This window comes from Zingiber officinale, chromosome 9B (genome assembly GCF_018446385.1).
Source record: "Zingiber officinale cultivar Zhangliang chromosome 9B, Zo_v1.1, whole genome shotgun sequence".
NCBI lineage: Eukaryota > Viridiplantae > Streptophyta > Magnoliopsida > Zingiberales > Zingiberaceae > Zingiber > Zingiber officinale.
This window is the reverse complement of record NC_056003.1, coordinates 53,605,132-53,677,220: the sequence shown is the minus strand read 5'-3', so window position 1 is coordinate 53,677,220 and position 72,089 is coordinate 53,605,132. Positions and strand designations below refer to the sequence as shown.

Below are 72,089 nucleotides of genomic sequence, written 5' to 3'. Positions count from 1 at the left end.
GCTCTCTCCACGACCGAAGCTGAATACATTGCCATGGGAGAGAGTGTATCACAATTGTTGTGGATGATACACACCCTAGAAGATTATGGGCTTTCGTATAAGGGAGTGCAAGTGTTGTGTGACAACATCAGCACAATAAACCTAACAAAAAATTCAGTCCATCATTCAAGGACCAAACACATTGAAGTGCGTCATCACTTCATTAGAGATCACGTAGCTAGGGGAGACATTGCACTCACATATGTTGAGTCAAAGTCAAACCTAGCCGATATTTTCACCAAACCTCTTCCGGAAAATGAATTTAGTCATTTGAGAAGAGAATTGGGAATGTGTTTGGCTCAATAGGCCATTAGGACCCCATCATGATCAATAAGGACAATTAAAACAACAAGAGAAATAGGGAAATTAATTTGGGCAACTTGGGGACATCTCACACAAACTATAAGGTTTAACAAATTGTTTTTGTTTGCTAGAAATGGGGTGAGATGCTAGGATCAACCGTATTATTCAAAATGTATCATGCATCCCTTGAATAATTAGGTTGAAGAGACATAAATTGAGTATGGGGAAGACCATTACATAATTCATGTGTATTTGGTTCCTAGATCTTACTCATATATTCCAACCAAGGAAACTTGGTTGGACCTTTACCTAGAAATTATGTAACTTTGGTTGATGGACTGTTTGATACATTTGAACGATGCTTTTCATGATTTTGATTGATACTAGGACAAGTCCTTGAAAGAATGATAGCAAGTTGGTTATATTTTGACAAACTTGAAATTGAACATAACAAAGGTCGAAATTTCAGTTTTCAGGCCTTAAGTTGTCTATTTTCTAAATGTCTGCAACTTTAGGGCTATAAACAAGTTCAGACCATAATTTTTAGGTAATAGTTATTCTTGTAGATCCTCCAGGTTCTAGGTTCTGAACTTGGAAGTTTTCCTAGAGAAACTTCCACGAATTATCGAACATCTCTACGAATTTCAGTTACTAAAATTACTGGAGAGATTTAAGTATCAGGCACTGATCGATCTACGGACCGATCTCTCCATCCTTCTGTGTGTAATCTGATCGGTCCAGGGACCGGTCAGGTTCATTTTAGTACGCCAGGAAGAGTTACCTGATCGATCCGGGGACCGATCAGGTCAGCCTGGCACGCAGAGCCCGCTACTGATCATCTTCTGATCGGTCTACAGACCGATCAGGAAGTTCCCTGATCGGTCCAGGGACCGATCAGCGACTACTGATCGTCTCCTGTTCGGTCTGCGTACTGATCAGGATGTTCCCGGATCGGTCCAGGGACCGATCAGGAGGTTCCTGATACCTCCTGATCGGACAGTCGTCCGATCATTTCATCATCTGTACACCCATCTCCCTTAAAACTTCCTGATCCTTTCTTTTCCCTTTTCACGCGGAAGCCCTAGCTGACTCTTCCCTACACCTCACTTCTTCTCTTCTCTTCTCTTTGCACGCCGGAACCCTAGCCAAAGCCCTAGCCAAAAGATACTTCAATGGCACCAAGGTAACTCCATACTTCTCTAGAACTTGCCATTTCGGTTTCATTTCTCACCATATCTGTGCTTTTTGTTTCGGGTGTTGGTGGCTCCGGTGCTCACTTACTTGCCCTATTGGATCACATTTTTACACCTTAGGAAGAAACAAGTGGGTGAGGGGACCTCTAAGTCACCTGAGAAGTCTAAGTCTAAGGCTCCCTCTCGACCTCAACCATCTGTCTCCGGGAGATTTCTAAACCATCAGTTTGAGGAAGATTTTAGACAAAGAACCTTTAAATTACTCCCTTGTAGGTCTGTGGATCGAAAATTCATGGACGAATTTTGTCCAACTGTGTCAGAAATCATTGCCTACTACAAACTTGATACACTTGTCTATTTAGAACGAGATATCAATTATGACTTAGTATCGGAGTTTTATAACAATCTTCATCAAACTAATGATGTAAGTTATAAAACAAAAGTTGCTAAGCGGACTCTTGATTTCAATTTCTCAGCCTTCTTTGACTATCTAGGTTGCCGGAGGTGTTCCGAAAATGTCTTTTCAATATATCCTGACTTACCAGACCCCTTACCTTCACCTTTTGAGGTCACATCTGACTCTATTTATGAGTATTTCTTCAGACATCCTAGACCAGGTGGGCTAGATGAATTAGATGTTGATTTTCCTACTTTTACAGCCTTGAGATTATCTGCCCACGATTACATCCTCTTTAAGATTGTCACAAACTGCCTTCTGCCAATCACATCTAAACCCTTGTCTGAAATCCGACCATATCATTGTCTGATGCTTTATGGATTGAGTCGGCGTCTCGACTTTGACATCATGTCCAGCATCTACTCTTCGATCATTTCCTATAGTGAGCCAAACAGCTTCACTGTTTATATGCCTTATGGGCATATCATTACAGATTGGCTCGAGACCCTTCAGGTTGATGTCTCCAAGGGTAGAATAGTCAAGATGGTCAGGCAGGACTGCAGACTTGGGAAATGGGCATTTTCCAAGTCTGGCATCATAGGACAGGATGGGGGCGTTCGGTGGAAGGATGGGAGAGCTCTGGGTGAGTTACCACGGGGACCTCCACGACAGGTTGCTGCTGCGCCTGTTGCTGCTCCTCCTGATGCTGCTGCTGACGATGGAGAGGCAGATCCTGATCTGCGCTGGCAGATCACCGAGCTGGAGAGTCGCATTGATCGGCACGATGAGCTGCTGGTTGCTGAGCTCCACGGGCTGCGCGTTCGGATTGACCAGCGCTACGATGATCTATGCAGTCAGCAGTTGGCGACATATCAGGCGATTATGGGATGGATGGCCAGATACCCACCTCCGCAGGATTTCCCGAGCTATCCATCCTCGAGCAGCGGCATGCCACCTCAGGGACTCACTCCTCCTGTTGATGATGCTGATGCTCCTCGTGATGAGGAGGCTGATTGATACACATTGTTCTATGCTATCATTTTGATTATCTATGTTTTGGATGTTGTTTGTTGAATTTTTATGTCTGACCTGGATACTTGCTGATTTCATCTATTTGTGCTGTTCATTTTCTTGTCTTTCTTTATGATTCACTTCTTATTGGTTTTTAATATGTTGTTCATATGCCATGTCTTGTATGTCTCTTATTTCTTTATCACTGTCTTATAATACACTTAGAGAGTATTCTAGGTGAATTAAGAAAAAGACAGTATGGGTTAAGGGGGAGCCCTTTAACGTTTTCTTACCTAATTCGTGCCTTTTCGGTGTTTGACAAAGGGGGAGAAGGTAACTAAGTTTAGAGATAAATAAAAGTTTGTCTTAGGGGGAGGATTTTGATTCCCCTATCCTTACATGGTGTTGTATCGGTCTTAGGAGAAGGATCTTGATTCCCCTATCCTTACATGATGTTGTATCGGTCTTAGGGGGAGGATCTTGATTCCCCTACAATTAGGGAAATATGAACATTTCTGATCTAAACTTAAATCGTGTTGTCAAACAACAAAAAGGGGGAGATTGTTGATACAGTCTGACCTGGCTGTTGTTTTGATGTTGACACTGATTTAAGTTTGTATCAGATATTAACTAAACTCAGACTGATTAATGATCAAGGTTGATCATGTGGAGAAGAAAAGTCCAAGTACGGATACTTGGCACACGAAGTCGGAGAGGGCTCGGTAGCTCGTTCTCCGGACTAGGTCAGAGAGGGCTCGGCAGCTCGTTCTCCGGACTAGGTCAGAGAGGGCTCGGTAGCTCGTTCTCTGGACCTGACGAAGTCGAAGAGGGCTCGGCAGCTCGTTCTCCGGACTAGGTCAGAGAGGGCTCGGTAGCTCGTTCTCTGGACCGGACGAAGTCAGAGAGGGCTCGGCAGCTCGTTCTCCGGACTAGGTCAGAGAGGGTTCGGTAGCTCGTTCTCTGGACCGGACGAAGTCGGAGAGGGCTCGGCAGCTCGTTCTCCGGACTAGGTCAGAGAGGGCTTGGTAGCTCATTCTCTGGACCAGGAAGACGTTAGGGTTTAGGGCTGGGAGGCTCTAAAACTAACACAGGGACATTGGATCGGTCTATTGACCGATCCAGTGATACATTGGTTGACTAGATCGGTCGACAGACCGATCCAGTGATACCTTAGGTATCTGATCGGTCTGTGGACCGATCAGAAACCACACAGAAGATTCTGTGGGCTATCTGATCGGTCTGTGGACCGATCAGTTACCACACAGAAGATTCTGTGGGCTATCTGATCGGTCTGGTGACCGATCAGTAACAAGCGACGAAGACTCAGAACCGTAGGGGGATCGGTCTGTGGACCGATCCACGCATAGGCTGATCGGTCCACAGACCGATCAGAGTCTTCCCAGACCGATCAGGATGAGTCCTGATCGGTCCAGAGAGCTATGGATCGGTCAGTTGACCGATCCACAACGATGTCATTTGTCTTCTGCTATTTCTCTGCGATTTCTGATTCACTGATCAAATCTTCTGCTGTGAGATTTTTGAGTTACAGGTTGCAGGTGTTGTGCCAGTGCTTAATTTCAAATTAAGCTCCATCAGAAGAATAAGAACAAGTGCCCTTTATGCTGTGTTTCACTGCAAGTGGTGCAATTCAAGCTTCAACGTTCACTGGCCTCGATCAGTTGGACTCTTGCTCATTGGTTCGAGCTCAGAGACACCAGTGAAGACCATGGATGGTATTGGTGTGAGTTCAAGGAACCATATGAGAAGGAAGAGTGATTGGCGACGCCTGAGTTGGTTGCAGTGATTCGACACAGGTGACAGTGATTCGGGACAGTAAGAAAGCAGAATAAGAAGAAGGAAGAAGAGAGGTTTGCTAAGGGTCTGGAAAAACTCTCTGTCGATCAATCAAGAGGATGTGTCGTTGAGCTCTTGGCTTCCTTCTGTCTTTGCATTTTGCTTCGTGGCTGTAAGTTCATTTGTTCAATCCTTTAGCCACTGAACTCTGTAAGTCATTGTGCTTCATTTTCAAATCTATTCTGTGACTTTTGTGGAGAGGTTACTCCACCGAGAAGGAGAAATACTTAGCCGGAATTTGTCCGGGGTGTGATCTACCGAAAGATCAAGGGATCGTCCACCTTACGGACACGCCGAGGAGTAGGGGCAAGTTATCCCCGAACCTCGTACATCATTTTGTTAGTGGTGGTTGTTTTCCTTCCTTGCATCAGTTTTCTTTTTGTTTATTTCCGCTGTGCTAACAAAGTTTTATGAGAAAATTAATTGAGTTTTAGAGGAGGCTATTCACACCCCCCCCCCTCTCTAGCCATCCGAAGGTCCTAACATTGTTGGCCGGATATTTTTGGCTCATCTTACAAAGAGATGCTCAGCAGCTAGTGGTCACTTGCCTCTCTTGCTAGAAGCATCAGAACTTGTCCTATCGACTGATCAAGATTTTGAAGACCACGATAGTCTCTTTCCCCTTTGACCAATGGGGAATAGATATTGTGGGACCGTTCCCCATAGCTCCAGGACAGATGCATTTTTTGCTCGTGGCAGTAGACTACTTCTCTAAGTGGGTGGAGGCAGAGGCCCTGGCTAGGATAACATAAGGAGCTATCTTCCAGTTCTTATGAAAGAACATCTTATGTTGATTTGAAATCCCTCACAAGTTGGTCTCAGACAATGGTCAACAATTCCAAGAGCTCAAGATTTAGGAATGGCGCCGGGGTTTGGCATCACTCACTGAAGATCAAGTTGGATCACGTGGGCGGTAATTAGATAGAAGATCTCCCAGTATTCTTTGGGCATACCGAACGACTCTACGAGAGAGTACAAGACTCACTCCCTTTCATCTCGTCTATGGTAATGAAGCAGTCATGCTGATTGAGGTTGGAGTTCCATCCGACCGACAGTTATTGTATGACCCTAAAATGTTGAGCAGTGGCTTCTAGAGATGGATCTTATCAGTGAAACCCGCGAGAGAACAGCTGCTCGGTTAACCGCGTGCCGACAATGGATGCGACAAACCTAGGGTAAGAAGGCGATCCCCCACTTCTTTGGAGAAAGGGATTTAGTATAGAAAATGATCAAACCAGTCAGAGAGGTAACTAAGTTATCACCTCAGTGGGACGACCCTTATAAGGTCATTAAGAAACTAGCGTCTGGTGCTTATTACCTACAAGACGCTCAGGGTAGAAAGTTAGACCGTCCATGGAGTGCTAATTACCTTCAGCCTTATCGTGTCTGATAATGTTACTCTTTGTACTAATAGTTGTTTGAGAAAAAGATCCAGGTCGGGGATGAGCACAATAGGACATACACACATAGAGACTGGTCGGGAAGTCCCAATCGAGATTATGCTTAATCCTTTATTCCCTTTCTCCTATTGTAAACCCCAAGTAGAACCCTTCCAAACTCTGTCTCATTGCTCGAGCTTGGTTGAGCAAAGATCTAAAAATCTCATTCACAACTAGTTATTGTGGCTCGTGGTAGAATAAGTTCCACTTGGCTCACGTGCACAATGGCCTATGAGTACGACCGTGATGGGATCTAGCTAGGGGAGAAATCGTGGAACACTAATAGAAAGCAGGAACTGAAAGACTATAGAAGAGCTCTTATAAACAAGGGAAGTAATAGAAAAATGAACCAGTATATAGGCTGAGTCACTTAAACTCTGAAAAAACATCAACGGACATTTCTTTGATGATCCGATGATTGTCTAGAAAATTTTCAGGAGGGTCATAGCACAGATACCCTCACTCTCGGAGTTGTTGAATTGCACCTACTGCTCCATAAGCAGCGATTGGATGAAAATGTCTCCCACTTGGGAGCCAAACTCCGAAGAGCGAAGGTACTCTGCTCGACTGGCCAAAAGATGATTACTTTCTCTCGCTTTATAAGCTTCCAAGGCCTGGCTGAGTTAGACAGTGTAGACTGAGCTTGAGATAGCTCCATCTTTAAGGAGCCCATATTGGTAGCTTGAGACTCCAAATCCTTCGATGATCCATGAGGAGTGTGTTTTTGGAGTTAAGCTCACTGGTCAAGCAGTCCGTCTCCTGCTTATGCATGAGCTTACAAGTATCCAGGGTTGTGGTTTATTGAGCCATCTCTGACAAAGCGTTCTCCTTAAGGGGCGGCTCCTCTTGGTACTTAGCATCAGCTGAATGATGGAGGGCTTCCAGTTTCTTCTTGTCATCCCGTAGCCGATGGGCCTCCAGCAAGGCCTTACTTAAGATTTGTTTCTGGGATACATTTAACTTTTTTAGAGACTCCACCTCCGCCTTTAGCTGGAGCATGGCTGGAGAGGAGTCAGGAGGATGAGACTCCAGGTTCTCAATATGATCCTTCAAGACCTTATTTTAGTAATACATGTCCAGGGACGTCTAACTCAAGAGTAGCATCTCAGCACAGACCTAGCCATATAAAAGGAAAGTCAGAATTGGAAAAAAAACAGCAATAAAAGAAGGTGAAGGCTTACCACAATTCTATATTCGGAGAACAGATCCACTTGAGTGGGCACTAAGAGGGAATCGATCTACTTCATAGACTCCATCCAAATGTCAATAATTTCCCTCACAGTAGGACATTGTCAGCCTGGATAGAAGGGTCACGATGCAATCCCCGCGCTAAAGGCATAGAAGTGTTAAAATGGAAACACCGGGACTTGGGTGATACAAGAGCGTTCCCGCTGGTGGTCGGACGAGTGGAGGTAGATGGTCAAGAGGTAGAAGGCCCGGCCTGGGCGGCTGGTGTAGATTGCTACTCCGGATCAATCTCTTCTTTAACGATCGGAGTTTTCCCTTGAAACGCCCATGGTTGAGCTTATGGAGAGGCAGTAAGGTCACCAGGGACTTATGGCTCTAGAACGGAAGACGGAGCTGACCTGGGTATCTGGGTCTAGTGGAGTCCTCCGCTACCGGGCAGGACTCAATAGGTCTAAGCCTCGGTCAACGTGAAAGTGGGTGCTCGTCAGAATCTGACACGTCTTCTGGAATTAGGGGTTGATGAGCAAGGGGAACCGGATGAGTCTGCCAAGCATGTTCGAGAACAGAACAGGCAGGCGGCGCTGCTTGAGGGGTGTCAGGATGAGAGGCATTATCTGCAACAATCCCGGGCGCACTCAGAGTGGAATATGAGAGGCCCTGCCTGCCTAAGATTATGTACCCTCGGTGATTTATTTCTAAAATGCTTAATGGGAGAGGCATGATCAAGGACGCTCGGGCAAGAGTGTCCGCTGTGACAAAGCAAGAGTCAGAATAAGAAGTAAATAGCAGGTCAGGCCAGGGTGATACTTACCTAGAGAATGTGATAGCTCTAAAAGGACAACGCTCGGCCTGAATAGAAACAACACATCTTCCATCAGCAGCATACGCAGATAGAAGTGCTAACCCTCTAGTTACGCCGACGCCTCCATAAAAGTGGGGTTTGTGCGATAGTCTCCCAAATAGGGCGCTAAAGTAAGGAATGATCGCCGCTGGGTAGGCCACTCCATGATAAATGGAAAGTGGAGGAAAAAATACTTATCTTTCCACTCTGGCTCTGAAGATTGAAGAGGAGCAAAAAGGGTAGTCTGGGTACGAGTCTAGAAGCAAAAAAGACCCTCACTATGGCGTCAAGGGGTAAACAGGCAGTGAAATAAACGAGGGTTCCAGCGGATGTCACATAATTCACAGATGAGAATGAACCCACACAAGATTCACATGGAATTAGGAGTAAACTGACAAAAGAGAATGCAGAAGTAGTGACTCATGTCAGAGAAGAAGGGGTGGATAGGAAAATGGAGACCAACTACAATCTATTCTTTGAAAAAAGTCACATAACCCTGAGGAGGATGAAAGAGTCGATGAACCTCAGAGGGTATGAAAATATGCATGGTCGTGGATACTTCGTACGTGAAGTGGAGATCATCCAGATCTACATCAGTGAAGGTTGAGACTTCGGGAGCGTACTTAAGCATTGGGGAATCCATGGAGAAGTCACAAAAAGAATACAAGGAAGCAGAAGTGTGAAAAAAGGAAGAGAAGAGAGAAATCCCAGTGAAAGGTCGAACTTGACTATTTATAGTTGTCTAGGAAGAACACCTCGACCTCATCACCAATCAGGCGACCCATAGATGAGGTACCTAGCGTAAGTTATAGGCATAGAAGCGATGTTGCCCGTTGGATTATCTTGGAATATTGTGCAGAAGTGGGCTTGTCAAAAAAATCTGGATCAAAGAACACGTGGTAAAAATAAAGTGGAAGTCTTTATGACATCAGAAATAGACGAAGCTACAATAAGTCTCACCCGTGCAAGTGGGATGACTCTGGAATCGCTGTGGCCCACGACAGAGCTGGTAATTGGTATAGATACAAGGTGACCCTTCTTTCAGCGATGCCTGCTCGGGCGACAAGCCGACTAGGCATCCACGAAGGGGTCGAGCACTTAACCTATCACTTAGCCGTACAGGGGGGAATATCAAAGGGTCTCGAGCGAATCCATCAGACACTTAAAGCAGCATGTTCATGAGCACAATATTTTTGATAAATATCAAGTTCAAAAGTCAATGGGAGGTTTAGAACCTCATAATCAAAGAGGGCAGTTATAAGATAACATAAACTATTCAAAAACAAGGAAGGCTTTTTCAGGGAGCTCGTTGAGGAGTCGGGCCCGGTCCAGGAAGTCTTCAGGAGGAGTTGATTAGAGAAACCTTTCTCTTACAGCTGCACCAAAGCCCCTTCGCCACCATAATACAGCATCTGGTCGAAGAGGTGGCCTACCTTAGCCCCAAAATCATGGGAAGCTAAGTAGGAGGCCTTGTGCGCTGCAAGGCAAAAGTCTTCCCCCGCCCGATAGTCTTTCAGCTCTTCCCGGGCCTTGTGTGCATCATCCCGTGCCTTAGCCAACTCCTGGCGAGTAGCCGCTGTCTCTGCCTTTGCTGCTGAGAGCTCCACTTGCCTAGACTTGAGAGATGCCTGAGCAGTATCCAGTTGTTTCTGTAGAGTGACCTCCTGATTAGTGTTGGCAGACAGATTTATCGTTTTAGCCTCCAAGTCCATCTGTTGGGAGGCATGTACCTTTTAGAGATCCTGCAATTGAGAGAATAGGTTGGTAACCTCTGTGTCCCTCGCCTCTAAGTCTGCCAGGATTTGAGCGCGCCTCAGGCCCTTGGACTTAAGCTTGGACGCACTGGTCTTCACGGCAGCCTCCAAGGACTTCACTTTCCCAGACTCTGCATGGGCCAAGTCCTGGGTGGTTCGAATATGGTCTTCAGCCATCCACAAGTGGGATTGAATTAGGCTCTCGAGGGTCGTTAGATCAAAAGCACGACTCACGGTCGCAGGAGACGTCAATTCCTGAATTCGAGCCCTCAAGGATTCATTCTCCCGATACAAACCGACAACATACTGGGAAAGGCTCAGGTCCATGACGTAGGTCTATAAAGAGTGCAAGATTAGCGATGTCTAGAGGACATGAAAAAAAAAGCAGATAAGACTTACCAACACTATTCTTTGGGAGAACTGGTCGACCAAGTCCAGTTGAGGATATTCCAAACTCTGATCGACGATGCTCTTCTACTAATCAGCCAGGGCACCATGAAGTTGCACCTGGCCGCAGTTGGGAGAAGTGCTGGAAGAGGGGATTAGGCCTAGCACTTTAAGGGACGACAATTGAAATGAAGAGGTGAAAGCATACCGTCCCTTGGATTGCTCCTTGAGATGAGAAGGGAGCATAGAGGCAGGAGGCGATCGTTGTCTCAAAGAAGGAGGAACGAGAGCTGTAGAAGTCCCGGGAGGGCCTTCCGATCGAGAGGACATCTGCTCCTGGACTGAGGTAGGAATAAGAGAGGAGGCCGCAGCTTCTGAAGAAATTGGAGTACTATCTTGGGCGGGAGTTTTACCCTTACAGGACACCCATAACACAGGCAGCCTCTGGGGGAGGACTGGACCGAGGGAGTCACACATCGCCTCTTGCGTTCAAGACGCAAGGGATGCTCGGCCGCTGGAGAAGAAGTCCTCTCACCAGACGCAATGGCATCCAAAGGTTCTACTATGGGGTGAGATTCTTCTTCAAGAATCTCGTGTCCTCTTGTTTGTTGGGAAGAGGCTTCCACTGAAGCGCTAACCGAGGGAATCTCTTGGTTAATCATAATCTCTCTCCCACATTTCCTCAAGATGTCGCTGGATATTGCGAAGGAGTTGAGGGTGAAATCTCTTAACATTATGACTATGCAGATAAAAGAAAATACCTCAGTTAATGAAGACATGAAAAGAGAATTATTTGATCTTACCAAAAGGCACCGTCAGAGACGTCCGGATGGGGCTCAGCCCAAAGGTGTACAACACACTCTTTCACAACAAGGAGGGGAGTTAGAACTGCATCCCAGCCAATTTCTCAGAAGCAATGAAGCAATATGGCATGTGTTGATGGTCACTCAACTCAAAAGGAGAAGGAAGATTGGGAGGTCATTTAGCAAGCCAAGTCATAGACTCAGGCAACTGTACATAGAAGAAATGGGATTTCCAACCTTTCTTGTAAGTAGGCATGCCCTCAAAAAACTTGTACCCAGTCCTATATTGTACTATGAAAATACTCAGTTCTAATCGCTTGAGGGAATAAAAGTGATGAAAAAGTTGGGGAGTTAACGAAATCTCGTACAGACGACACAAAATTATCATTCTGTGCATGGCACGAAAGGAATTGGGGGTGAACTGGGATAAAGGGACACCAAAATATCGACTCAACGATGAAACGAAAGAAGGGATAGGAAAGCGCAGACTGCCAAGAAGTTGATCCTTGAATAATGTCACAAAGCTAGCGGGAGGAGGACAGGGATGCATGGTCGTTAGGATCAGGAAGGCGAAGCTGGTATGCTTCAGAAAGCTGCAAGCTAGAGTGTACCGACTTAAAGTCACTCTTATCAAAATTGGAATGGAAGTATGCATATCAAGGAATTACCGCTTCACCGGCCATTACCAAATTGAAAAGCACATGAAGGAAAAGATGAGGAAGGAAAGGCACTTACAAAGGAGATGCACGGGGGACAAGTAGGAACAATCGGAGAAAGAAAGGGCGAAGGGAGAGGAAGCACCGATGAATAGCCGCTTGAGGCCTCTAGTATTTTTAAACCAAACCCCTTAAGAGGCATCGGCATTCGAGTCGGGTATCGAATAGCATGATGTACGGTAGCCGTCAGATCAAGAGAAGAGAAGCGCCATCGGGTCATGTGCAAAAAGCATACGTCAGGCGTCATATCGGAGGGAGTAAGTGGGACACGTGGCGATTTTCTATGAAATGATATTTATGATGGATAAGACAGGGAAATCATAGTGTTGATATGGGAGAAGTGGCACCATGCCTCGAGGATCGAAAATTCCATACGGCTACCTTGGGAAAAGGAATAGAAGGCGGTGGGAGTCGTCGATCAAAGTTTGGTGCCCTACCCCAACCTCAGAATCAGAGAAAGATTTAAATTTGGTCAAGGCCTAATGGCGAGGTAGGGAGGTAGGAGTCATGATCGCAGATCATGTCAAGGGTTGTAGAGGGCAGGTCTACGGGTTTATTTCTCTTGATAATCAACGACCTCTCAGTCGACATTCTAGACTCTCGCCCCAGCGCGAGTTATAAGTGAGCATGTTCTCACGACCAATGACCTCTCGGTCAACATTCCAGACTCTCGTCCCAGTGCGAGTTATAAGTGAGCATGCTCTCATGACCAATGACCTCTCGGTCTGCGTTCCAAACTCTCATCCCAGCGTGAATTATAAGTGAGCATGCTCTCATGACCAACGAGCTTTTGGTTAGCGTTCCAGACTCTGGCCCTAACGCGAGTTATAAGTAAGCATCCTCTCACGACCAACGACCTCTCGGTCGACGTTCCATACTCTCGCCCCAGCACGAGTTATAAGGAAGCACGCTCTCACGATCAACGACCACTGGGTTGGCGTTCCAGACTCTTGCCCTAGCACAAATTATAAGTGAGCATGCTCTCACTACCAACAACCTCTCAGCCGACGCTCTATACTCTCATCCCAGCGCAGGTTATAAGTGAGTAAAGCCTCCATCAACTACCTCTCGGTTAGTATTTTAAACTGACCACAGTAGGGGTGAAAGACGAGCAGGGCTATTGCCATGCCTTAGAGAAGTAGTTTTTTCTGGGGGCAATTAACATTGCTGCTATCATGTAATTAGCAGAGCATCCTCTATTCAAAAATGCCATTTTTGTTAAAGACGTCTTCATGAAGCAAGTCAGTATTTAATTGATAAATTATAGGGGAGCACCCTCAAAATCTCATTCTTAAATCAGTAAACACATTGAGGTCATCTAAGTGCTTAAGATTCTCTTCCGATGCCAGCTGGGAGTTGGCACACTGGGCAAAAGAATTCTACTTAACCTACTTTTTCAAGATGGATTCGAGCCTGTTCTAGCTCAACTTGGGTCAGCTAAAGAATGCACAGTTGTCGAGCGATTGTTTCATCTTTTATCTTTGCTTCTTCCTGCATTAGGGAAATGGAAGAGGCGTGTTTTTCTTTCAAATAGATCATGAATTGAGCTTGGCTCTCCGGGTCTGAATAGGCTTTTTGTTTCAGTGCTACCTCAACACATGCCTATGATTTAGCAACTAGTCAGAGTTCTTCAATTTCCCTTCGAAGGGAAGACTGAAGGTCCCTCTCCTACGTCATCTAGGCTAAAGTCGTATCCTTCTGAGCAAGTAGTTGGGTCATATGAGCGAGTTGTTGGCGAAGATGTTACAGTTCACCAAAATCGGAGTTCAACACTATGATTAATGGACGTCATTTAAAGGAAAGTATGTATCTGTGGGTAGGGGTCAACCCCTTTTAAAGAGGAAGATGCGAAAAGTCGACATTTACAGAGATTAAAGTGGCCCTTTGCCCGAGGTTGATTGAGCAATTAAACAGGTTACAATACCGACGGTATGGGAAAAGAAGCAGCATTTATAGTCATAAGGATGAAATAAATAAAACTCGAGTTTGGGTCTAGTCCATTGGACTTGAGCCTCCTGCGACTAGACTTAGAGGGGAGACTTGTGATACGGTGTATAAAAGTGGGGTCCGATAAGGCCAGATAGTCTAAAGTCAAGGGACATGATAGTCAATTAAAGAGACATGATAGTCAACAATCAGGAGAAAGAAGAAGTTAGACCACCTCATATCACCAATCGCATAATTCCTGGTCAGGTATAGATAGAGTAGGGTCCCAAATCTGAGACATACAATGCAACTTGGAGTAGTACCTGACCTACCTCGACTGGTCGGGCTTCCTCTGCTTGGGCCGCGCAACTAGGCCTGGTACTTTCAGTACAATAAGATAACTCTCAGTCGGCCTTTCAGCCATCCAAGCGTGAAAGATGGGGCCCCTCGCCACAGCTCATCCCCCTCATCAAGACTCAAGTCAGGTGGCACACCCGAATGGTCATCCCGAGCTGTCCGTAGCTAAACCAGGGTGGGACAGAAAGCGCTAAACAACAAAAAATATCAGGGAATCGTAACCTCCTGTCAGAGAATAACTGCCATGCGTCAGGAAATATTACAGTAGGCTGCTATCACCTATGAATGGAACCTTCCTTCCACCAAAAGGAGGCCACCATACACCTTCTCTCACCCTGCAGACTCTGACACCCGACATTCTCTAACAATCTTTGAACGCTCAGACTATTGCTAGGAAATGAATGCTTGAGTTGATTAACTATTTTCAAACTTCAGGGGCCTTTTTATACCTCCTGAAAACTCTATCTATAGCTTGAGGGAGCCTCCTATAGGTATGGAGGACACTTCCAGCGAGGCGGCAGTGGATAAAACTTTATCCGCTGCCAACGACTAATTTGGCCAAGTCGAGGGTGCCCTCCATAGGTATGGAGGGCGTCCTCCGCCTGAAGATGGCGGAGGCGTTGATTCGCTTCGGAGGCGCCTTCAACACCTTGTTGAGGGCGCCTCCAGCAGTGTTCTCCAGCTCCTTTCGCTCTCCTGCTGCTCCGATCGTCTGGGTGATTGCGGCCAACCGAAATAGGGCTCACCCGAACCCAATTTTCGTTCATCTCCTCGAGCAGGCTTTCGCTCCGGCTTCTCATTCCTCGAACGTCGCATACGTTCTTCTCGTCCATCGGTGTACTCTTCCGCAGCCCTCTCGTCCCTCGGATGCACCAAGCCCGTCGGCTCCCTTCCCGTGTCATCCTTCTCGCTAGCTGCGTCTTTCACTCGACTTCCTGTGCTCCTAAGCTCCTGCACACTTAGACACAGGGATTAAAATTAAACAATACCTAACCTAACTTGGTTGATCACATCAAAACAACCACGGGATCGAACACTATTTTAACAAATTTTTTAAATAAAAATGAAAAAAAATAAAAGTTAAATGGCACACTTATTTTGTGGTTTATTTTCAAGCAATCATTAAGTTTCCTATACACAAAAATTTGGGACAAAATTAAAAAAATGGTGTTCTCATCTTTCAAAATCCTTGAAATATACAACACAACTTACCTACACTCAAAGGCTGACTTTTAAAATATTCATCCCTAATGAAATTTGAATCATCTTATTTATTAATCTGAATGTTTTATCACTGCATTACACCGACGAGAGCAACATTTATATTGTTAGATGGTATTAAGCATTGAGGCTCATGTCCCACTCTTGGCAACATTTATGGCAAGGCGTAAAGAAGTGCCTGAGCCTACCACAATTAGAACAATAAAACATGCTAATGAAATATTTCACAAACTCTCTTTCTAAGTAAACACAACAAGAACTTTTAAGTTAAACAAGAGATGATTAAAAATTAGATTCAAGATTAAGTGGAGAAGATGAATTAGAAATGATAGTGATCCAATCGATTTCACGCTTCCACGTATGGAAATTTTTGGAAAAAAAAAAGCACCATAAGGTTATCAAAATCACATTTAATTTACTAATGTATATGTTGTGAAATTGATAAGTTCAGGCAATTCGCACTTAGAAATTAATATTGATGTGGCCGCAACAACAGGCGCCATGTGGCAGGTCCAACGCTAATTTGACTTCAGAGTTCGATCAATGCAAAGCCCAATCAGTCCAACATTCGAGCTTGAGCTCAAGTTAGGTTGCACCAGGGGCGTAGCTACATAGGGCCAAGGGGGTGCGGGCGCCCCCCCTGAAATTTAGGGAAAAAAATAATACAGTGAAATTATTTAAAAATAATTTAATTATAAATTCTAAAAATATCAAGATTTTTTTTACAAATTGTTCAATTAAAATAAATAAGAGAATCCAAACCTTTTTTTTCTTCTCTCAGTCAACTTTTTTCTTTCTCTCGATATTTTTTTCTCTCCCATTGCCAGTACTTTTTCCCCTCTCCCTTCCCGTATTTTCTTCTTCCTTCTAATCCCCTTTCCTTTTTTTACTCCCGTGGTCGTCTTCCTCTTATAATCCTCTTATTATTCTTTCCCTTTCCCTAATCCTAATTTTACCCTCAAAATCCTCCGCCGCACATTGATGTCGTTGTCGTCCATGTTATTATCGCCGAACGCCGCTATCACTAGCACTGATATCGTTTGCTGCCAGCGTTGTCATCGTCGCTTCGCTGATACTCCACAGCAAACGCTTTTTGATTAAGGTAAAGTTTTCTTGCTTTATTTCTTTCGATTACGAATTTAAGTGTTGGAAGCGGCGTCACAGGAAGAGATCTCGCTTTGGCCACGACCTCGCTGTGAGGTTTTGCCTGGGCTACGACCTTGCAGCGAGGTGGCGAGATCATGCATGACCTCAACAGTGTGTCATGGTTAGCTTGAATTCGCCCCCCTTGATTGTAAATTCTGGCTACGCCGCTGGGTTGCACCATCTCTTCAGAGTAAACTCAGATCAACTTGATGGTGGCCAAGCTCAAGCCGGGTCAACCCAGATCATCTCTGAGTTAAGTTCAACTAGTCGGAATCGCGACTGGACTCAATCTAAAACTGGCCCCAGTTCAAAAACAACAAGGCAATTGGTTACAGAAAGGTGCATGCTACAAAGCGATGTCGGCAATTATAATGACACCAATTAAAAAAAGAGACGTGTCAGTTATAAAAGTGTGTCCTTTTGAATTAGGAGCCTCACTCACCTCTTCACTGAGGTCACCATGGAAGGCAGACGTTGGAATATTGAGCCCTATTATTTTTCTTTCTCTCTATTTCTACTAATGTGATTTTGATCGTGTCACTCTACAGAGGCCGACTCAATAGAAGCCGATCCGACAGAAATTGACCTCAGAAGAATCGATTAGATGAATATCCAATCTCCGGAAAGAGTTCGATCGTACATACATCGAAGAATCAACTCATCTCACGATCTGATACCTAATCAAATATGGCATGTAGGTTATATATGAAATGATCTTATCCAACAACTTTCCGTTCTGACTTTTCATTATTCGGAAATGCCACGCGCCTCCTCGTCCATCAACATACTCTTCTGTAGCATTTCAAACCTTGGACGTATTGAACCCGTCGACTCTCTCTCGTATCATTTTCTTGTTAGCTGCGTCTTTCGTTCAACTTCCTGTGCTCCTAAGTTTCTGCACACTTATACACAAGGCATTAAAAGACAACAGAACCTAACTTTGATTTAGTTGATCACATCAAAACTACCATGAGGTACTTATAATCTCCTTTTTTTTATGTGAGCAATCAAAGTTAAATTAGGAAAAATTAAAAAAAATAAATAACAATAAGGTAATAAGTATAAATTTTGTAATTAAAAAAATCATATAAAAATAAAAATATATCCTTCCCCTAGACTTAACCTCTAAGTTCTCCCTTTGAATTTCAAAATTCTAGATTTTACAAGTTATAAACTATTTTTAGAAAAAAATAATTTAAAAAAATATTTTAATCGTGGAAAAATTATAAAAAATTTTACAACAATTAAATAGTCACATCATAAACTAGACATAAAATTTTCATGGAAAATTAAAATTAATTTTAGCAATAATAAATTCTTTTCTATATAAAGATATATTTTCTTTAAAAATTACTTAAAAATAATTTCTAGGCTTAAAAAATTATGAAAACTTTTCTAAGAATGTAATGGAACAAGTATTTTTAGAGAAAAAATAAATTTTCAAAAATTTGATTTTCGAGAATTTTTAATGTTAAAAATTAGTATTTAGATAAATAATTCATAGAAAATTAAATAAGGGTTAAAAAAAAATCCTTAGATAAAGAATATGATAAATGTTGACAAAAAAAATAAATTTTGTCAAAAATAGCACTGCAAAATATTTTTAAATTGAAGATTATGATTTTTGTTTAAAAAATCATAAAAGTTAATACAATGGAAAAAATGTTGAATTTTTTTTACAGTTAAGAAATGAAATATTTTTTTCAAAAAAAATAATATATAATTAATTTTAAACAGAAATTATACAAAAAAATATATTTAGATAATTCTAAGCAAACATCAAATATTAAATCAATTCAAAAGTAAGACATGCATAAAAATTTAATTTAATCACTATTTTGGAACCCAATATAGCTTCCTTTCTATCGGATTAATCAAAAATTTTCTCATAATATAATTTTTTGATATTATTTTAATTTGACCCTTATGATATCTAAAGTGTCAGTTTAGTCTTTTAAGATTTGAAACATCTATATTCGAACATGCAGAATTCTTTAAATTTTTTATTTCTACTTTCAATTTTTCATTTTGAATTTTTAGTTTATTGAAATCTTCTAATTGACAAGATGTTACTAAAGTTCATTTTAATTTTTTATTATCATTTTCTAATTGATAGGAATTTTTTTGACAATATTTTTATAAATGAAAATAACTTATCAAGAGATAGAGATTGTACCTGACTTACTTTGTCGATCTCGTTATTTGATGCCTCCCCCCCCCCCCCCGTAGTGCTATTTCCTTCTGACATTGCTCCCCATTCATCGATGCGCTCGATGCTAATTTCGGATGAGCTTTCTTCGTCTTCTTCTTGGTGACTTGCCATCAGCGCAAGTCCAATGTCGGCTTCTATCTTCGATTCTAAAGATGTTTCATCCCACGTCGCCTTTAGATTTCAGTCCTTGTCTAGATCAGCTTCTTGTCCTTTTCTTTGTTCTTTAATTTTGGGCAGTTATCTTTGATGTACCCTTCTTCATTGCATTGATAGCATCTCACCTTTCTTTTCCTTCTTTTGGCCTGCACTTGATTGAGTTTATTAGTTCTAAAAAAACTGTTTGAATTTTCTTACCATAATCATCGTTTCATCATTGTCGAGGGTTGTTTCAGAATCTGATTTGTCCATTTTTTAACTTTAAGGTAATGTTGTGTTTGGGCTCCTTCTTCAGATCTGTACATCTAATTTAATGTACTTCAAATGTAGAAAATAATTTCTCTAAAGTACTTACCTTTATGTCCCTAGAGATGTAATATGCATCTACTAGGATTGATCATTCAGATGTTCTAGGGAAAGTGTTAAGCACATACCTTAGCGAATTTCAGTTAGTTACCTTTTCTCTGAATTCATAAGTCCGGTGATGAATTCTTTGATCCTCAAGTGGAGGTGTACGATGGTTTCGCCTTCTTCTAACCAGAGGTTGCTGATATGATTCCAGAGCAGATCTCGTCTCACAAGTTTTACCTCCGAGGTTCCTTCGTATAGTTCCAAGAATTTTTCTCAGAGCTCCTTAGCTAACTCGTAGGCTCCGATCCGGTTGACTTCTTGTGACGGTAAAATGCTCAGCAGATGAAAATGTCTTGTCGTTTGCCACGAAGTCAGCTTGCTCCTTTTTCGTCCGTTGATGTTCTTCTTTGAAGTTCCCTTGCTGATCCTTCGGTGCTACAAAACCATACTTCATAATTACTAATAATTCAAAATTTGTTTTGAAGAATACCTCCATTTTCTTTCTCCAAGTCGCGAACTCCCCCTTGAACTTAAGAAGGTAGATGCTCGGTTCGACCATCGTCTTCTATGCTTCGGTCGGCAGTTAGTCCTTCTAAAGTGATTGGGTTTTGATACCACTTATTGGTCCCTGGCGGTTGGCAAGAGGGAATGAATTGCCCTGCACAATATAAAACAAATAAAACACCTTTATCGACTTTTCAAACTAAATTAAGACACACTTGTTTAATAGTAAACTAATTAAAAAGAAAATAAAGGCAGATCTTTTTACTTGATTTACAATTAGAAGATTGTTAGTCCAAGATGTTAAAAGTTCATTATCAAATCTCCTTCTGGCGGATAAGCCTCTTACGGCAGTTAAAGCACTATATCACAAAGTAGAATATAAGAGAAGATTGTTTACAAGTGTTGTTCTTACTACTAAGATCAGAGATGTATTTATAGTCTTGCTTTGGGTGCTTGGAAGGGTTCTGGATGTCTAGGTATAGATAAAACTTTATCCACGATGCAACAGATCACAACAGCTTAATCTGGATAAATTTCTCTAGTTCAGGCGCCTGAAACAGCTCCGGGTGCCCAGACCGCCTTCACATAAGGGTGCCTCGTCAAGGCGCCTTGGTTGGATTAGACTGGTCCGGGCGCCTAGAGTAGCTTCGGGTGCCCGGATCACAGCCAAATTCAGGTTGACTTTTCATCCGGGTCTTCCTCTCTGGCTCCACTCACTTGGGTGATTTCGACCATCCAGAATAGGGCTCATCCGAACCCATTTTTTACCTTCTCGAGCAACTTTCTGCTCAGCCTTCTCGTCCCTCAGAAACGTCATGCACCTCCTTATCGTCCGTCAGCGTACTCTTCCACAACGTCTCATGCTTCGGACGCACCGAGTCCGTCGACTATCTCCCGTGCTATTCTTCTCGTTAGTTACATCTTTCGCTGGACTTCGTTTACTCTTAAGTTCCTGCATACTTAAACATAAGGTATCAAAAGATAACATGACCTAATTTTAATTTGGTTGATCATATCAAAACTACTCTAGGATAATTACAATAAGATAATCAAAATTTAAATTTCTAAGAGAATGAATATATCTTCTAAATCTGTTTCAATTTATAAATAACTTTAATTATTTTTCATTCCCAAATGATTGGAGGAAGAAAAACAAAGATGAAAACTTACTTCCATGCGATGCCTGCTAATTATTTGTATAAATGTGACAAAAATCTATGCTGCAAGTAATTGGAAGGTGATATGAAAGAATGACTGGAGTAACTAGCCCTTCTTCGTAGATGGCGAAGAAGCCATGGCTCCTCTGTCTGGAAATCCAATGCGTAGCTCTGTCTCCACCTCATTGTAATTGCTGTGCGTCTTGGTGGCTTGATGACTAGGGCAGGGTGGCACTTCCTTGGAAGCACTAGCTGGCAACTGAGGAAATAGTTTGCGCTTCAAAATTAAATAAAATTTATCAATGAACCGACAAATTACATCCAAGTTAAGTTATTTCCAAAAATATCTTTTTTAATATTATTATGATAGTAAAAAGGACACTCCAGTGCATAAAAGTCAAGCTAATATGAATTCCAAATAAGGGTCAAATTACATTATATTTAATATGTGACCTTCCTCTAAATTACATAATATTAATTTTATTGTTACCAAGGCCAAGGATGGATCCCGGAAAAGGAGATGCATGGGTTAGGCTGGACTTTGTGTGTGGCAAGAGTGGACCAAGTCAAAAACAAAAAAAACAAAAACAAAAAGAACCAATGTGTAATAAATCTGATAATGAAAACTTTTTTATAATTTTCTTTTTTTAATAAGTAATAAAAAAATATTTTGGTTGAGCTAGAGCTTAGGACCGCCCCTAAGAAGATGTGTCGCTGGCCAAGGCCCCCTTCTTCAATATTATTATAGTTACTATATCATAATTACTCCACACCGTATTAAAATAAACTAACTCAACTTATCAAAATTACTATATATCAATTTTTTTTAAAAAAAAATTGTTATCAAAATATTGCTGTTGTAATAATTTTGAAGTGATTTTGATTAAATTGAAATAAGTTTAAATAAGTTTACTCAATTTTAATAAAATTAATTAAGAAATATTTTGATATAAAAGTATTCTAGGTATATTATTTTTATCAAATTAAATTTTTAAAAAATAATTAAATGATTTAATTTTTTTAACATATTATAATGACTAGGAATAAAAATATTTTCAAAACAAGAAATATGTTTGAAGCACTAAATTAATTTGTTTTATATAAAAAATTATCCTTTCAACTATTCTAATAATTAAGAGCGTCTATTAATTTTTGCCAAGTTTTTATGCAGATAAATAATACCATTAGGCATACCTTTTGGCATAGTGATTCATTCTCCTTTAAGAAGGATGTCTCCTAAAATAGGTGAGAGAAGGTTAGTTTCAGATACACAGCATGCAGCAAAGTTGAGATTTGTTTGTACTTCATTTCCACGACTGTGTTACACGACCAAGTGAGTCAGAGTGCTCAAAAATGATCCGGATGCTCGGATTATTTTTAAACGCCCCGACTTAACTCAGTCATACAGCACAATCATAGAAGTGAGGTGCGCAACATAGCTACTTGCAAAGTTCTGTTTGGGAAAGAAAAGAAAAAAAAAATCACCTTCTCTTTTAGCTGCGAAATCTGCTCTTCTATCACTTGATACTGACACATTAATTAAAAGTAGGCATCATGTAAGTAGTGTCTGATCCATTCCAAAATTCAACACAAAATTGGTTTATAGGCCACAGTTTCAACTTGCCTTCCTTTTTCTGATCCTTTGCAAGCTCTGCTCAATGTTACCTTCTAGGCCATGCAGCTCGTTGAACGAGCATGACTCTAGTTCCACGCCGAGCAACTGCCTGCGACCATGAAAACTTCACAGATAAATTAAAAATTCTTAAGTTGCAGATGCATGAGAGCAGAGAAGGCAGAGAAAGACTCACTTTTTAGAGGTTTCAAGTTGCTCCATTGTTTTTGAAAAGCTCGACAAGTAGTCTGCTTCCATTTTTCTTTGCTGCACTCGATAAAACTATGAGAAAATAAATGTTCTAAATTTCCTACAATACGCTGATAAGTAGCATTTGCATGCGATTCAAGAAACTACATTTGAAAGCCAAATACAAAACAGAAACATAGTTGCAAGCATGCTGCACCTGAATTTGCTCCATTATTGAGTCACTAGTATCTCCTCTTGAACGTTCTGTATATCGTGCGACGGTACTTTGTATGCTAGGGAAACTCGATACAATTCAGCATTAGTTAACTTCTAGTATGAACCATGCGAGGAAGTGACATAATGCAAACATGAGAGCTGGAATTGCAGAATTATCATCTCGTTGATGAGCAAATAATAACGATCTAGCCTTCATTCTAACTAAATGAAGTCGGCTGATCTTCAACATTATTTATAGAAAAAATGATCAAACACACATAGTTTCAGTGTAGTGAATTCCAATAGTTAGCAAACACATGGCTTAATGATGAACAATGATAATTAAATTCATCTGAATTAAAAAAATATATGTCAGAATTGTGTCAGGGCATCCAAACTCTTCTTTTAACAAACTTGATAAAATAAAAAGTATTAAAAAGTTCCAAAATTTCAATAGATGATATCTAATATAAAACAATAGCTAAGTAACGATAAAATTTTAGACAAAATTTGGCATCTATATAATACATATATTTAATTGAATACTTCAACAAACTGAACTGAAAGCTATAAATACAAATCATAGGTATTACTTTATAATAAGAAAAAAAACAAATATGTTTTAGAATGAATAGTTAAATAAGCCTTTAAATGAGCTTATAAAATGAATTAATCAGTAAGCATCATTCACAGGGTTTTAAAAAGCTCATTGATGCAAGAATACGGGAACCACAACCACATGTGACATAACTTGGCCAAAGGTCGGGATCAATAATCAGGTAGAGGTGGAGGTTAAAGTGATCACTGATTCCTTTGGCTCAGTCGCTCGACTTCTCTAGCTTAATCTCCTTATGCTAACAACTCAAGGGCCCGACTCCTATAGCTCGGCCCCTAATTCCCCCTTAGCTCATACTCCCGATGCCAACAGCTCAAGGGTGGTCCGACTCCTACAACTCAGTCCCCCAATTTCTCCCTTGGCTTAGTCTCTTGACTCCCCTGAGCAGGATTCACATCCTATGTGGTTGGTTGTGCCGCTGGCTCCAATAGACACAGACAACATAGCAGTTGTTCCCCGAAAGAATATGGGCAACGTAGCCTTTATCTCTCGTAGAATGTAAGTAACATAGTCGTTTATCCTGGAGGACGTGGACAACGTAAGTGTCTATCATGGAACACATGGAGAACGTGAAGGTATAGCTACAACTCTAAAAAGTCATCCGCTCTCGCGGGCGTAGGTATGTGCAGACAACCATCGACATTTTCCTACTACTTTAGTTTTTTGCTTCTCCATAACTCATGTACTAACTTGAGCATCAGAGTAGTTATGTTGAGTCCACCCTCAGCGTCCATTCTAACCTCTTGCTGAGTGTTTGTAGGAATCTCATGGGTCCTCCTCGCCACTGTGTCCCCTGCTACCTTCCCCATGACGATTTCTTTTTACTGACTCATCAGACCACGATCTCAGATAGACATAAATTGGCATCATGGAAAATAACTTCAGAAGTGAACTTGGACCACTGTCTTCACAATGGTCGATGCCCCGCCCACCTACAACATCATCCTAGGCCATCCCACCTTGAGCTCATTCCAAGACATGGTGTTTTACTTATTATCAAAAGATAAAGTTCCCAGTGAACAACTAGATAGGAGAAGTCAAGGGTGATCAGCCGCACGAAAGTGCTACATTCAGGTGGTGAAGGTCGACTCTTAGAAGAATAAAAGAATCGGTAGAGCTGAGGTCCAGCTCATCCACGATGCCCCTCTAGCCCAATTGGCCGAAGGACATAAAGAAGTACTGATAGTAGCTGAGTGACCAAATCGGACTATTCGAGTGACAATTGACCTCTCCCCCAAGCTGAAAAAAAGTAATTACTTGTCTCTCTCGTAACCAAGATGTCTTCACTTGGTCGGGCAAGGAGGTCACAGGGGTATCACCCGCAATCATGGAACACTGAATTAATACCGACCCAGAAGATCGATCAGTCCAACAAAAGAAGCGATACTTTGGGCCATAACAAAATAAAATAATCAAAGCCGAGGTCACCAAGTTGATGAAGACTAACCATCTTCAGGAGGTTCATTTCCTGATTTGGCTGGTTGGAGACAAATGGAAGGTCTGCATGAACTTTCGAGATCTCAACAAAGTATGCTCGAAGGACTGTTATCCCCTACCTCGAATCAATCAATTGGTGAACTCGACCTTAGGCTACGAACTCATATGCATGCTGGATGCATACTAAGGCTACCATTAGATCGGTCAAAGATCAAGAAAAGGTTAGCTTTGTCACCTTGGATAGGACCTTCTGCTTTACCATTATGCCTTTTGTACTAAAAAATATAGGGACAACATATCAACGATTGATGGATCACGTTTTCAAGCAACAAATCGGGAGAAATGTCGAGGTTTATGTGGACGACCATTCTAATCAAGAGTACCTGGGACAACGATCTGGTTGGGGACATTGAGGAGACCTACGACACACTGTGCCGATATGATCTCAAACTAAATCCGAACAAGTGTCTGTTCAGAGTTAAGCATGGCTGTTTCCTCGGTTATATCGTAACTGAGCGAGGGATTGAGACTAATCCAAAGAAAGTCCAAGCGTTGTGGAATACACCCTCTCTGAAAAACCTCAAGGAGACTCAGAGGTTAGTCCAACAAATCAACTCTCCCGATTCATATCTAGACCAGCTAACAAGAGCTTGCCATTCTTCAAGGTTCTCTAGAAGTCGACTCAATTTGAGTGGGACAAGAAGTGTGAATAAGCCTTCATGGAGCTCATGACATACCTAAGTAGTCTTCCCCTATTCTCCAAGCTTGTCATAGGGGAAACACTCTGGTTTATTTGGCGATGGCCGAAGGAGTAACTAACTTGGCTCTACTTCAATGGAGGGTGGCACCCAGCACCCCATCTATTTCGCCACTCATCTTCTGAAAGATGATGAGACTAGATATACTACCTTGGAGAAGCTAGCTTTGGCTCTATAGCGATGGCTTGAAAACTACAACCGCACTTCCTATCCTATTCCTTCATTATTCTCACCAACAGCACTCTGAGGTGGGTATTAACTAACACAGAGACCTCTGGATGACTTATCAAATGGATAACAAAGCTCAACGAGTACGATATCCAATATTAGCCCAAAACAACCATCAAGGCACAAGTATTGGCCTATTTCTTAATTGAGACCATAGGTCAAGAATTGAAAGAGACTTGGAGGATCTTTATAAATAGGTCATCCACGAAACTAGGCAGCAGAGTAGGGGTGTTACTGATTTTACTTTGGGAAGAGATCTTGCAAATAATCATACAACTAAACTTTCGAGTCTCCAATAATGAGGCTGAATATGAGGTGTTGTTAGCTGGGGTCCGAGCTGCCAGATAGGTGAGTGCCTCTCGAGTTGTCATTCACTCTGATTCAAAACTGACGATGCAACAACTCGAAGGGCCATTTGAGACAAAGAATGTGCAACTCAGGGGTTATGCTGTGGCTTTTGTAAAATTAAGAGCCGAATTTCACGAAATCGTCATCTAGTAGATAGTGTTCTAAAACTCACCCTAGGCAGTCAGTCGCCTAGGCGTTATGCATCCACCACCCGCACCGAAAACCTGCAAGGAGGGTGACCTAGGCAGCCCTCGGCGGACCTTGGCGTCGATGATTTTGGGCTTTTAATTTAAAAAGGTTGTTTGTCCGACTAATAAATCATTAACTTTAAAACCCCTAAATTACATGTTCATCTGCGTCTGCTCTCATCGTCTCATTGTCGTGGCTTCGTCTGTTCTAGTAAGATTTTTTGTTTTTGTTATTTATTTTTTGTTTCATTTAGTCCTCATCGTCGTGGAACATCTTTGGCAGCATTGAACACGTGACGCCTCTCGTCAGTTGATCTAGATATGAATTTTAAAAAATTCATATAAATATTATTAATTTATATAAATCAGATTTAAAAATATAAAAATTATATTTAAAATTTAAAAAATTATATTTGAAAATTTAAAATTCTAATAAATATTATTAATTTATATAAATTATATTTAAATATATAAAAAAAATAAATTTAAAATTTTAAAAATTCCAATAAATATTATTAATTTATATAAATTAGATTTAAATATATTAAAATAGTTTTAAAATTTATTTATTTTTTAATAAATATCTAATAAATTTTATTAATTAGATTAAGATATATAAAAAATATATTCAATTATTCTCAGACTTATTAATGCTATTTTGTATCGTATAATTATATTTTATATATAATGGTTAATAAAGCAAGTAGAGTAGATGATAATATACAACCCCAAAGAAGCTTTAGAGTGCGAGAACTTCACTAGAATGATTTTACATCTGAAGAAGAGGAGGATCACAATAATAATATTAAGTTTGTGTTCGATGAAGAACATATTGGAAATTATGGAGAAGAAGTAAAATAAATGTGATATTTTATTAGTTATATAATTCTGAAGTTTGAACTCATTTTAAATTTAATATTTTATTAGTTGTATAATTTTGAACTCATTTTAAATTTAATATTATTGTGTAGGAGTTATAATATATGATATATTATGTAATTTATGTGGATTCCGTGGAATCTGTCTAGCGCCGCCTAGTTCCCACCTAGGCGGCCTAGGCGTTAGGTACTAGTCTAGCACCCGACTAACGCATAATAAATTTTAGAACCTTGCCAGTGGATACTCAGGGCCGAAAAGTAGAAGGCCGATGAGCTTGCCAAAATGACAAGTGCCTTGGCTACATGGATGTTGGACGACCTGGTAACCTAAGTTCAATTAGTCTCAAAGATAGACCAAGTACTTTCGGAAGAGCAATTAACTGACTAGAGAACTCTATTGTTTCCATTCTAAAGGGGGGATCCTACCCGACCTCCTTGATCAGGCCGACTTCTCTAAAGGTGGGTCACTCGGTTCACTCTGGTCAGAGACTATTTATACATGAAGGTTTTCTCCCGTCCTCTCTTCAGATGCCTTAGCCTTGAAGATGTTGAGTACGTCATGAATGAGATCCACAAAGGAAGTTGTGGCAATCATGTGGGGGGGGTCAAACGCTTGCCATAAAAGTCCTACTAGCAAGATACTTTTGGCCAACTTTACAAGTAGACATAGCTCAACTAGTTCACACTATATTAATTGTCAAAAGCATCAGAACATCTCGCAAGCCCCTGTCGAATTTTTGAAGGCATCTAGTACATCCTATGTCTTTGATTAATTGGGGATGGACATCGTTGACCCCTTCCCAACATGACCTAGCCAAAAGAAGTTCCTCTTGGTGGTGGTTGGCTATTTTTCCAAGTGAGTGGAAGCTGAGCCCTTAGTCCTGATAATAGAGGAAGTCATACTAAAATTCCTATGAAAGAATATCATCTATCAGTATAGTCTCTCTCATAAATTGGCGTCGAACAATGACCGACAATTCTAGGGATGCAACCTCAAGGAGTGGTGTGAAGGCTTTAGCATTAAGTAAACCTTCACCTTTGTCACTTACCCTTAGAGTAATAGGCAGGCAGAGGTAACCAATCAAGAGATCATCCGAGGCCTTAAGACCAAACTTTATCATGTCAGTGGTAGTTGGGTAGAAGAGTTGCCAAATATCCTTTGGGCTTACAAAACTACTCTTCGGGAAAGCATAAAAATGACTCCTTTTCATCTAGTCTATGGAGGAGAGGTGCTCGTCCCTATCGAGATTGGTGTGGAATCTACTCTAGTACAAGCATATGTTTCTGACAATCCCAACAAGTGGCTAACTCGAGTTTGACCTGATCATTGAAACTCGAGAGAAGATAGCAACATGGCTCACAGCCAACTAGCAACGAATGTGCCAAACCTACAACAAGTGGGTCATTTCTCGTACCTTCCAAATCAATGACTTTATATGAAAGAAAGTCAAGCTAGTCGGCAATGTGGGGAAGTTAGAGCCTCAATGGGGAGGACCCTATTGGGTCATTCATAAGTCATAAGTTGAGCTTGGGAGCATACTATTTGGAGGACTCGACTCCAAGAGCTTGGCTGACCATGGTCGGCTACGTATCTACAACCTTATCAAGTCTAGGGGCCCAGGCAGAGATTGAAATACTTTTTTGTACAGCATTGACTGCTTTTACCATTCTGACTACGGAGCGAAACCAGCACTGCGTGATGAACAATTTCGTGTACATCACATATGCACCATAAGGTGGGTCGTTAGCGTCTCGGAGGCCTCGCACGATGGTGCGATGCCTCTGATGCTACCAGAAGTGTCGCATGACGCTTCTGGTTGCGTTGGAAGTGCCCTGCGACACTTCCAGCGATGTCGGAGGTGTCGTGGGATGCCTCCAGTGCCGTCGGAGGTGTCGAGGGGATGCCTTCGGTGCCATCGGAGGCATCGTGGGATGCCTTCGGTGCCATCGGAGGCATCGTGGGATGCCTCTGATGCCACCAGAGGCGTCGCGAGACCCCTTTAGTGCTGCCGGAGGCATCGCGGGATGCCTCTGATGCCACTAGAGGTGTTGCGAGACACCTCCTATGTTGCTGGAGGCATCGTGGGACACCTTCGACGCTGCCTATAGCCTCTATGACGCGCGATGCCACTGGAGGTCATCGTGCTCCTATTTGCCAAGAAAATTAAAATTAGATTTAATTAATTAAAATAATTTCTAACTTAAGTGTGATACTTCAAAGATGCTTTATAAGCCCTAATTAAATTATCCTAATAAAATATATTAAAATATATTTAATTTTTTTAAAAAATAATAAAATTTATTAATTAATAATATGATTTTTTTACTATTTAAAATTTTATTTTAAAATTCTAATAAATCAAATTTATATTTTGATAATTTTATTATTATTATTACTATATAATTGATATTTTGATTTTTTTTTACTATTTTAAATATATATTATTTAAAATAATAATTAATTAAAAGAATAAATAGTTAATTTATATAATAATTATATATAAAATAAGATCTTTATATTAATTTATATAATTTTGATTATTTAATTTGAAGAATCAACGTTTTCATCTGATTTACCCCACTAATTTTGGTATTAGTAAGGTAACATATTATGATGTGTCAATTTAATTCGAGTTATTGATAAATCAATTTTCTTTAAAAAATTATATTTAATTATTTTTTAACAATATTAATTTTTAAATAATAGAGAACTTGTATAAAATCAATATATAACTTTTTTTTAAATTATACACCATAAACATATTTATTTATCTAATAATTACTATATATAAATAAAAAAATATCGAAACAACACGACATAGTACAATACGATACTGAAACCGTATTATTCCGATTTGGGACCGAAACCTCAACACAAGTTAAAATTTTAAACTTTGGGACTCAAGTACCCGCCATTTTCTATTTTTTTTTTTTTTTTGCATGTATTTAGTTTAGTTTGTACCTGTCTTTTTCCTTCATCAATAAACGACTATCTATCTTTTCACAATTAATAATTGCTTACTACTTGGGCCTCTACATCGAGTTCAAGCATCCTCTCACACAATCGAAGACACTCAGGCTCCTACATCGAGTCTAAGCGTGCTCCTACCAATCAAAAAAACTCGGGCCCAGACTCTGAGTCCAAGCGTGCTCCCATGAAATTGAAGATAATGGTGTCATGCACTGAGTACTCTCATAGACTCAAAGACACTCAGGCCCCGACTCTGAATCCAAGCATGCTATCACCATAATGATCTATCTAGTCCGTAGCAAATAGCTCGCGGTAAGGACAACACCAAATCCGTTGATAGTTGGAGCTTTGCCAAAAAACCCAAGAGGGTTCATAGATCCACCATAAGGGTCTATCTACTCTGTAGCAAACGGCTCGTGGTAAAGACATGACAAATCTGTTGACAGCTGACTAATGTTAACAGCTCGGGGGCCTGACTCCAACATCTTGGTCCCTCAATTTCCCCCTTGCTCAGTCTCCCTGACTCCCCTAGATGAGATTTATATCCTGTATGGTTGGTTGTACCATCTCCTCTGGTAGACACAGACAACATAGCTATTGTTCCCATGAAGAATGTGGACAACAAAACCATTATCCTCATGGGTAGCGTAGTCATTTATCTCGGATGACATGGACAACGTAAGCATCATCGCGGAACACGTGGAGAATATGAGAATATAGTTATAACTTTATAAAAGGTCGTCCACTCCTGTGGGCGTAGACAACCATCAGTATTGCCTACTACTTCGATATCTTTCTCCTCCAATAACCCCAGTACTAACTTAAGCATCGAAATGGTTACATCGAGTCCACCCTCGGTACCCATTCTAATTTCTTGTTGAGTGTTTATAGGAATCTCATGGGCCTCCTCGCTACTGTGTCCCCTAATACCTTCCCCACAACTGTTTCTTTTCATTGACTCATCAGACCATGATCTCAGACAGAAACACTTATGCACAACATGTAATTGACCTATAATTTAGCACATATATGTTATGTGGGGATATGTATCAATAATACTAAAAGTATTTAAAATGATTATGAAATTTTTGTAATATATTTATTTGAATACTTCAACAAATTCATTTGTTTTTCCATATCATAGATATTACTTTGCATCGAGATAAAAATCAAATAAATATTTAGACGGTAAACGATCTGATAAAAGAAGCAATTCATAAGCATTATTTGCTAAACCACCATTGACTTGCAAGAATTCAAAAACCTTTTGGAGGCATAAATGGTGTTGGAAAATTGGTTTTAGTAACCAAGAAATCAAATAGGGCAAGGACAACTATTTTATGAGTAGACTGTCGTAAAATAATTTTTTGAATGAATGAAAATTAACAAAGGGTTAGTCTGGTATCCTCAAACGAAAGTATATAAGTAGGTCAAATGAGTATAGAAATTTTAATTTTTCTCACGAAGTTCAAACTTTAGAAGTAGAACAAACTTTAAATGAGGTGCACAATGGAAAAGCGACTAGATGATATTCCGATAGAGGTATGGAAGTGCCTAGGGAATAAAGTATTGAATGACTTATAAAATTATTTAACATGATATTAAAAATAAAAAAATATCTGATCAATATATGATAAGTACTCTAGTTTTCTTATATAAGAATAAAGGAGACGTACAAAATTGTGCAAACTATAGACGTATTAAACTAACGAGTCATACCATGAAACTTTGGAAAAAAGTAAGAGAACAAAAATTAAGAAAGAAGACCACAGTGACCGAAAATTAATTTGAGTTCATGCTTGGAAGGTCGATAATAAAAGCTATACATCTTCTTAGATAATTAATTGAAAAATATTGAGAGCAAAAACAAGATCTATATATGATATTCATTGACTTAGAAAAGCATATAATAGAGTCCCAAGAGAAATTATATAGAGAATTCTAGAAAAGAGAGGTGTTAGCGTAACATATATTGAACTAATCAAGGATATGTACTAGGATATAATTGTTGGTGCAATCGACCCAAGTTTGATCAGTACGATCATGGTTTTGATGTGTGTATCAAAGAGTTTAAGTTAGGCGTTCATATTGTTTTGATATGTATTTGAGTCATGCAGGACTTGGTGAAACACACATGAGGAGCTTGGTGCGGCTAAGCTTGGGAAGCTCATCCTATGGCTCGGGTCCATGAGATCGGTGAAGGATGGTGCATTCGAGAGACCACGGACGAGGAGCGATGGAGTGAAGACGAAGGAAGCGAACTTCAAGACATCGTGAAGGATGGCACGGAGAGGAACCGCGGGCTCAGGTGCATCTGAGGGACAAAAGCCGAGGAAGAGGGCTTCAAGGGCGACTCCGGAGAGGATGAGTGTGAGTGTGTAACCGGGACCAGTCGACTGCTGGAAGTTGCAGTCGACTGATCCAGTCGACCATGCAGTCTACTAATCCAGTCGACCATGCAGTCGACTGGGAGCGAACAGAAGCATTCTGTTTGCTCAACCAGCAGCGACCAATCGACTGGTAAGTAGTTGTTGGCAAACCCTTAGCACCGCGAAGTGGTCGTTGGCTACCTTCAACGGTAGCACCAGTCGACTGATGAAAGTGTCAGTCGACTCGTTACGAGATGAGTTGATTTGTTGATAAACTCTCTCCTCTTATTTATATGAAGCTTTGGGGTAAGAAGGTTACTCATGCTTGTTGAATAACTCCTAAGCCTTTGCCCAAAGCTTCTAAGTCCACTCTTCCTCTCCAAACCTAAGTTCCATCTTATAAGAGGAAGAGAGCTTTGTGCGAGGTTGTACTACACCGAGAAGGAGTAAGATCTAGCTGGAGATTATCGGGGACTGGTCCACTGAAGGATCAAGGGTTTGTCCACCTCAAGGACACGCCGTGGAGTAGGAGCAAACAATCTCCGAACCACGTAAAGGATTTGTGTCAGCGTTTGTGTTCCTTCTTGTTTGTTTTCATTATTTTAGTATATTCCGCTTGCGCACTAACGTCTTGTAAAGAAACAATTGAAATTGGGGGTGGCCTAGCTATCCATCCCCCTTCTAGCCGACCACTGATCCCCTACAATAGTAATCAGAGTAAAGACTTCAGGTGCAGTAACTGAAGTATTTCCAATAAAGATAGGATTACAACAAGGATCAGCTATAAGTCCTTATCTTTTTACGCTAATTATGAACAAACTCACTGCGCATTCAAAACACAGTACCATAGTACATATTGTCTTCAGATGATATTTTTTTGGTGGATGAAACATGTGAAGAAGTAAATGCTAAACTAGAATTTTGGCGGGAAACACTAGAAGGAAAATGTTTTAGGCTTAGTAGATTGAAGATAGAATATATGAAATTTAAGTTTAGCAATATTAGAAGTAATGAGACAATTGTTAAGATAGGAGAGGACAGGTTATCCAGAACTGAGAGGTTTAAATATTTAGGATCATTTTTGTAAAATGATGGAGGGATTGAGAGATATGTCCTACATAGAATATAAGTAAGATGGTTGAAATGGAGGGGAGCGTTGAGTGTTTTATGTGACCATAAAGTACCTCTAAAACTTAAAGGAAAGTTCTATAAAATTGCAGTTGAGCTATGACTCAAGCATATGAGCAGAAGATGAGAGTTGCAGAGATGAGGATGTTAAGGTGGATGTGTGGACATACGAGGATTGACAAAATAAGAAATGAGAGCATTAAAGAGAAAGTCGGAGTTACATTTATTGAGAAAAAACTCCAAAAGACACGTTTAAGATAGTATGAACATGTACTTAGATGATCGATAAATGCTCCAGTTAGGTGATGTGAAATTATAACAAACACGCATATTAAACGAGGAAGAGGAAGAGGAAGATCAAAAAATACTTGATTAGCAACAATAAAATAAAATAAAATTTATTTAAGTATAAATGATGATAGATTAGGAGATAGAGCTCAAGGACGTAAAAAGATTCATATAACCGACCCCATCTAGTGGGATAAAGCTTGGTTGTTATTGTACCTGAATTGGATTCTTCTCGGGTCATCTCTTCCACATTCAACATAGTGCTAGGCTCTCAACTTCCTTCCCTTCTCCTTCAATTAATAACTCTTCAACAGTGATTATTTCGTCATCTTTTTTTTTTTTTTTTTGATAATCCAAGTATCCAACTCTAATTGTTTCATCATCTCAGATTAATATATGGAAGTTAAATTACTCCTTTAAGCTCTCTATCATTGTAGCATAAGATTTTCCTCTCTTTTAAATTCCTATCCAGTAATCATACTTGAAATGTTTTCCTTCTTATTTGTCATATTCCTTGTTTACCATTTTCAAATACATCATCTTAGTTGTCTCTTCTTCCCAAAGTTGCTACATCTCAAACAACCTCTAATACTTAGACTCATCATTAAAGTTCCACCCTCATGTCAAACACAAGCACCAGGAATTTGACACTTTCAATGGCCACCCGTTGTCATTATTAATCACAGATTTTAGAATTACTTGTATTGTATACTTAAATTCAGTTGAACAACTTCCTTGAGGTTTTCTTTCTTACTCTCATATTCAGTTGAACAACTTTCTGCATGTGTCTTCAACTAAATACCTTAAAAGTTGCATCTTCACCTATGCAACTCTTGTGTTTGCGATTGAATAGTTGTTGAATTTCTCTTTCCCTATTTGTTTGGATCATCTAGATATGCACCACATACTCTAAACCATCCAAAATACCCTAGTCGAGTTAAATCTTCATTTTCACTTGCATTAGTTTATCATGTGTTGTTAATGCCATCGGGGAGCAACCCACTCAAGAGACTTGCTTCTGTGTTCTTTACTCATCCTAGGGAGAAGCCTAAATAATGTATTGATCTGAGATTGACAATTTCTTGCTTCATGTATTTATGGTTTTTTTTCCTTGTGAGGGCTTCAATTTTATGTAGAAAGTTGGATCGACATAGATGATGACTATGCTTTAGCTTGAGGGGGAGTGTTAGCTATTAGGAGGTTAGTCCAATATGGAATGCTTTATGTTTAAGGTTATTTGTAGTCATAAATCGATACCATGTAATAGTCCTCTTACAACACAGTTTAATTCCTCCAACTTAACTGTAACTTAATAAAGATATAAAAAAACAAAAGAAGACAAGAAAAGTGGTTCCTTTGTTAAAAATTATTAATATGGATAAAGGAATTGTGTTTGAAGATTTATAACAAAAGGTTAAACTTGGATCAAGACTTCATTGCAAAAGTCTTCAAAGTTGTGGGTCAAGTAATCGATGATTACATGCAAGGTCAGTTGACTCAACTGAGGCAATCAATTGATCAAAGGTAAGTTAGGAGTCAATTGATCGGACAAATTTCAACAGATAGTTATTGCAGTAAAGGCTCTATAAAAAGAGGTTCAAGAGGAGAATTTGTCAAGCATTCGTCAACAAAAGAGATAGAGAACAATTATATTAAAATGAAGTCAAGCTAAGAAAAGCTCCATCTTATAATCCTTCTTTATGTTGTAAGTTCTTTTAGCTAACATTGCATTCTCTTGTTGTCATCTATGTTTAAATTGTAAGAGATTTCTCCTCTACAAACAAGAAGGAGAATGTATAAAAGGATTCTGGATGTGATCCATTGAAAGATCATAGACCGTAGAATAGGAAGTAGAGATTGTATGGTAGAAAGCAGAAGTTCTAAATCACATAAATTTATTGTTCCTCTATATAAACTATATCTCTACCAAGCAATGGTGAATTTAAGGCGTGATTGACAAAAACTAGCTAAGTCTTCCATCTTTTTACAAAGAGAGCTTCATATTCTTTCTAAATGTGTCATATCAATTTGTCCATGATCATGAATTGATTATTATGTTTAGCTTCTTTTGGTAATCATGAGAGAATGGTGTTAACTTTCCGATTACCATAAATATTTAAAAAGGTTTCAAAGTCATGTCACCAACTTTGATTCATTAAGTAGAAAGGTCTGTTACAAACTTTGATTCATTATTGGCCTTGAATACACAAAGTCACCCGTGTTTATGGAAGACATTGAAAAGAACATTTATCACTAAGTTGATGATGGTGTAGTGATAAAAAGAATGAGGGCGTGTATGGGTTGAATTAATACTAATGAAAAGGGACCCTAAGTACTAGCAAAATGGATTTCACCTCTGCTTTAATGGATATGGAGATATGCTAATTTTAGGGCTCCAATTTTCATTAGGTTCTCTTCCTTTCCACAATTAGTAGTTCTAGAGACGGACAGAGTTCCCAAGAAGATATCTAGTTGGCTCTACAAGGAAAAGGAGGGACAGCGATAAAAATATGACGTGACATTTAGACTTCATGCTCCTTTTTTTTATAGGAAAAAATCTTTTCTCATATACCAATTATAATTTTTTAATTTATCTCTTCATATATATATTCATGGACGACTAAGTGAGACTCGTAGGGTGACCGATTCTACCTTTTACTACCATTATATACTCATCACTTGGGTTGATTCTCGACAAAAGCCGAACGAACAACTCTCCTCTACAGTAGTCAATTATAATTTTTCGATTTATCTCTTCACAAATAATGATGGATCTAACCGTATGAAACTACTATAGATTCCACCTTTTACTACAATTGTATTCTCATCACTATCAAACTCTTCTTGAGAGAACGGTGTCTGTATTCACCATATATGTCACTTTGGTATGATCTATCATTTATAGTCATTAAAGCACTCAAGTTTTTCAAAATATTTTGATTGTGATTTTAAGATGACAATCAAATTCATCGATAGAAAATTTCTATCCTTTTGTATGAAATGAAAAGGATGGATTTGAAATTATACTATAAGATTTTGATAGACAAGGCACTTCTAGAAAACTTTCCTGAAGGATAAGATTTCTTACAATTTGATGCAGTATGACTACTTAAAATTTTATCCCGAAGATATATTGTCTATCTTGAAATAACAAGCAACCAAATTCTCTGTTGGCAAGAGGTGAAATCATTACCTTTACGGCTTCTCCATAAAGATCCTACATACTCTAGAAGGGTGTAAATTATAGGAGCTTATTTAACTTTTGTCCAATAGCCTTCCTAGACAGGGGGTACGGAATAATCCTGTCAGGAATTGAACCATGTCTCTTTGGTGACAAGCTCTGCTCGAGTACTAACTCGACTACACCGGCAAGTGCAATAAGCAACCAAATTCTCAGAGCATGGAGAGAGAAGACGATTTGTATCATTTTATGTTGTGTCTAGGTTGTGGCTGTCACAACCTTTTTATGGACTATTCCACAGCTTGTTTCAAGGTCTATTCAACTAGTTGAGAGCACATTTTCCAAAAGATTTTAATCATTTGCAAGCATTCCTTGGATTGTAGTTTGATTTAGGTGGCGTTTGGTTTAGGAGTTTGGGAATGAGAGAATGGATTCATTCTAAAACTTTGTGTTTGGTTAATGAGAATAGAATTAAAATTTTAAAACGAAATCTAAAAAGTTGGATATTGATGAAACTCACCTCTACCCTTGGGTTTTGATGAGAATGAGAATTAAGTTTTGGACAAAAATACCCTTAATATATTTGTTCAATTTTTCTTTCATATCACTTTTTTTTTCTTGTTCTCTCTCATCATACTTTCTTTCTTCTCAATCTCTCCCATCTTATGCTCTCTCTCCTTATTTTCTCTCATTGCACTTTCTCTCTTCATTATACTCTCCCCTCATATTTTCTCTCTCCTCATCCTCTCTCATCATGCTTTCTCTCCCATCACACTATCTTTTCTTATTTTTGTCGCATCACACTTTCTCTCTCATTAAACTTTCTCTCTCTTCAATCTCTTCTATCACACACTATCTCATCATTTTTCTCATCATACTTTCTCTCTCTTCATTCTTTCCCCTCATATTTTCTCTCTCATCATACTCTCTTTCCTTATTTCTTCTCATCACACTTTTCCTTTATTTTTTCCCATCACATTTTTTCTCTCATCATACTTCTCTCTCATCATTTATTTCTCTCATATTCAACTTTCTCTCATATATATTTTTTTCTTTTATTTTCCTGGGTAAAAAAGAAAATTTTGGTTTATTCTGATAGAAAATATTCAACTAATCAAATATTATTTTTAAGAGTGATATCTATGCTCATACCTATTCTCATTCCATAATACTATAATTCTCATTCCCATTCCGATTATTAGAAAAGAACCAAACGCACCTTACTATATTTGAACATTGGTTTTAAGCTTGGGTTAGTCAAATGATTTTTGTTAACACTTCCAACTCCTTTCACGCTTCTTAGTATTTTTTTTTTTTTTACATATATAAATAGAATCCATATCCTCTTCATTTTACATGAAATCCGATGGAACTCTCATATATAAATAGAGTTGATCTCTCCTTTCATTTTCCATGAATTCAATGGATATCTTCCTTTGTTTTGCTTTGGATTGTAACTTGAACAACTCTATTCGAATATTAGTTCCAAGCTTTGGTTGGTTGATCAGTTTTTGTTAACCTATCCACTCTTTCTCCGCTCTATTCTTAATTTTTTTTTAAACATATATAAACAGAGTCCATCTCTTAGTTTTCATGAATTCCAATGAATCTTGTAGATGTGTGTATGTGCCAATATATGTGTGTGTGCAGAAGTGTATTATGCAATATTCTCATTAAAATTCAAAAAGAAAGACGACGAAAAATAGATTTTTTTGTACAAATAGAAAAAGTAAAGTTATGGAGAATTTAAAATGCGACACTAAAAGTAACATAGAGACAGAATCTTCACGTAGATAAATGAAAATGAATTACAAGAATATTATAAAAAATATTACTGCTAGAATTATTCCCTATTCCCTATGAGCTATTCTCCTTCATAATTCATTAGAATATTTTTTTAGTTATTCAGATTTTTATTAACTTGTTATTGTTATTAGTTTAAAAGTGAAGAACTAGTCAGAGATGAGATATATTATAAAAAAGATCAATTGACATAAACTAAATTTTTTAGTGAAGAACTAACAACATGATATTATTTACTCAAAGATGAGTTAGATTATAATCAAGAAAAGTCGATTTATCTCAAATAATGATAATCTTTATTTTCTTCTAAGGTATTTCTATGGTTAATTACCATGTCATGTGCCAAATATTTGAGATTGACCACATGAATCTTATTTATCCATTAAGATGTATGTACTAACCCTGGGGGCATGTTATCAAAGAGTTATAGAAAAGGTTTATCTATCTTAATATCATAATGCTAGATACTAATTAGAGAAAATTTCATTCCCGGCCTTAGTTACTTTTTAAAGTGTTCCCATACTTTTAAAATCACAATTTTACTCCAATGTTTAAAGACCTTACCAAAATATCTCCTTTTGTTAACCATCATATGCAAAATATGTGATAGAATTAGTTGATTTTAAAAAATAAAGTTTTGGCCACTTTTTTATTTCTTTAGTAAAAAAAATTCTTTTTGATAAAAACAAAAAAAATCATCCCAAGCAAATAAATAATTTTGTTTTTAAAGTGTGAGGGCCATTTGGAAAGTAAATAAACTAGGAAAAGAATAATAAAATTTTCTTTATTATTTAAAACAAACAAGTAATGAGATGATATGGGTTAACACTGCTTAATACAGATAACTACAAAATATATATATATATATATATATATATATATATATTAAAATTAGTTATCAAATTTTCATTTCCAGGTAGATCAGCATATGTAATACACTTGTGGAAGAACAAACTCTTCACATGTTCATCGATTCCCATTGCCAATACTAAAACTATTTTTGTGACAATTTAGATATGATTTATGTTTCAGTCTAAGGGAGAATAATGTTAGAACAAACAATAATTTCTAATTCATTATTTTTTACATGGATTATTTTATGTTTAGTATTATGCAAGACACAAACTCTAGGAGATGCATTTAATTGTAAAAAAGGTGATTACGCTCGTCTCGGGCATCCTTCACAATCCGTCCCAGATTATGTGAAAGAAAGAAAATTACAAGATTAGCTTATAGTTAACTGTCAAATCACTAAGGGATGGGAGGAGTTTTCCTCGAGAACATTCCAGGAGATGCATTTAAGATGATAAGGACATGTATTTCAATGACTAATAAATATTTTAGTTAAACGATATGAAACTATGATAAATATGCATATTAAACTAGAAAAAGGAAGACAAAGAAGACTTGATCAGTAATGATAAAATAGGATAAAATTTATTTAAATATAAATGATGATATAGTACAGAATAAAATCCAATGACATAGAAAGATTCATATAGCCAATCATGGTGTAATGACTATTCTTCCTGCCACCCGTCGCCTGACACCACATGTCGTTGTAGGGTCGTAGAGGCCACTGCGACCTTTGCAGGCGGTTGTGGGGTCATAGTGGGTCACGTCGGGGATATTCGTGGATAGCATATCACCTTGAGGACACTCGTGGGTTGCGGTGGGGATGCTCGCGAGCGCTGTAGGGATGTATAAACTTAGGTGTATAATTAAACTTAAGGTTAATAATTTCAATTAACTCCTAGCTACAAATAAGATAATCTAAATGTGATTAATCAAATCCTAATAAAACTATCTCATTAATTTAATATATATTATTTATTTTAATTTTAAAAGTATGTAATACATTATTTATTTATTTACCATATGGAGACTCAGTGACCCTATATTTTTAAAAAAGATATTTTATTTTATTTTATTAGTTTTAATATTTATATTAAATTTTTTATTTTTAATTAATATATTTTATATTTATAAATATTGAAATCATACCAGCACAATATGATACTATACTGAAATAGTATCGTTTAGATCATAAACCAAAACTCTAATATGGCTCGAGATTTTAAATCATATAGTTGATCTTACCTATTGAGATAAAGCTTGATTTGTTATTGTCGTATTATGCAAGACACAAATACATTCTAAAATAACAAAATATAACCTAATTATAGTATACAACAATAACTAAAGCTTTATCTAGGATATATACTGATACCACTAGGTAATAATGTACCTCCAACACACGACCCACAACCCGCAAATCGTAGATCTCATAACCCATTAGGTTTGGAACATAATTCTCTACAAATAGTATGGGCAACAGTGATAGAGAGAAGGTATGAAATCCTAACCCTAGTTTTCTTATTCTTCATTAAGAGTAGAAGCTTCATCACTAGTTTCTAGTGCGGTGGTAGACATATGCCGCATCATATACAATTGGCATTTTTGATAAATTGTGGGATACATGAGAATAATTCTTGTTAGCATCATATATATGAGATGCTAAATCTTGTTAAATCTTTCCTTCACAAGAATAATTCTCTGGTGTATATATCAAAATTGCCTCTTATAGTCTTTAAGTGCTAATTTGAGTTCTAAATTCATTGAGTTGCATATATAGTAGGGCTAATTATTAAATCTATCGTTTATTCTAAATTTTTAATAATTGAATTTTTAAACAGATCTTTTGTGACTTCATACCTCTAATATAGAGGTAAGGGGCCGGGGCATGAGAGAAGGAATTGAGGTTCATGTAACTAGTTTAATTAAGGTTATGATGTAGTGTGATGATAACAAACAAAATTTAGATGATTTGGCAAAAAAATATACCAACATAATAGATTTGTTATAATTTTAGTATAGTACATGATGAATTTACAAAATATATTTATTGAAAATTGTAAGTGCACGATACAATTAGTAATTAATCCTACATAATATCACTCAAAATAAGAAAGTATTGAGTATTCTGTTATAAATTCTATAAACTAGTTACATATGATAATAATATTCATAAACAAACAGACAGTTCAAAATGCATGCAGATTAAATACCACGATGACTCAGATGTATGAATATAAGTGCAACCTCCCATGTAATGTAAATTGTAAATAAAATTCGAGGCATTTATTTCCCCAATATCCGTATATTATCCATTGTCAAGTTCTCAATAACTCTCACTTCAATCTCAAACATAAGTACATGACAAGCCTTTTGTGCTTTATCCTACTGTCAAAGAACACCTAAACCAATAAATGACATTAATAATAGTTAGAATTTTATCAGTAGCATCAAAAACAAATTATGTTCCGAAAGATGTTTGAAAAAATTAAGTGGGAATAGAAACAGGAAGTAAATGCTTAAATTTATATCTACTCAAATATGGTAGATAGTACAATTAGAGTTCTGTCCTCTTTGAGGCATATGAATTATTAAGAAACTGCCTGATGTTGAAATATTATAATGGCATGTCATCGTACGTAGTTGGATTTACTATTTTTAGATGCATGATTTCCTAGCTTTTAACTTGCATAGCGGAGAGAAATTTTAAGAGATAAATTCAAAACAAAGTGCTGTATCAATTGCAAAATGCCAAAGAAATAGTACAGATATACGTACGTCCAGTAAAGTTAAAAAAAACTTTCCCATTTCTTCTTCGAGAGAGAAACAACACGCTAAGCAAAACAGATCCTTCAATGTGCCAGAAACAATGTTGGAAATTAATTATCCCTAGCTCGTACGATTTGGCAGAAAAAACGGAACCCTATTGGCTACCAGCAGCAGTTTCAGCAAAAAGATCCGTGAAGATTTGTTCACAACAGCGATTCGTAAATCAGAAAACAGAAAATGATCGCGTAAAGCAGGAGGTAGCTAGCTAGTTTGATAGAGATTAGGGTTTTTTTTTTTTTTTGAGTTTCTAAATTAAGTTTCTGTAATGCAAGCAGGAATTGAAATGGGTGGAAGGAACTGGTAAACTCGTAAAGCTTGATAGGCGAAGTCGCAAAAAGATCCGTGAAGATTTGTTCACAAAAATTCATCAATTCGTAAATCAGAAAACAGAAAATGATAAGCTAGCTAGAGATTAGGATTTTTTGAGTTTCTAAATTAAGATTCTGTAATGCGAAAAGTAAATGAAATGTGTGGAACCTGGAACTGGAGAACTCGTAAAGCTTGCCCAGGGAAGAGAAGACGATGAGCCCGACCTCCACGTCGCAAAGCACGGAGAGCTCGTAGGCCTTCTTGAGCAAGCTGCTGCGCCGCTTAGAGAAGGTCACCTTCCGTCTCGCCGCGTTCTCGATCCGCTTCATCTCCGTCTTCCTCCTCCCCATGGCCGATCTGAAGAAGAAGGAGGAGATTCTTCGAGAAGCAGGTCCGCCACTCCTTTTAAAGGCGTGAAGGGAGAGGAAGAAGAAGGGGCAATAGTGGAATTGTGAGGAAAAGAGGGGGAAGTAGGGAAAAGAGTCAGTGGGTCCCGAGCGAGGTTGTCAGGTTATGTCTCTCGGGACCAATGACAGAGGCTTGAGGACGTCTCGTCCCGGATCTTCTGTCACGGGCCAAACACCGAGGACGATTCTATTTATAGTCCTTTGTTGGACGAGAATGCATGGAGTTTCAAATTACTGACCGCATAATCTCTGCTTATTCGACGTTCCAACTGCAACGATACATGAGCTACCTGATTTTTATACGACGGCATAACGATAATAAATAATTTGTTTATGACGTAACTTTTATGAAAAATAAATAAATAAAATAAAAAAGAGTTTCTATTTTAACGGTAATTTAATTTATCTAACCGTGTAATTAGATTAAAGGCTCATCCACCATAGAGATATTTTCCAAAGAGATCTTGAACTCTAGTTAAACTCAATTTTTTTTATTATCAATTGTAAAAAAATTTTATAAAAAAATTACTATGAGATTTATTACATATTAGTTAATTTTGCAAAAAATATTTTTACTTAGCCCACCTTTTCCATATCCAAAATTTAGCTCACCTCCTTTTCCTAAATCTGTCCTCAACTGATATAGACAAACTAGATTTGTCAACAATTGATTGTCTATAATGTTGGTGTAACCTTAGGTCAAGGTTGACCTGGTTGACCCGACTCGAGATGACTTGACTCGAGTTGTATTTTGATGTTTGACTTGGGAAGATTGTCGGTGCAACCTTAGGTCAAGGTTGACCTAGTTGAGTTGCATGTTGATGTTTGACACTCGTGAGAGAGTTCTATTCTTGATGTGAGACAAGAATAGATGGTTGGGAGATTATTGGTGCAACCCTAGGTCAAGGATTGACCTGGTTGACCTGAAAAGTCCAAGTATGGAGACTTGGCACTGGAAAAGTCCGAGCAGGGGGCTTGGCACGCGAAAAGTCCAAGTATGGAGACTTGGCACTGGAGAAGTCCAAGCAGGGAGCTTAGCACGGGAAAAGTCCAAGCAGGGAGCTTGGCAAAGTGGGAAAGTCCTAACTGGGATGTTAGGCAGTGCGGAAAGTCCTGGTGAGTGAAGCCAGGCAGTGGGAAAGTCCTAACTGGGATGTTAGGCAGTTGGAAAGTCCTGGTGAGTGAAGCCAGGCAGTGAGAAAGTCCTAACTGGGATGTTAGGCAGTGAGAAAACCCTAGTGAGTGAAGCTAGGTGAAAGTCCTGGTGAGTGAAGCCGGGCAAGGGAAAATCCAGATGGATCAAGGGTAATCGGACATCTGGTGATGGGAAGTCCAAGTAGGTCATAGGAGTGACCGGATACTTGGCACGAAGAGGAAAGTCCAAGTGGGTCAAAGGGATTGACCGGACACTTGGTGGGGAGTCTTAGCAGGTCAAGGGAGTGACCGGATGCTAAGCATGATGTACCAATAGGTCAAGGTTGACCGGATATTGGTTTGGAAGGTTTGAGACTTGGTTTGGGCAAAAACCTAGCTCTGGATCGGTCTGCACCGATCCGATACGTTGGTATCCGATCGATCCGTGACCGATCGATGACAAATGTAAGGTGATCGTGGTTCGTTTACCGACGGCCCGGGACCGATCGGGGATGCGTGGGATCGGTCCGGGACCGATCAGATTCCGGTTCGGCCACCTATCAATCGAGCTCGATCGGTCCGGGACCGATCAGGCCCGATCGGTCCCCACGACCGATCAGAGGTTCCGATCGGTCCATGGACCGATCGTGACGTAAGCGGCGTTCTTCCTGATCGGTCCACGCATCGATCGTGGTTCTAGCCGCGACGCAATGGCTAGTTTCTTCACTGTCTTCTTCGCAGTATAAAGGGGTCGAGCGCCGCACAAGAACTTCTTCTCTTCCTCGAACTGTTCTTCCGCTAAAGCTTCGCTCAACCGAGCTTTGATCGAGCTCGCCTCGAAGCTTCGCGTGAGCTTCGACCGTCGACAAGCTGCGTTGTGAAGTTGCTGCTTCACCTCCAATCGACAAGAAAGCAAGCAATTGGTAGAGTGCTATTGTATTCATATTGTATTGCTATTCTTACTGTTCTTGTACTCTTTGTTTGCTGTTGCAAACGTTTGTGGTGAGGTTTCTCCACCCACAAGGAGTATATTGTATTAGCCGGTTCTCCGGGGACTCATCCACCGACGGATTGACTGGACTCGTCCACCTTACGGACACGTCGAGGAGTAGAAGCCCTAATCTCCGAACCTCGTTACATCCTTGTGTTAAGGTTTGGTTTTTCTTCTCTTTCGTTTCTTTGTATTTTCCGCTGCGCTAACACGTTTTGTAGAAAGAAACGACGATTTGGGGTCGGCTATTCACACCCCCCCCTCTCTAGCCGAGTACGAACGATCCTAACATATAACTCATTAGATGCACTCATTATGTAGCAAGATCATTACATAAATTTAAAAATATCTCAAAGTTGTATCAATTTTTAAACCTAATAGCTCTTTATTTTGATTATAAATTCATATCTGAGAATGATACTTACACTCATAATGATTTGAGAAATACAATGAACTTGATTTAAACATTTTAGGAGATGCTTAGATAGAGATATGAAATTTTAAAATATTTATAATCTTGAATAATTTAATATTTTAGATATTGATATATAAGTGTTGACAAGTGACCCATATCTAATTGGAGGTTGATAAGAAGAACGTTGTAAAAAGAAGGAAGAAGGGGCACGACTTGGCACTGCTGTGTCAAGTTCTGGAGGCATAGCGTGCCCATCGGACACGGCTTAGTTGTGTCTAGAGTCATCAATTTGGATTGAGCCCGTCGAGTTGGTCCGTCCCGCCAAACAATTTAAGCGGGTTGAGTTGAAATTTTATCAACCCAAGTCCGCCGCGGACCGACCCGCCTAGGCTCACAACCCGCGCAGGTCGGCCCGCCATATAAGCTAAGTTTTATGTCAATTTATTACCTTTCTTTGTTATAATTTTGTTTGTGTTCATTTATATTTAAAATACATGTTTATGGATACATTTAATTAAAGAAAACTTTTTTGAAGTAATATGTTGAAGATATAAAATATTTTTTTAATTTTTTAAAAAATTTTGATGGGCCCGCGGGTTGACCCGCCAAACCCGCAACCCGCCTTAGAATGGGTTGGGTTGGAAATTTTCCAACCCGCCAAGTTGGCGGGTTGGCCCACTACGCCTCGCCAAATGGTTAGCCCGCCACGGGGCGGCCCGCCCCGCCACGAGTTGGCCCGTTTGACAATTCTAGTTGTGTTTGGCTCTAGAGCCATAGTACACTCAAGCACAGGCGTGCCCACCAAATACGGCATGACTGTGTCCGAATCTGGATGAGCGGCACGGGCAGGCACGGTCCAACCGTGTCTCGTTTGGGGAGTGACGGAAAACCTAGAAAATGTTTTTTTTTTTATTTTCAATCCGAAATATCATGTAATGGTTTGAGCACTATATATATGAGATCATTGTAAACCTAATATATGAGTTGAGAGAATTCTAATAAAGGTAATAATGGTTTTATAGAATAGGCACGCTACCGAAGCAAGGTAATTCTCTATTGTCTCTTCTTCTTATTTTTTTCTCATGTTTGGTGCTTTCTTGTGTTCTTTTGCTGAAATTACCCACATCGCAATAAAGGTATCAGAGCAACATTTTTCAACATGCAAGGGACATCTTTTTGTGAAATTTGATCTAGTGAAGTTTGATAGAATTGGAAACTTTGGATTATGGCAAAGCCCTAGGACCGATTAGTGCAACAAGACATGGTAAAGACGTTAGGAGAAAAGAAACACAAATGTATGGATAAGATAGTTTGGGAAGAGCTTCAGGCGAAGGCAGTGACAATGATTAAACTTTGTCTTACGGATGATGTGATATACCACGTCATGGACGAGAATGTTAGAATCCTTCGTACGGCTAGAGAGGGGGTGTGAATAGCCGACCCCAAATCTCTCGCGTTTCTTCCTACAATTCGTTAGCGCAGCGGAAAATACAAAGAAACGAAAGAGAAGAAAACCAAACCTTAACACGAGGATGTAACGAGGTTCGGAGATTAGGGCTCCTACTCCTCGGCGTGTCCGTAAGGTGGACGAGTCCAGTCAATCCGTCGGTGGATGAGTCCCCGGAGAACCGGCTAATACAATATACTCCTTGTGGGTGGAGAAACCTCGCCACAAACGTTTGCAACAGCAAACAAAGAGTACAAGAACAAAGAGTAAGCAAGAAATACAATAAGAATACACAAGCACTCTACCAATCTTGCTTTCTCGTCGACTGGAGTCCGGATGAAGCAGCAGCAGCTGTTCCAGTCGGGGAAGCTCACGCGAAGCTTTGGACGAGCTCAACAAAACTCAAGCACAGCAGCACTTAGCAACAGGAAGGAGGAAGAAGAGTTATCGCACAGAAGATGCCCTCGATCCTTTTATACCTGCGAAGAAGACAGCGAGAAAACTAGCCGTTGCAATGCAACGGCTAGAACCCTGATCGTCCGCACCGATCAGTGTCGCGATCGAGCTCGATCGTCGTGGACCGATCAGCCTACCGATCGGTCCCCGATCGATCACCGGTACGTAACCTTGCGATCGATCGTGGACCGATCAGCTCGTCCGATCGGTCCCGTCAGACCGACAGCCTTCTCTCCCGCTCAGGATCGCAGAGCCTCTTGATCGGTCGTGGAGACCGATCAGCATACACCGATCGGTCCAGGACCGATCGGAGCTTCTTTCTCCGCTTCGATCGCTGCGTCTCGATCGATTCGATCGGTCACCGCACCGATCGTGGCAACGCAGATCACTGGATCGGTCACCAGACTGATCCAAACTTCTCAGCCCTAAACCTAAGGCTTCCACACCAACATCCGGTCAACCTTGACCTGTTGGTATATCATACCTAGCATCCGGTCACTCCCTTGACCTGCTAGCACTCCCCGCTAAGTGTCCGGTCAATCCCTTTGACCCACTTAGACTTTTCCACACCAGATGTCCGATCATCCCTGATCCATCTGGATTTTCTTCTTCGTGCCAAGTATCCGATCACTCCCTTGACCTACTTGGACTTTCCAACACCAGAAGTCCGATCATCCCTGATCCATCTGGATTTTCCAACACCAGAAGTCCGATCATCCCTGATCCATCTGGATTTTCCCTTGCCTGGTTTCACTCACCAGGACTTTCCAACTGCCTAACATCCCAGTTAGGACTTTCCCACTGCCTGGCTTCACTCACCAGGACTTTCCACACTGCCTAACATCCCAGTTAGGACTTTCCCACCGCCTTGCTCCACTCACAGGACTTTCCACACCGCCTAACATCCCGTTAGGACTTTCCCACGTGCCAAGCTCCCTGCTTGACTTTTCCAGCCAAGTCTCCATACTTGGACTTTTCTGCCAAGTCTCCATACTTGGACTTTTCATGACTTGCTTGGACTTTTCCGTTGCCAAGTCTCTATACTTGGACTTTTTCCCGAATCAGGTCAACCAGGTCAACCTTGACCTACGGTTGCACCTACAATCCCCCAAACATCTATTCTTGTCTCACATCAAGAATAGAACTCTCTCACGAGTGTCAAACATCAACATGCAACTCAACTAGGTCAACCTTGACCTAAAGTTGCATCAACAATCTTCCCAAGTCAAACATCAAAATACAACTCGAGTCGGGTCAACCAGGTCAACCTTGACCTAAGGTTGCACCAACAATCTCCCCCTTTTTGATGTTTGACAAAATCATAATCAAGTTAGGTTAACCCGATAACCTAACTTAGGTTTTCCAACCATCTTCCAATGTCCAATGTTCTTTCCTTGAACATTCTCGGTTAACCCGATAACCTAACTTGGGTTCTCCAATAATTCTCCCCCTTTTTGACACACATCAAAAAGTATTCCAATGTTCTTCCTCGAACATTCCTTGACATTCTTCCCCTAGCTTAGGTTAACCCGATAACCTAGCTTGGATTCTTCAATAATTCTCCAATGAACATTCTCCCCTTTTTGACACACATCAAAAAGAAAAGGAGGATATCAAGGTCAAGAGTTTCTTCCTAATGAAAGTCCCATACCTTTCATTGAAACTCTTAATTTCCCCCTTGATACTAAACTCAACAACCAACTTAGTGATAATTCCATATCACTAATCCTCAAAGAGTAAAAACTCCCCCTAAAAGTCAACTCCCCTTGACAATTAGGTAAACACTCCCCCTAAAGGTCAACTCCCCCTTGACCATTGCACCAACAATGTCTTGGAGAGTTTCAAACCTTTAGAAATCCACAAAACCCAACTTCCAGATGAAATTTCAGACCAACAGCTGAAAAATCAGAAATTCGGCACGCCCTGATCGGTCCCCAGACCGATCGAACCCCTGGATCGGTCCCCGGACCGATCCACGCTTTCTGGATCGTCACTGATCGGTCACCAGACCGATCAGGCCTTCCCTGGATCGGTCCGGTGACCGATCCAGCCTCTGAAATCAGAGATTTCTGATTTTCTCTTCCGAAAATTCAGAAACTCCTAATAAATTCAAGAAAATTCCAAAAATCGTGAAATTTTGAGGATACATTCCTCATAACATACACTATCATGGAAAAATAGTTTTCTATGAAAATAGTTTCTATTTTCAAATCTTGATACAAAATTCGAAAACTTTGAAATAGTTCAAAGTTAAGTCAATTTTGTATCACAATGTCCAATGATGAATGCTATCACTAGGAAAGCTTCATCAAGGTTTTTCAAATCAATTTTAAAATGTTTTTAAAACCATTTGAATTTAGGACCATAATCTTAGGGCTAAATGTACATGACTTGTACACAAGCTTTCCCTATGATCCTCCTTTCTTGAATTAGGCTCATCTAGGTACAAGGACTATGCACCTTGATCCTAACTCATGATCCTAATATCTCACACACATCTAAGGTGTATCAAACCACATTCAAGTCAATTTGATGTGAGATATGGGTTTAGGTATCTTAGACTAAGGTCTCATGCATTTTCTAAACACAAATTTGATCTCAATATCAAAATGTGTTTTTCATCCTTAAATCAATTCAATTGATTATTAATGCAAGAGATGATGACATGGCATAAAATGGTATCATAAATGAAAACATGTGCCAATGTCATGATGTCATGGCATAAAGTTTGAAACTAAACTAACACATGACATATAAATAACCTAAGCATTATCATGACATTTCAAATGATCATAAATTAAATACAAACAATCATGGTAAGTTAGCACAAATGAAATACCTAAATTCCCTATCTAAGTATCCTTAGCCTTAGCTAACTTAAAATCTAACCCTAGATTGCCCATATATCCCTAAGAGAAAACCAAAATCCCAATTATGGTTTTTCTCTAGGTTTCCTTAAATTGTGCCAAATAAGATTAAAATATTCTCACTTTGGCACACTTTACTCTTCCAAGGAGTGAATGATAAAGATTATTCCATTTCATTTTCAAAGGTTCCAAAAACCTTGAAAATGTTCCTTGAGTGTCAATTTCCTTAAAGTTGGGTTAACTACCCTTCTTATTGGAGTTGACACTCTCTAACCCATCTATGGGGTAGAGAAGATGCTCCTAGGAACCCAATACCTACTTGAGCTCATTGGGTTCACTAAAAATTCACTAGGGATGACTTCCCTAGCAACCCTCCTAATGACCCTCTTAGGCTTTAAAGCCTTGGTCATTTGGGACTCATCAAGATCAACTCTAGGGGTGACTCCCCTTGTGACCTTGGTGTTGGTCTTCCTAGCCCTAGGTTTTGTTCCATAATCGAATGGAACATTATGATAGGTGGGCTTGACCATTTGGGACTTAGGTTTGTGACCCAAACCTTTCTTGTCCTTGGACTTGGGTTTTTGACCCTTAAACCCTAGAGATGACTTCTCCATGTTTTTAAGAGCCTTTTCTAAATTATCAAGTCTTGACCTCAAGACTTGATTTTCCCTCTCTAATACCTCAAGTTTTAATTTGTCATTTTCTCTTGAGATATTCCTAGGCATGTGTCTAGTCTTCTTGGGATTTCTACCTAGGTTTTCCTTAATTTTAGAAGCGTTAAACCTAGGGTTGGTATTTCTAGTGTTATCCTTACCTAGGCTAACATGTTTAGCACCTAAGCACATGTGTTGATTCCTAAGGTTAACATGCTTATCATTATTAACAATTGCAACCAAACTACTAGCATGAGTTTTATTAGAATTGCAATAATGAACCTTAGAGATTACCTTAGGGTTTGCCTTAGCTCCCCCTATCGATGTGCTCGGTCTCTTGTCCTTGTGAGATTGCCTCCCCCTCGGACATTGGCTCCTATAGTGTCCCCTTCGCTTGCATTGGAAACACACCACGTGCTCCTTGCCCTTGCGTGTCGGGACTCCGGCTTCCTTGACTTTTGGCGCCGGTGGAGTCTTTCTAACCCTCTTTGGACACTTACTCTTGTAGTGCCCAAATTCCCTACACTCAAAACACATTATATGCAATTTACTTGAACTTAAAGTGTTTGAGTTACCTAGGGTTGAGGATGAATGGATGCTCTCTTCTTCATCCCTCCCGGAGGTAGAAGCTTCTTCTTCGTGCTCCGATCTTGAAGAAGAACTCACTTCCTCTTCTTCTTTAGATGTTGAGTAACCCTCAACTTCCAATTTGCTCCCTCCATGATGTGAGCTACTTGGCTCACTAGGCTCCTCTTCATGGCTTGAAGTGGAGCTCTCTTCATGGTACTTGGCCAAGTTATCCCATAATTCCTTGGCATTGTTGTAACCTATCTTACACAAGATGTTAGTAGGCAATGAAAATTCAATTATTTTCGTTACCTCTTCGTTGATTTCGGATTTGTGAATTTGTTCTCTTGTCCACTCCTTCTTCTCAAGTGATTTTCCTTCCTTATCCACCGGAGGAGTAAATCCTTCTTGTACACAAAACCAATTCATTATGTTAGTCATAAGAAAATACTTCATCCTTACCTTCCAATACGCGAAGTCGCCGCATTCGTAGAAGGGTGGAATGGTGACGTCTTCTCCATAGAGATCCATTCTCTAGCTTTGCTCCCACGGGTGTTGATCCGATGAAGAGCGAACCTTCGCTCTGATACCACTTGTTAGAATCCTTCGTACGGCTAGAGAGGGGGTGTGAATAGCCGACCCCAAATCTCTCGCGTTTCTTCCTACAATTCGTTAGCGCAGCGGAAAATACAAAGAAACGAAAGAGAAGAAAACCAAACCTTAACACGAGGATGTAACGAGGTTCGGAGATTAGGGCTCCTACTCCTCGGCGTGTCCGTAAGGTGGACGAGTCCAGTCAATCCGTCGGTGGATGAGTCCCCGGAGAACCGGCTAATACAATATACTCCTTGTGGGTGGAGAAACCTCGCCACAAACGTTTGCAACAGCAAACAAAGAGTACAAGAACAAAGAGTAAGCAAGAAATACAATAAGAATACACAAGCACTCTACCAATCTTGCTTTCTCGTCGACTGGAGTCCGGATGAAGCAGCTTCAAAAACTCTAACAGCAGCAGCTGTTCCAGTCGGGGAAGCTCACGCGAAGCTTTGGACGAGCTCAACAAAACTCAAGCACAGCAGCACTTAGCAACAGCAAGGAGGAAGAAGAGTTATCGCACAGAAGATGCCCTCGATCCTTTTATACCTGCGAAGAAGACAGCGAGAAAACTAGCCGTTGCAATGCAACGGCTAGAACCCTGATCGGTCTGCAGACCGATCAGGTGTCGCGATCGGAGCTCTGATCGGTCTGTGGACCGATCAGGCTCTGTCCTGATCGGTCCCCAGACCGATCCCAGCTCTCTCACAGACAGAGAATCGCACTCGTCTCTTGATCGGTCGTGGAGACCGATCAGGCATACACCTGATCGGTCCAGGGACCGATCAGGAGCTTCTTTTCTCCGCTTCTGATCGTTGCCCGTCTCTGATCTGATTCTGATCGGTCACCAGACCGATCCAAACTTCTCAGCCCTAAACCTAAGGCTTCCACACCAACATCCGGTCAACCTTGACCTGTTGGTATATCATACCTAGCATCCGGTCACTCCCTTGACCTGCTAGCACTCCCCGCTAAGTGTCCGGTCAATCCCTTTGACCCACTTAGACTTTTCCACACCAGATGTCCGATCATCCCTGATCCATCTGGATTTTCTTCTTCGTGCCAAGTATCCGATCACTCCCTTGACCTACTTGGACTTTCCAACACCAGAAGTCCGATCATCCCTGATCCATCTGGATTTTCCAACACCAGAAGTCCGATCATCCCTGATCCATCTGGATTTTCCCTTGCCTGGTTTCACTCACCAGGACTTTCCAACTGCCTAACATCCCAGTTAGGACTCACTGCCCGGCTTCACTCACGGGACTTTCCACACCGCCTAACATCCCGTTAGGACTTTCCACCGCCTGGCTCCACTCACGGACTTTCCACACTGCTAACATCCCAGTTAGGACTTTCCCACGTGCCAAGCTCCCTGCTTGGACTTTTCCAGTGCCAAGTCTCCATACTTGGACTTTTCCAGTGCCAAGTCTCCATACTTGGACTTTTCCAGTGCCAGGCTCCCTGCTTGGACTTTTCCGTTGCCAAGTCTCTATACTTGGACTTTTTCCCGAATCAGGTCAACCTTGACCTACGGTTGCACCTACAATCCCCCAAACATCTATTCTTGTCTCACATCAAGAATAGAACTCTCTCACGAGTGTCAAACATCAACATGCAACTCAACTAGGTCAACCTTGACCTAAAGTTGCATCAACAATCTTCCCAAGTCAAACATCAAAATACAACTCGAGTCAAGTCAACTCGAGTCGGGTCAACCAGGTCAACCTTGACCTAAGGTTGCACCAACAGAGAAGTCACCAGTGACAATTTAGTAAAAGCTAAAATGTTGGCATATGTCAAAGTTGTTAACAAACAAATTGTATCTTAAGTAAAAGTTATTCAAGCTGAAGATGACAGAAGAAACTGATTTGAGCCAGCACATGAACATGTTCAACCAGATTATGAGCGATCTGAAATGGGTTAATGTGACGATCGAGGATGAAAACAAGGCATTAATATTGCTGAATTCTCTACCTTTATCTCATATTAGAACTTCGTTACTACTCTAATGTGGGGGAAAGTAATGCTCAAATTGGAGGAGGTCACAGGTGCTTTGTTGGGCTTTCATCAGTGGAGAAAAGCAAGTGACAAAGTTTCTCAAGGAGAAGGACTTGTGGTGAATAGTAACTAAGAGCGCAATAGGAGCAAAATTTGGTATGGATCACGTAATGACAATAAGACCTGTTCTAAGTCAAAAAGGAAGAAATTAATCACGCGCTATAAGTGCGGAGGCAAAGGCCATATGAAGAGATTGTCCAGAGATGAAGAAAAATATTTCAAAGAACAAAAGTAGTTTGACGAAGTCTGTAAACATAGTTGAATAGGAAAATTTAGAGAGCGATGATAGAGATATATATGCTATAGTTTTGTCTAGTTTAGAGCAGTTGACAAATGCATAAATTTTAGATTCCTCCCAACATAAGTTCAATAGTTTTATATATTTTTAGGCATATTTTAATTTTAAGTGTAATTTATTTTTTAGGTATATTTTAATTTTTAAGTGAAATTTAATTAATTTTCAATATTTAATCAAAGTTTGACCCATTTTATGAAAATAAGAGCCAACCCATAATACAAAAAAAAGGAAAAAAACTAAATTAAATGAGAGGAGACTTGCATAAGAAGTTGCACTTGTCTTCTTTTTGTTTGAAAGATATAACATGACAAAGAGGGGGGGGAGAGGGGGAGCTGACGAAAAATGAGAAAAGGGAAAATTTTCTCCTTTTTGTGTGAAATTGCTCTCTCAACTCCTCATCGGTAAGATTTTCTTTTATTTTTCTTAACTCTTCTAAATTCTATTAAAGTTTTTATCTATTTACATTAAGTTGAAAATTGTAATTTATATTCAGGTTTGATTATTAGTGAGATGAAGAATAATATTATTATATATGGAGAAATTTCTCAAAAGAAAATCTACAGCGATTGAATCTTCGAAGCCCCTAATCAAACCCTGGACAATGATCAACAATATGGAGTTATGATACTAATGATAAGGATTGAGTGCAAAGGGCGTATTTATTAAAGGGACATTTTCAACTTGTTCTTCATGACTTTTCACAAATTGAATAGGAAATGTAAAAAGAAGGTTTGTTGCAAATTAGTTTAAAAAATATCATGATTGGTTAGAGTATAGCATATCCAAAGATAGTGCTATTATTTATATTGTTATTTTTTTTAGAACTCCAAGTAACCAAGGTGGCAAAGATTCATTTATTGGTGAAGAATTTAAAAATTGGAGAAAGAAACAGAAGTTTGATCAACATGTTGGCAAGCATAATAGTTTTCACAGCATAGCAAAATTGAAATGCAATGATTTAACAAATCAAAATCTTACTGGGAGTGTTTCTTCTTTATTTACTGGAAAGCTAAATAAAGATAGAGTTGAATATCGAACTCAGTTAAATGTAGCTGCTGATTGTGTTCGTTTTCTATTAAGATAGGGATCAGCATTTTGGGGTCATGATGAATCTAATTTATCAACAAATAGAGGCAATTATTTAGAACTTTTTCATTGGCTTGCTGAACACAATGAACTTGTGCAAAAAGTTTCATTTCAAAATGTCACTCTATTGTCAATTGACATCATCTAGTATTCATAAGGATATTTGTGTTATTGTTGCTGCTAAAACTACTTGCGCAATTATCAAAGATATAGGTGAGACATATTTTACTATCTTGGTTAACAAGTCTCGTGATGTCTCAATCAAAGAGGAAATGATAGTTGTTTTAATATATGTGAACAAAGAAGGAAAGATATTAGAATGTTTTCTTGGTATTGAACATGTTCCTAGTACAACTATAGCTTCACTTAAGCATGCCATTGATTGGTTATTTTCTTATCATAGTTTAAGCATATCAAGTTTGTGTGATCAAGGCTACGATGGAGAGAGCAATATTCAAGGTGAGCTTAAAGGCTTGAAAACTCTTATTTTATAAGAAAATCCATGTACCTTTTATGTTCATTATTTCGCTCATCAACTCCAATTGAGTTTAGTAGCTGTCGTAAAGTATCATTTTCAAGTTCAATATCTTTTTGGGATTACATCGAAGGTTTTGATTGTTTTGGAACATCTTTTAAGAGGCAAGATATTCTTAGAGTCAAACAACATGAAAAAGTTACAAAAACACTAAGGAGAGGGGAGATTCTTAGTGGAAGTGGATTGAATCAAGAAACTAACTTGCAATGAGCTAGTGATATTCATTGGGGTTCACATTATGGTACTTTAGTTAGATTCACTTCCATATTTTCATTCGTAATTTAAGTACTTAAACTTATTATGGAGGATGGGGTAAGCACAGAGCAAAAAGTTGAAACACGCATTTAGTTAGATGCAATGCAATAATTTGAGTTTATATTCAGTATGCATTTAATGAAAAATGTATTAGGGATTACTAATGATTTGTCATTGGAATTGCAAAGAAAAGAGTAGGAGATTGAGAATGTTATGAGATTAGTTCATATATCAAAACAAAGATCGCAATCTATAAGAGATGATAGATGAGATTCTCTATTGAATGAAGTTTCTTTAGTTATTGCAAGAAGTACCAGAATTGAACCTATATTTTAATGTTATCAAAGGTTTAAGTTAAGTCTTATTATGATATGATAAATTGATCAAGTGTGCAGGATGCTCAACTTGGAAAGTCCTAGTAGGTCGCTGGACTAGATACTAGGCAAGGGAAGTCTCAGTAGATCGTGAAAACTAGGCAAGAAATCTATATGTGTCAAGTGGACCTTCTAGGAGCAATCAGTGTATCCTTATGTTTTGATATTTGGGAAAATAGTTTAAGTTAGTGTTTGTATCTGTATTTAATATGCATTGTTAAGTGTACAGGTGGCAGATACAAGGAAAGACCAAGTGTAATCTTGGCAAAGTTGAAGTCCAAGCATGAGAGTCATGGCGGTGTAAGTCCAAGCTTGAGGCTTGGTCGTGCAAGTCCAGGTTTGACTTGAAAAGGTGAAGACCTAGAGCGATGGGCTATTGATAAAGATGAAGTCCCGAAATAAGAAGCTCTTGGCAAGTGGAGTCTTGGGAGCGAGGAGCTTCTTGGCAAGGATGAAGACCTAGAGGTAAGTGTAGGTACCCCGTAATAGTTTTTATGTGATCAACAAAGTCAAGATAGGTCTTATGTATGTTTGATGCTTTTTGTCAAAGTATGAAGGAACTTAAGAGCATAGAAAGTTGAGGGAAAGACACAACTAGCGAGAAAGAGGACACTGGAGAGAGTCGATGGGCTCGGTGCATCTGAGGGATGAGATGCTGCGAAAGAGTACACTGGTAGACAAGAAGGAAGCGTGCCATGTTTTTGAGGGACCAGAAGCCAGAGCGAAAGCTTACTCGAGGAGAAGACTGGAAAATGGGTTCGGTGAGCCCTATTTTGGATAGCGGAAATCACCCAAGTGAATGGAGCCGGAACGGAGAAGAATCCAGATAGTCAACCTGTTGTTGACTGTCTAGGCACCTGGACCAAGTCCAAGTGCCCAAATAGTCTGGGCACCCAAACCTTGGGGCAGCCTAGGGGTGCCTCCTCGACACGCACTATTCGAAGCCGCATCAGCATAGTCCAGGCATCAGCATAGTCCAGGCGCCCAGAGCGGTCCAAGTGCCCGGACTAGATAAGATTTATCCTGTGTGAACCGTTGCAACATAGATAAAGTTTTATCCACGCCCAGACACCCGGAGCTATTCCAAGCGCCTGGAATTGCTACGTCAACAAATGGTCAGATTTGACCAGCAAGCTATAAATAGAGCCCTAGTCTCAATAGTTTAGAACAACACTAGTAAACGAATTCTATACTTCAACTTCTAGTTCTGTTCTTTATTTTTCTAAGCTTTCAACGTTGTAAGAGGCTACTCCACCTTTGGGAGAAGGAGATTTTAGTGATTTACATTTGCCCTAGATTAGCAATCTATTGATTGCAAACCAAGTAAATATTCTTGTCTCTTTTTTTATTTTTATGCATTTGACTTTCTATTTTTTAACAAGTATTTACCTAATTTAGTCTAAAGATTGAGAAAGTGTATTCTTTTAATTTCAGGCAATTCACCCTCTCTTTTCCGCTGCCTAGGGACCTACAATTGGTATCCGAGTGAGGACGTTTCAGAAGGATTAACTGCTGACCGAAGTAAAGAAATCAATGGCCGAACCAAGCCTCAACTAGCCAAAGTTTGAGGGAGAGTTCGTGCACTAGAAATGTTGAATGGAGATATTCTTATGAACTAATTTTGAAATTATTTTAGTAATAAAATATAGTTTTATAGTTCCTAAGAATCAACAAGGAGAAGCGAAAGAAGAAAATCAATGGACAAAAAAGGAACAAAGTGATTTCGTAGCAAACAGCAGAGCAAAATACCACTTGCTAAGTATACTACCGCCTCAAGAAGTCAACCACATTAGAAGCTACTCCTCAGTCAAAAACTCTGGAAAAAAAATTCCTGGAGCTCCATGAAGGCACATAGATCCTAGTCTCGGTAAGATAGGATCTAATTCATAAATATATATATATAAACTATTCATGCATATATTTTTCTAACTCTATGTTGTAGAGACAAACATAGACATTCGAATTTTGCACGTGTGGCAACTGAAAGAGCTTGATTCCGAGTTCAGAGTCAAAATATATGGCATCCAAAAAATTATTATGTCAAACTAGCAGATTGGAGTCACGAATGCACCTCTAATGGATGGGAGGCGCCTTGGAGAGCGCTAGAGGCGCCCTAGAGAGCACTGGAGGCGCTTCAAAGAGCATGGAAGGCGCCTTCGAGTAGATAGATGCCGAAAACTAAGTTGTTTATTGATACGAGCTCGAGTGTCATGCTACGGGAGCTTATCAAATTACAATTAAAGTTACTGAACCCCTCTACACTAAAGTAGTATAGAAATGACTCGGGTCGTCTCCCAAAGAATGTAACGGTAAATGATAAAATTAGGATCGATTATTGCATTGAATTTTTAACATGAAAATGGAGGGGTTGGGTTTGAGTTCTAAACTACGATATGAAATAACAAAACAAGTATGAAATTAAACCTAAGGAACAAATGAGCATTGCAAGTATGAAAATCTAGTCTAACTTAAACTATAATTGCAAGGAAATTAAAGTAACCTAAAGTAAGTATTGAATAAAATCTAGAGTATTAAAGAAATCTAATCTAACCTAATTGCATCTAAATAAAGAATAGAACTTAGAGCAATTGAAAGAAACAAGATAAACAAGAATTAAGCAAAATAAAGTGCATGAATTTAAACCTATCTATTGGAAGAAGTATTTGCTCAAACACCTTACGAGCATGAATCAAAATAACATGAGTGCGTGCAAATCTAAAATAAGGGAGAATAACTTAAGTACACGCATGCATCAACCAACTAAAAGAAACATCAATTACATCATATCTTCAATCATGCAAACCAAAGTATCAACAATAGGAGAATAAGCTTACAGATCTGGTCTGAATGAAGGGAGTAGTGCTGGAATTGAAGTCGCGTTCCCTAGCTTCCTCCTCTATCCTAGATCCAGAACCCCCGGAACTGATGAACAATAGTTAACTCTGTTGGGTGTTGATTGCTTCAACAACGATGATTATGACCAAAGCTTCCACCGAAGAACCCCCTCAGATGAAAGTTGATCGGCTGTGAGAAGGCGTTGTAAATTGGAATGAACCGCCACCGCTCCTCTGCCTCTCCTGCCTGAACCCCAGTAGGAAGAAGCTTCGGAAGGAAGTCGGAAGATGGAGGTCACATCGGAGAAACCCTCTCCGACGAGGTGAAGATTACTGTCGTCACCGAAGCTTGCTACCCCTGCCAATTTACCCGCTGTTACTCGCCACTGGAATCAAGAAGAAGAAGATGAGTGGACTGAGGATGCCCGGCCGACGACAGTAAAGGTAAGGGAAGAAGCAAGGCCGCCGGCTGGAGAGAAAAGGAAGAAAGGAAGAAGGACGCCGGTGTTGTGCCCTAGCCGCCACGGGAGGAAATTGCGCGAGAAGAGATGAGGGCTTCGCTACTATGCCGTCGCATGAGGAAGAGGTTTCTTAATGGGTCAGATTTGGGTTAAGGAAAAGGTATCCATTAGAGCTTAGATCCGATTCATTAAGAGTATGAAATTGGGCTTTTTGGAATTGGGCTTTAAGAGTGGGCTTAAGAATTGGGTTGGGTTTTGAATTGGAGCTTGACTTCTTTGGATGAGGAAGATCTCTATGAACGATCCAGACTAATTCAGCTTAATCTCCTCCACTTGACCTCCAAATCAAACTAAATTTGATCCGGCTCGATCCTAATCCATAGCTCTTTGAATTTCCTACAAAATCACATAAAATGTGAAATTAAATTCCATAATTCGTAGAAAATTTATAATTAAGTCCAAAATATATTCAACTCATAAAATGTAATATAAACACAAAATTAGCATGTGAGAAGATAAAAAAGCTAAGAATAGAACAAAAAATAATGCACAAAAATGCTAGTTCTCAACTCCTCCACACTTATTGTTGCTCGTCTCGAGCAAATCAAATAAAATTAAGAAATAACTAAAAACTTATCTCCCTATCAATTCCCTATCAATATTCTGAAAATAATGAAAGAAAGTTATTTAGGATTATCAAGTTTTAAGAATCAAGGTATTCATGGTTCCAATTCTCACATGAGTCAACAAGCATGGTAATTTCAATCAACTTGAATAGATTAAGCATGATAGAACCTCACAAGGTGGATATATGTTCTAATGCTCACATAAATAATAAATATGAAAGTGAGGCTCTCTCCAAAGCAACTCATGACCTTGCACTACCATATGCTTGCTTATTTTCTACTTCTCCACTAATGTAAACATAAGTACACATAAATCAAGAGAACTTATCATGAATAATGAAACCTTACATGTAAACACTAGAACAAGAAGGATAGACAATAAAGGAATTCAAAGAGAATATGAGAGCATTGGGGTAATCAACATGAAGAATGCAATCAAATAATATACTCAAAAACTCATTCAAACATCCAACACTCAACTCTCTTCGCACATTCTCAATGTGATATACATCAACCACTATACATCTCCAAAATACATGTATGTATTAACAACTTAACTCATGAGTATCTCTCAATAACAATGTTAAATGGATATACATCAATCTTTCCATGGAGATGTTTCTTGTTCATTACTAACAAAATAACAAATAATTGAGAAAGTTTTTTTTTCTCTCTTTTTTATTTTTTTGTTCAAATTTTTTTTTGATGTTTTTTTTTCTTTTTGTTTGATACATAGAGAGAGATTTTTTTTCAACAAGCATTCGTCCATACATTGCCTCCCCCCACTTAAACTTGTCCGTCTTGGATAATATAACAAATCATGATATCATCTAAAACTCAACAATAGGGGGCTTAAAAAAAATAATAAAGATGTGACAATGAAAATGTAACTCATCATGCAATCACCCAATGCTCTCATCAAAGGACTAGGGAATGAATGAATCGATAAAGATATGCTAGTGAAAATATAACGACAATGAGAAGATATGATAAGGGAAGTACAATGACAATGATAATGATAATGATAATGAAAATATAATGACAATGAGAAGATATAACAAGGGAAGTACAATGAAACATGAAAGCAATAGGTGAAATGCTTACTAGTAAGAACAACAAAGTATAGGAACAACTAAGAGATCAACAAGAAAATTTGCCTCTATCATATTCATGCAAGCTTATGTTACCATAATTTCAAAAAGAATCAAAGCAAGTTCTAGAGTGTCAAGTATCACAAGTGCTATCACACACAAGAGGATTAAGGATAAGCGTGGGAACAACCTCACTAGGTGAATAACAAAATATCATGCATAATCTAACAAGATAGAGTCTATCACCACAACAAATGACTAATGCAATTAATGTATCCAACCATACCAAAGAAACCAAGACTTGATAGTCAAACTTAACTGACTTTTACGATTCTCAAAGCATTATAAAGGGACATGTATGGAGATATGACTCAAAATCAAGCAAGGTATATAAAAATAACAAACAAAATGCAAAATAAGAAAACAAAGTATGAAAGACAAATATGGAAGCAAAGAATAGAAGCAAACAAACATGCAAGTATAAAAATAAAGGCAAGCAAGAAAAGAAAAGGAAAGGAACAAGCTCCCCTTTATTCCTGGCGGTTGAAGACGATTTAGAAGTAGAAGCCACCTCGGCAATAGGGTAACAACTCGAGGAAAAATCCATCCTGGCGGTTGGAGAAGATTCAATTTGAGCATCCAACTCGGAAGTGGAGTGATTCAAGCTAAGGAGAGAATTGCTTCTTCCACCATTTTCTCTTTAATTCCTGGCGGCTGGAGGCAGTTTAGTAAAAGTATCCAATCTAGGGGCTTGTAAAAACCTGCAAGGCCAAGGACGGAATGCACCTTCCACACGCATGTGGGGTAAGGAAGAGCTGAAACAAAATCAAACTTAAACAAGCATGAATCCAAATATGAGCCACATCTAATAAAATCAATATTCGGAACCTCTATGGAATTCTCTAAAAGATCACAAGAAATATTCACCTTGCTGTACTGAAATGTACCTGGATGTTCTAGAACAGTGGATGTGACTTCCTCTTCATCAAGTAATAGCTTAGACTCTGGTTCTGGCTCAGGTTCTAGTGGTGCATCAAATAGAAGTGATTCTTGGGGCTTTGCCTCCACAGCATAAGTCCCTACACTCTCATCTTTAAGTGGTCGCACAACAAAAATAGGTGATTCTTGAGACACTACTTCCACCATGCAAGTCCCTACACTTTCCTTATCGATAGATATATAATTCGGCTCAGCTAGCTCCTCAACATCACCAGCAATACCTGCATCAACAATATCTACAGCAATAATATCATCAGAATTAGGATCAACTACAACTATATCATCACAACACACAAAATCAAAGGAGTCCTGTATAGTAGGAGAATCAAGGTCAGGGCTATGACAATCGCTAGAATCCATCTCCTCACTAGATAATTGGGCTTGTCGTTGATTGATGAATGTTGCAATTTGATCCAGATACATCTGACAATTCTGTAGTGATGCTTCATTTTTTTGCTGAGACTGGATATAGGCCTCTTGTTGTTGTTGCATTTGCTGTATAACCTCCTGCAGATCTTGAAATTCTGATGAACTAGGGGCATGAACTTCTTCAGTGAACCCTCGAAATGTTCCCCAAGGTACTGGATTGATCTGCTGGACTGAATGTGTCCATGTGGGCATAGGATCATCCTGAAATCCTTGTGGCCTCTGATATGATGGAAAAGATTGATCCCATTGTTGTTGCTCATTCCTATACATGAAATTTTTATGGTTTATCCAGTCTGAATTGTAACACTAAGGATGCTCAATAGTCTGTTGCTGTGTATTTCCATATTGCTCAGGAATTTATTGGGGTTGATAGCATTGGGATTGGAAGTACCCATGCTGCTATGGAATTTGGGGTTGAAAGTACTGAGTCGAATAATTGCCCCAGTCATGACTATAAGTACTAGGAGCTGGATCATATGCCTGTTGATATTGATGTTGGAAATACTAGGATTCCATAGGAAATCTAGCAGTCTTGTGAATGAGATGACATATAGCAACTGGATGAGAAGGACTGCCACAATTAGTATATATGTGTCTTACTTGCCCAATATCGAAATTGTGATATTCATTGAAGCTTCCAAATTGCTGAGAATTAAGATCCATGTTGAACTGAAAGAATTGTCGTGGTCTTACACTGAAACACTAACAGATAAGATTAGAAGATACAGGAGTATATGATATCAAACACATGAATCTATAAACATTAAAGCATTTGACAATTTTTTTAAAAATTTTTATAGAAAAATAAGAAAGCAATCCTAAAATTATCAAACACCACTACAAGTCCCCAGCGACGGCGCCAAAATTTGATACGAGCTCGAGTGTCATGATACGGGAGTTTATCAAATTACAATTAAAGTTACCAAACCCCTCTACACTAAAGTAGCATAGAAATAACTCGGGTCGTCTCCCAAAGAAGTAAATGATAAAATTAGGATCGATTATTGCATTGAATTTTTAACATGAAAATGGAGGGGTTGGGTTTGAGTTCTAAACTACAATATGAAATAACAAAACAAGTATGAAATTAAACCTAAGGAACAAATGAGTAATGCAAGTATGAAAATCTAGTCTAACTTAAACTATAATTGCAAGGAAATTAAAGTAACCTAAAGTAAGCATTGAATGAAATCTAGAGCATTAAAGAAATCTAATCTAACCTAATTGCATCCAAATAAAGAACAGAACTTAGAGCAATTGAAAGAAACAAGATAAACAAGAATTAAGGAAAATAAAGTGCATGAATTCAAACCTATCTATTGGAAGAAGCATATGCTCAAACACCTTACGAGCATGAATCAAAATAACATGAGTACGTGCAAATCTAAAACAAGGGAGAACAACTTAAGTACAAGCATGCATCAGCCAACTAAAAGAAACATCAATTACATCACATCTTCAACCATGCAAACCAAAGTATCAACAATTGGAGAATAAGCTTGCAGATCTGGTTTGAATGAAGGAAGTAGTGCTGGAATTGAAGTTGCGTGCCCTAGCTTCCTCCTCTATCCCAGATCCAGAACCCTCGGAACTGATGAACAACAGCTAACTCTACTGGGTGTTGATTGCTTCAACAACGGTGATTATGACCAAAGCTTCCACCGAAGAACCCCCTCAGATAAAAGTTGATCGGCTGTGAGAAGGCGTTGTGAATTGGAATGAACCGTCGCCGCTCCTCTGCCTCTTCCGCCTGAACCCCGGTAGGAAGAAACTTCGGAAGGAAGTCAGAAGATGGAGGTCACACTGGAGAAAGCCTCTCCTGTGAGGTGAAGACTGTTGTCGTCACCGAAGCTTGCTGCCCTTGCCGATTTACTCGCTGTTACTCGCCACTGGAATCAAGAAGAAGAAGATGAGTGGACTAAGGATGGCCATCCGACGGCAGTAAAGGTAAGGGAAGAAGCAAGGCCGCCGGCCGGAGAGAAAAGGAAGAAAGGAAGAAGGACGCCGGTGTTGTGCCCTAGCCGCCACGGGAGGAAATCGCGCGAGAAGAGATGAGGGCTTCGCTACTGTGTCGTCGCATGAGGAAGAGGTTTCTTAACGGGTCGGGTTTGGGTTAAGGAAAAGGTATCCATTAGAGCTTAGATCCGATTCATTAAGAGTATGAAATTGGGCCTTTGGAATTGAGCTTTAAGAGTGGGCTTAAGAATTGGGTTGGGTTTTGAATTGGAGCTTGACTTCTTTGGATGACGAAGATCTCTATGAACGATCCAGATTAATTCAGCTTGATCTCCTCCACTTGACCTCCAAATCAAACCAAATTTGATCCTGCTCGACCCTAATCCATGGCTCTTTGAATTTCCTACAAAATCACATAAAATGTGAAATTAAATTCCATAATTCGTAGAAAATTTACAATTAAGTCCAAAATATATTCAACTCACAAAATGTAATATAACACAAAATTAGCATGTGAAAAGATAAAAATGCTAAGAATGAGAGCCAAAATAATGCACAAAAATGCTAGTTATCATTTATCGCAACCAAAGTTTATGGGATTCAACTTTACGTTGGAGGCGCCTTTGAGGAGCTTGGAGGCGCCCTCAATAACCAATAAAAGAGCTATTCAGCCAAGCATTCAAGACAACTCAATTACAACTTCTACAAGCGAACTTTCGAGTTTTCGACTGCTCTGAATTCGTCCTCCTGTTGTGCTACGACGTTGTTGCACTCGACTACTGCTGAGAAGCCGTCAAACACCGAGCTCAATCCGATTATCTTCAAAAGTGTTGGGTAATGAAAGGTTTTTTATTGTTTAATTACTGCATTAAGGAAAATATAAGTTTTTACACTTGTCCTCATTTTTCTATTATACTCTATTCTCTCATTCGGCGGTTCTGGAAGAGGATTATAGTCAATTGTCCAATAATACAGTCTGAGAGATCATAAGTCTTGGAGTAGGAGTCACCGAAGGCTCCGAACCAAGTAACTCGACCGAGTTCGTGTGCTTGTTCTATTTTCATGTTTAGTTTTCCGCTGCATACTTATTTTATAAAATAGAAAAAGACAAAAAATTTTAAAACCACGCGATTCATCGCCCCCTCACGTGCACTACCATCTACCATCCTACAGTATCTAACTCTCTATTACTCAAAACTAATAAAATTCTTCATTTCGATTAGATACAATACGGATACATGCATCATCATTTGAATTTCATTGAGCAAGAAACATAGTAGCACCAACTAGATTAGTGTGACAGTGTTAAGTGTGGTTTCTCTTTTAAATCTCAACGAGCAAGAGAAGTACAGAGAGAGGGAGTTGGAAAAGGAGAAGAAGGGGAGCTCGAAAAAAATTAAGGGTGTGTTTGGTTTGCACGTCTTTCATTTTCATTTTTTGAAAAATGCACATTTTTGAAAAACGGTGTTTGGTTTGCATTTTCCATGTCTATTTTCTAAAAAAATAGATAGTATTTTCTGGAAAAATAGAGAATGACAAAAAGTCATTTTATATTTTCTAGAAAACACATGTTTTCCAAAAAATGAAAATAGAGCATACGTAAACCAAATACACCCTAACTTTTTTATTTTACATTGTATGTTTTTATTGATCAAAAAAGAAAACATCACTAACAAAGGAGAATCGTAATAAGAGAAGGTTAGGATTGAGAGATATTAAAGAGTAATAAATTAGATCTTATAAAATAAAATAAAATAAAATATATAATTAAAAATAAATTTAAAATATAAAAAATACGAGACCAGCTTTATTTATTGGAATCATAATTAATTTTTTTTTGAAATTTAAAGTTTAGATAGAGAATGCGATTATACTAGGTGCTATTTTTTTATTCTCTTAATATATATATATATATATATCCTAATAAAAATTGAGGTTCCTAATGGCCTATATCTAAATTAGGCACAAGCTCGATCCTCTGACCAACCCACCCTTCGACGAGGTCCACATATCGTGTAACTTTTTGGGCTTACCGATTCGGTATCGAACTATGGATATACCATTAGACATTCTTCTTCTGTCTTTTCCTTGCTGCACTTTGCTATCCTCGTCTGCTTATTTTGTCGGACGTGCTACAACATCACTCGACGTGGAAGAAACGTCAAGCGATCCAAACTCCGCCCATTGCAACAACGTTTTTTGCGGGTGTATGTTTATGTTTCCTGCCAACGGCCTCCTGAACTTTATCTCTATTTTGGGGTTCAGGCGACGAAGCGATCACACACGATTGAGGAAATTCAGAAACGTCAAGTTTCCAACGGAAGATTAATCGAGTCGATCACCAGCTTTATAGAGAAGAAAGAGAGAGAGAGAAACTTCATTCATTCATTCATTCATTCATGGATTGCTGTCAACTTTCCCTCTTTCTCCTGCTCTTCTTCTCCGCCTCGACCGCTCTGGCCTACGAGCGGCCGCCTGCCAGGGAGGTTCTCTCTGTCCCTCTCGCCGCCGATGCCGACGGCCTCACCCCGCAACAGGTGCATATATCGCTGGTAGGCTCTGACAGAATGAGAGTGACGTGGATAACAGACGACGACGGGCCGTCGGTCGTCGATTATGGCACGTCCTCTGGCCAGTACTCCCATTCCGCCGCCGGTTCCGCTTCCTCCTACTCCTACCTCCTCTACCGCTCCGGCAAAATACACGACGTCGTCATCGGCCCTTTGAGTCCCAGCACCGTCTACTACTACCGCTGCGGTTCCAACCCCGCCCGGGAGTTCTCCTTCAAGACTCCGCCGTCGTCTTTTCCCCTGAAATTCGTCGTCGTCGGTGAGGATATACAATTTGATTTTGATTTGCACTAAGCAAAAAAGATAAGGACTTAGATTTAACTTATAATTTTATTTTAACAAAGTTAAATTTAATCAATAATTTTTAATTTTACTTGTCGAAACTAAATTCATCAGTAATTTATAATTTTTTAATTAAAATTAGATTTGATGGATAAATTATAATTTTATTTTGGTTAAAATTAAATTTGACTGATAATTATTTATTTATTTTTTTAACGATTGAAGTTAATGATTGATAATTTATTTTTTAAAAAAATATCATGTCAAAATGTTAGATTTGGACTCCGGCGTTGCGCCATCGTTCTGATTGACTTTACTTCAACGTGCAGGAGATTTGGGGCAGACCTCGTGGACCAACTCGACGCTTCAGCACGTGGCGGCGGCGGCGTACGACGTGCTCCTCCTCCCCGGCGATCTCTCCTACGCCGACTTCGCGCAGCGGCTCTGGGACTCCTTCGGCCGGCTGGTGGAGCCGCTGGCGAGCGCTCGGCCGTGGATGGTCACCGAGGGGAATCACGAGATCGAGAGCATCCCCGTGGTCCACCCCGCCTCCTTCGTCGCCTACAACGCTCGGTGGCGCATGCCGTACGACGCAGACCCTTCCTCTGCCTCCGGGTCGAACCTCTTCTACTCCTTCGACGTCGCCGGCGGCGCCGTCCGCGTGCTCATGCTTGGGTCGTACACCGACTTTGGCCCCGGATCCGACCAGTACCAGTGGCTAGCCGCCGACCTGGCGCGGATCGACCGCGCGCGGACGCCGTGGGTGTTCGCCGTGATCCACGCGCCGTGGTACAACTCCAACGCGGCGCACCGGAGGGAAGGGGAGGGGATGCGTGTGGCTGTGGAGGCGCTTCTGTATGAGTACCGCGTCGACGCCGTGTTCGCTGGACATGTGCACGCGTACGAGCGGTTCACGCGGGTGAACAACAACATCGCCGACGGTTGCGGGCCGGTGCACATCACGATTGGGGACGGCGGGAACAGGGAGGGGCTGGCGTCCAAGTTCTTGAATCCACAGCCGTCGATCTCGGTGTTCAGGGAGGCGAGCTTCGGCCATGGGCGGCTGGAAGTGGTGAATGCGACGCACGCGCGGTGGAGTTGGCATCGGAACGACGACGACAAGGCGGTGGCGGCGGATGAGGTTTGGTTTACTAGTCTGGCCGCCAACCTCGCTTGTTGATGATTAAACGAATTATAATATATAGAATAAAGCACCATGTCTCTATGAATTTCTTAATATATATATATATATATATTTGATATTAGATAAATGGTGTTTCTATTTTATCTGAAAATTGAGAGCATAATTTATAAATACATTGAAGGATCGAAAAAAAAATTATATGTTTCCATAATTATAATCATATGATATCATCCACTTTAGATCTAAAGTCTTATAATTTTAGTCTTGAGTTTTACTCAAAAGGTCTCAAGTTAATAAAAATATCATTTTTTTATAAACTCATGATCTTTCCCATGTTTATAATCTTATAACCCCAACATAATAACTAATCAAATAAATTTAAAATTATAAAATTTTTAAACAATCAAATTAGATGAATTGAGAGTTAGTAACATCTAAATCAAGAGATCGGAGCTTCTGGTCCACTTTTTGTAGAATAGAGGATGATCCACAATGCAATTGCAGTTGAATCGCTATTGCGATTCGGCCGCAATTGGTTACGATCTCTTCCTGGGTTCACCTTCTAATCCAAATTATAGTTTCAGTAGGGACAGGCGGGCAAAAGCTGCCCGAAGGTCGCTCCCCCGCTCGATGCCTTATAGCCAGTCCACCCACCCACTGTCGGTGGCCTCCGACCGCCTGTCCTGATCTAAACTATAACTTGAATAGAAAGGTGAACCCAATGAGAAATCGCAACCAATTGCGACTGAATCACAACCGTAATTCGACCGTAATTACATTGTAGACCATCTCTTGATCCATAAAAAGTAGACCTAAGGATCCCCTCTCCTAAATCAACTAAATTCAAACTCATAAAAACAAACAAAACCAAGTTTGAACAATTTTAACAACTTAATTGATTTTAGATTAACTTAACTTAACTCAGTTATTTTATCAAATAAATACCAGGAATCTCAACTCGGCTGGCGCATTTACCACCCTTCTTATAAATTTCTTAATATTAATTGTAATCAGAATGATTCACAAGAAATGATATGACTTTTGATCTAAAGGTTAAAGTCGATTACAAGCTTGAGCAGTCGATTGAAAGAACAACTTATTATATCGTCTTTTTTAATTGCTCATTGATCACGAGTTCTTGAAAATCAACTAAAACAGCTTTAGTTCACTATAGATGAAACGAAAAAAAAAATAGATCCGTTATTTTAGCGGCCCTTTTAGTGTCGGTTCCATGGATATGGAGGGAGGTTCATGCAGGTACACAGGTCATAGGCGCATGGTGGAATAAACCTCAGGTCGTCAGTTCCTGAGAATCGACCCCTGACCATTACGTTAGAGATACTATACGTCCACCGTCTGCGCTACACTCTGGGGGTACTATAGATGAAACGAAAGAAAATATGTACGCTGGAGTAGCATCTATGTAAGTCTTAGAGGTTTCTTGAGCTGTTAAAATGGTGTAGAAAACATTGACTTTTTCGGTAACCAATTGTTTAAAGGCCTGTAAGTTGACTTGAAGACTATAATCGTTAAGTCCTGGGCTAATTTTCTCACTTTGGCTTTGGCTTTACATTTCATTTTTATTTGATAGGAGAATTACTGTGTAGGGAAAGCGTTACATTGCACGGCAGACATCTGCGCCGCTTGAGAGGAAGAGGCCCACCTAGACACCTCCCACGTGCCCCCTCTCACACACGCACGGCAACTTTGTAGCATCCAAAGATTGGGATTCTTACTCCACCTCTTACAAAGGAGTAGTTGGGATCGATCAATTAGAGTGTTAGGCTGTGGATTAGGAGTAAAATGTTTACTCCATCTCGTTAAAAAAATATATTAACATTACTTTTATTACATTTTTGTTGTATAATATATTTGACATGATCAAACAAAGTCATTCACATAAGAAATGATATTGAATTATCTTAATATTTGTAAGAAGTTTTTTTTAGGGTTATGATTATTTATCCCCTCTTTCTTTAAATTAGTCTTTGCAAGCTGCCCTCATTTTTTTTTTTTTCCTTTTTTGATAATTCAATTATATAATCTAGGTCTTCGATCCAACTAATACTAAAAATGAATAACCCAATCTCATAGATCCACAATCAAATAAATCTAAAAGTCTTCCTACATTTTTTATCCCACGGGAAAATAATATCCCATAATGCATTGTAAATAAGATTTAAATTGTGATACTTGAGAAACTATGCGAGTACAGTTCATTTCTTCGAAAAAATATTTCGAGTCACCAACCTTTTGGTCTACATGACCATGTGAAATGCTCATTTCTTTAAAATAAAAATAAAAAAATGATGATGCATGAATTGTCCACCCAAATAAATCAAACTGTTCATTTGCTCACTCAAAACAAGTAATGTCCATATGCTCCTACAACCTTAAAC

The 72,089-nt window shown here is 39.5% G+C and overlaps 2 protein-coding genes across 7 annotated transcripts; one reads left to right on the top strand and one right to left on the bottom strand.

Annotated features, from left to right (window-relative positions):
• Positions 1–20,508: 20,508 nt before the first annotated feature.
• On the bottom strand, positions 20,509–43,587 carry LOC122025295 (MADS-box transcription factor 50-like). 6 transcript variants are annotated; one of them, XR_006123655.1, is made up of 8 exons: positions 43,327–43,587; positions 22,974–23,049; positions 22,764–22,849; positions 22,580–22,679; positions 22,441–22,482; positions 22,150–22,191; positions 20,969–21,232; positions 20,509–20,757 (listed from the first exon to the last, which is right to left on the bottom strand). XR_006123655.1 is itself a non-coding variant. In XM_042584076.1 (7 exons), exons 1-7 carry the CDS (start codon positions 43,506–43,508, stop codon positions 21,062–21,064), a joined length of 699 nt encoding a protein of 232 aa, XP_042440010.1. In that variant the 5' UTR covers positions 43,509–43,587; the 3' UTR covers positions 20,880–21,061. The 6 variants fall into 6 exon arrangements, 4 of the variants coding, with proteins under 4 accessions (XP_042440010.1, XP_042440012.1, XP_042440011.1 ...); XR_006123654.1 differs by having other exon boundaries at positions 20,509–20,750; XM_042584076.1 differs by lacking the exon at positions 20,509–20,757 and having other exon boundaries at positions 20,880–21,232.
• Positions 43,588–67,902: 24,315 nt separating this feature from the next.
• Positions 67,903–69,838, top strand: LOC122024742 (probable purple acid phosphatase 20). The gene is made up of 2 exons (XM_042583426.1): positions 67,903–68,523; positions 68,876–69,838. Exons 1-2 carry the CDS (start codon positions 68,094–68,096, stop codon positions 69,724–69,726), a joined length of 1,281 nt encoding a protein of 426 aa, XP_042439360.1. The 5' UTR covers positions 67,903–68,093; the 3' UTR covers positions 69,727–69,838.
• Positions 69,839–72,089: the final 2,251 nt, after the last annotated feature.

Coding starts and splice junctions, on each gene's coding strand:
- LOC122025295 (XM_042584076.1), bottom strand. CDS start 43,508: ATGGGGAGGAGGAAGACGGAGATGAAGCGGATCGAGAACGCGGCGAGA. Junction 22,850..22,973: donor CAATAATGGAGCAAATTCAG/GTGCAGCATGCT, acceptor ATTTTCTCATAG/TTTTATCGAGTGCAGCAAAG. Junction 22,680..22,763: donor CAACTTGAAACCTCTAAAAA/GTGAGTCTTTCT, acceptor TCATGGTCGCAG/GCAGTTGCTCGGCGTGGAAC.
- LOC122024742 (XM_042583426.1), top strand. CDS start 68,094: ATGGATTGCTGTCAACTTTCCCTCTTTCTCCTGCTCTTCTTCTCCGCC. Junction 68,524..68,875: donor CCTGAAATTCGTCGTCGTCG/GTGAGGATATAC, acceptor TTCAACGTGCAG/GAGATTTGGGGCAGACCTCG.